General features: G+C 38.4%; 3 protein-coding genes across 4 annotated transcripts; all 3 read left to right on the top strand.

The window, feature by feature from the left end:
- Nucleotides 1-3,690: 3,690 nt before the first annotated feature.
- LOC123602690 (olfactory receptor 1030) lies at nucleotides 3,691-20,054 on the top strand. 2 transcript variants are annotated; one of them, XM_045487155.1, is made up of 3 exons: nucleotides 3,691-4,329; nucleotides 18,340-19,239; nucleotides 20,034-20,054. In XM_045487155.1, the coding sequence occupies exons 1-3, from the start codon at nucleotides 3,739-3,741 to the stop codon at nucleotides 20,052-20,054; spliced, it is 1,512 nt and encodes a 503-aa protein (XP_045343111.1). In that variant the 5' UTR covers nucleotides 3,691-3,738. The 2 variants fall into 2 exon arrangements, with proteins under 2 accessions (XP_045343111.1, XP_045343110.1); XM_045487154.1 differs by lacking the exon at nucleotides 20,034-20,054 and having other exon boundaries at nucleotides 18,340-19,281.
- Nucleotides 20,055-31,779: 11,725 nt separating this feature from the next.
- Nucleotides 31,780-32,718, top strand: LOC123602689 (olfactory receptor 5M8). Its single transcript, XM_045487153.1, has one exon. The coding sequence runs from the start codon at nucleotides 31,783-31,785 to the stop codon at nucleotides 32,716-32,718; it is 936 nt and encodes a 311-aa protein (XP_045343109.1). The 5' UTR covers nucleotides 31,780-31,782.
- A 17,262-nt stretch (nucleotides 32,719-49,980) lies between these two features.
- On the top strand, nucleotides 49,981-58,512 carry LOC123602688 (olfactory receptor 5M9). Its single transcript, XM_045487152.1, has 2 exons — nucleotides 49,981-50,580; nucleotides 57,577-58,512. Exons 1-2 carry the CDS (start codon nucleotides 49,981-49,983, stop codon nucleotides 58,510-58,512), a joined length of 1,536 nt encoding a protein of 511 aa, XP_045343108.1.
- The last annotated feature ends 1,258 nt before the right edge of the window (nucleotides 58,513-59,770 follow it).

Raw genomic sequence — 59,770 nt, 5'->3', positions numbered from 1 at the left:
GGTACTACCTGGTACTGGGGTGTTAGTCCAACCCAGCTCCTTTAGTAGAGCCTCTGTCTTTTCTTCTGAAAGTTCAGGATGGAGTCCCTTCCCTTTAGGGTTATTTTGAAGACATTAAATTACCTACTTGAAAGTTGTCCACACAGAGGAAGTCCTCACCAAGGAGTTTGCCCATGACCTGTGTATGTCACAATGCTGTTTATGACTGACCTTCCCCAAGACTTCGATGTTCATCAGCGGGGACATTCTGAGCGTTCTGGATTTAAGAGAGGAAACAGTTTCAGTGTGAAAGAAAAAAAAATGGAAAATCAGACGGTTGTCAAAATTTGAAGATGAAACTTTTCGTGTGCCTTCCCCAGAGCTCGTAGGGCAAATAGGAATTCTGACATTCGGGAAAATAAGATTGAGTCATATGATTAGCTTTCTGATCCCAGGGTGTCCCGATTAATCCCCACAGGCGTGATTTCCCACGTAACACACATCGCTGCTATTCTTAAATCCTTCTGAGACTTGCTTTAAGACCTGCCCCTACCTCCCACATCCTGGTATAAATGCAACAACATTTTACAGCTTGGAAAGGCCTCAGTGAACTTCCTCAATCAGAGGTGAAAAAATACTGCATTTCACAATCAGAAGTAAGTCTTCGTGTTTTTATGTTCTTTAGTTTTAGTCAGGAGGAAATTACTTAAAGTGTCAAACTAAGGCACAACAGTTTGCTCCTTGTTTGCTTGAAATATGCCCATGCCATCCCCTCTGTTCTCAGGTCCTGAGTTTGAACCTCACTGAGTTTTCCTGACAAGAGGGTCATTGACATTTCCATTGATCTCCCTGGATAACATTTTACAGAGCCGTCACTGGTGCAAAAGAACAAAGAAAGGTAAAAGGTCTACTATCATAGAAAAATGCAAGGACATTTTCAGACATGGGGTGGAGCTTTCCCTAAGAGAAGAGTTCTTGTAGTTAGAGCGTGGCAATCTATGAGCCCTTTACATCTATCTATCTATCTATCTATCTATCTATCTATCATCTATCAATCATCTATCTATCTATCTATCTATCTATCATCTATCTATTTTTTGTGGGGGAAGATTTTGAGTTTGTGTATTAACTCTGGTTGAGGATCCATAGTTTCAATAAATATTTCATGAGATTTATATTTTAAAAAGGAGGAAAAAAGAAGCTTAAGTTCCATTTTTTCAATGAATTCTCGCTAAGAGTTTTATTTCTTAACTTTACAAACTTTTTTTCAGAAAAAATCTTTTGTCGTTTACCTATAATTGAATGGGCTACAAAATTACTCTAGACAACTTGCCCATTGAGCTCTGTTACCCTCTAGCGCATTCTCTCTAGGGCTGAATCCTTGCCTGGGTGTTTTGTTTTGTTTTGTTTTTCTTTTTCTTCCTTAGTCTTTTTTTCTTCTTTTCACAGGAGTGAGGGTGATCTCCTTCTATATCCCCCGTCATCAGCTCTGTTAGTCTCTCTGTTCCAGGACCCACTCTGAACCCCCTGTTAAGAATGTTCACCTTTTGCTCTGGCCTTATACAGGCAGCTGGGTCGTCTGTGACGTTCTTTCTGTAAGCACACGCTATGCTATTCATTATCTTTTTATTTTTTTTTCTTCCCATTTATCAGAACTTCTGCTCTACTTTCCAGTGGGTATTTCTGGATCCCACACAAGTCACCATCTCACGAATCAAGACTCTTTCAGTTCCCACAGGTATTCATTAAGTGACATGCGACAAATGAGTTTTTCTACAAATGAAAGCCTTAAGTCCAAGTTCTATAGTGTCTATAAGTCTGAAAAGCCCACATTCTGATCTTTTACTTTCCATCTTTCTCTGTCCTGGGGACCACTATCTACATCCTTTCTGAGGGTTCCTGGGTGCAAACAGATGTGAAATCATCTCCTAAGCCACCCTACTGACGTGTGTCATTTAAAGAAATACACTGTTTAGAGGGCAGTTTCCTGCTGGCCACTTCCTGAAGAGACACTGCCACTATCCACAAAGAAAGATCCCACACGGTGACTTTGCCTCTGTTCCTTCTCCTTCCTAGAACACCCTCCATAAAGTAAGATTATTGCTTGTTCTTGTCCTCCTTCAGTTTGTTGCCAAAAAAGGTCATCTTTTCAGACGTACTTCCCTGATGTTACTACTTAAAAGCTGAACACCTGCTTCACGAAACTCCATTTTTTTCCCTCCCTAACAATGCCATTTGAATCACCATTTACTTCCTTGCACTAATCTATGTCTCCGTCCACTGTACGTGAAGGTCGGAAGGGCAGGGATTTTGAAGGTGGTTTTGTTCACTTTTGCATCGGCCGTGCCTCATCACATGTTACTTATTTTATGAACATCTAGTTTGATATCCACAATGACTCTTGAGCGAGGTAGAGCAGATATCATCATTCCCACTTACGAATGAGGAAATGAAGTAACCCACAGTTAAAGATCATTGCTCATTATCAGCAAGTGTTGTTAGTGTATTCAACAAATGTTAAGTACCTACTCTCTGGATAAAGGAGATAAAGCACAAAAAGACATTGCTGTTGTCTCTCTAAAACCTATACTAAAGTAAGTTTCAGTGACTCATTTTGAAATGAGACAAGAATTGGGCAGGGTTCAAAAAATTGAATATGAGAGGAAGGGCAAGAAAAAGAACATTTGAGAAAAAGGAAGATGAAACTAAGCACTGGTTATGATGTAAAGGAAAGCAAAAAACCCACAGAATTTGTCCTACTTCTGGATAGGTAGAAGTTGTGATTAACAACTTAAATACTAACCATGCAAAACTTACTTACTTATCAGCACATTATATATCTATATTGCTGTAGACTGTTCTCAAAATAATGAGTGAGAATTCATTTGATTAGATGATTCTTCACTCTTTTATTTGGTGTAAGTTTATTAGACCAAAGTGATTGTCCTTTTTAAAATTGTGAATCTGGGAACATCTGCATTATAATCTCCTGGTTACTTGTTACATATGAAGTTCCCCATATCCCACATGAAAGTATCTCACATAAACTTCCTGTAACTTTTCTTAAGAAGCCTTCCCAGCAATTGTTTTGTACACTAAATTCAAAAAGCTCTTAATTCTCCTGAGGGCACGACATCATGACAAGCTCCATTGGGATACAGAGATGAGTGAAACATATGTAATTAATCCATTTTTCATGCTTCCACTATTCTTTTCTTTTCTTTCCTAAAGTTGAATCTGTAAATGTGCAATTAGAAGTCACAGTTCGATAATGAGCTGGACTTTGTCCCTGTCCCAGAGGAAGGAATATATGAGGAGTGGAAAGTAGATAGAATGAGCAGAAAGGTGATAGAATGTGCTACAGAGTGAGTTAGAGGTATGTAGGGTGTGCTGGATGCATAAAACATACTGCACCTTATCGGATAAGTACAGTTTGAGAGGAAAAAATTTTGAAGGGGGAGAGGGGACGTGTAGCTCAGTTGTAAACATGGATAACGGAATAGGTATTATGTACAGTTATCTATAGGTATAGCTATAGGTGCGACTACAGTTATACAGAGAGAAATATCATAGTAATTCCATACAAAGACAAATGAAATAATGGCTTAGCAGAAGCACAAAGTCTGTTTATGGTAACGTTCATTTTGAATGACACATGGAGATATTGAGGAAAATCATTTCAACAGTCAGAAGTAAGATTTGTACCTTTCTGTCTGCTTGACTTCCATTGTTTCCAACGCAGGTCCAGACTCTCAGAAAATGTCCATCGCAAATGCCAGTGCAATAACAGAATTCATTCTCCTGGGGCTCACAGACCGGCCTGAACTCCAACTTCTCCTCTTTGTGCTGTTTCTGGTTTTGTATCTCGTCACCCTCTCGGGCAACCTGGGCATGATGCTGTTGATCAGACTGGACTCTCGCCTCCACACACCCATGTACTTCTTCCTCACTAATTTGGCCTTTGTGGACTTGTGTTACACCTCAAATGCAACCCCACAGATGTTGACTAATTTCTTATCGGAGAAGAAGACCATCACCTTTGTTGGCTGCTTTACGCAATGTTACATTTTCATTGCACTTCTCCTCACTGAGTTTTACATGCTGGCGGCAATGGCCTATGACCGCTACGTGGCCATATGTAACCCTCTGCGCTATAGTATGAAAATGTCCAGGCGTATCTGCCTCTGTTTGGCCACACTGCCTTATGCCTATGGCTTCTCAGACGGGCTGTTCCAGGCCATCCTGACCTTCCGTTTGAACTTCTGTAGATCCAATGTCATCAACCACTTCTACTGTGCTGACCCACCACTGATTAAGCTTTCTTGCTCTGATACGTATGTCAAAGAGCATGCCATGCTCATATCAGCTGGCTTCAATCTCTCCAACTCCCTCTGCATCATCCTGGTGTCCTATGCCTTCATTATTGGTGCCATCCTCCAGATCAAATCGGCAGAGGGCAGGCGCAAGGCATTTTCCACCTGCGGTTCCCACATGATGGCTGTGACCCTCTTTTATGGGACGCTCTTCTGCATGTATGTAAGACCACCAACAGATAAGACTGTAGAGGAATCCAAAATAATAGCTGTCTTCTACACTTTCGTAAGTCCGGTGCTTAATCCATTGATATACAGTCTGCGGAACAAGGATGTAAAGCAAGCCTTGAAAAATGTCCTCAGAGGAAATAGGTCACTAAGATGGGACTGACCCTGATTTCCAATGAATCGTCACTAAAACTTGGGCTCAATATCTTTGTATTCTAATGATGTATTTTTATATTCTCTATGAATAAGTCTCAAATATCTCAGCTAAAAATCTCAAGTCTGGGGAAAAGATGAGCTTCACTTATAAATCTGCATTCTTGCGCCTCAACCTGTGGTCCATACACCAGCAGCAACAGCATCACCTTGGACTTTGTTAGAAATGTAGGAGCACCACATTCTGCACCTTAGATGCACTATATCCAAACTTGCGTTTTAATCAAATCATAGGTGATTTGTAAACACATTAAATTTGAGGAGCACTGTTCTAATTGAAAACTCCCACTTAGTATGGCATGGAACATTCCTGTGTTCTTGTTGTTTACAATGATGACGAGATAAAGATGTTCTCAGTTCCACTCCTTACATTTGTTCTATTCTTATTATTATCTATGGAGTTCTATTCTTATTATTATCTATGGGCTAGGAGTGTTTGTGAAACACATCCTTCTGTCCTTCTCCTCTGAGTTACTAAGTAAAACCAAAAAGCACGGGTCATGATAGTCTTCCCGTCCCTTGTGAATGTGCTCAGTATGGGAATGGGGAAGAGAGGAATAGGGTGACCTTTTTTTTCCCCTAGCTCTGAGTTTGTGGATCCAGTCTATGACCTCTGAACTATAGGGACCTACTTTTTCCCTCTGATCTGCAAGCCTGAATCTACGCACCCAGGTCTAGGAAAAGAAAGAATGCTTTCAGTATCACTTGGATGTGAAAAGTTTAGAAATGCCGGGCAATGTCCTTTTTCTTCATTTCTAGTTTATAAATGAAAATTTGGATTATTGATTTGAGTGTTGCTTTTTTCTCATATAAACATTTATACCCTTTACCTAAACACCACTTTAGCCGAAAACTGCCAATTTTTGGTAATTTTTACATTCATTTTGCACTATTTTCTTTTTTTTCCAGCACCTCTTCTTTAACCTTTGAGCTATTATAGAAGATAGTGCTTAATTATTGTATATTTGAGAGTTTAAAAGATATTTCATTGTTACATATTTGTCATTTCGTTCTGTTGTCAGAGAACATATGCCTTATGATTTTAATCTTGGAAATTTACTAAGTTTAGTGTTTTATTTATAAAATGAGATAAATTTATAAATTTTATTTATAAAATGAGAGATAATTGACATATAACATTGTGTATGCTTACGGTGTGTATTGTAATGATTTGATACATGTGTATGTTATGAAATGATTATCGCAAGACTGTTAACACATCTATCATGTCATATAAACACTTTTTTTTTCTGTGGTGGTCACGGTGAAACATTTAAGATCTACTCTCTTAGCGTTTTCAAGTATACAGTACAGTATTGTTAACTACAGTCACCATGCTGTACGTTAGATTCCCTTGAGGTTATTCATCTTATAACTGAAGGCTTGTAGCCTTTGACCAACATTTCCCCATTTCCCACATCCCCCCACCTGACAACCAGCCCTGTACCCTCTGTTTATGTGAATCTGACTTTCTTAGATTCCACATAAAAGTTAGATCATACTGGGCACAAGGGTGGTTCAGTTAGTTGACCATTCAACTTTTAATTTCAGCTCAAGTCATGATCCCTCGGTCATGGGATTGAACCCTGTGTCAGGCTCCATGTTGAGAGCGGATCCTGCTTGAGATTTTCTCTTTCTCTCCCTCTGCCCCTGGCTCTTGCTCTCTCTCTCTCTCTCAAAATAAATAAACACATTCAAAAAGAAGTTAGATGATACGGTCTTAGTCTATCTCACTTATTTCACTTAGTATAGTGCCCTCATCCAATATTACAAATGGCAATTTCCACTTTTTAAATGATGGATTAATATTCCGTTGTATATAAATACCACATCGTCTTAATCATTCATCTGCAAATGGACACTAACATTGTTTCCGTGTCTTGAATCTTGTGAGTTTTGCTGCAATGAACGTGAAGGTGCACCGATCTCTTCAAGATTATGATTTCATTTCCACCGGCTGTACATATCCCCAGAAGGGGGCTAACTGGGTCATATGATAGTTTTATTTTTGATTTTTTGAAGAAGCTCAATACCGTTTCCATATTGTCTATATAGATTTATGTTCCCATCAGCAACGCACATGGGTTCCTTTTTCTCCACATCCTCTCCAGCACTTACTATCTCTTGTCTTTTTGATAATAGCCACCTAATAGCTGTGAAGTTGTATCGCGCTGTGGTTTTCCTTTGCATTTCCATGATGTTTTGCGATAAGCAGCTTTTCATTACCAATTGGCCATTTGTATGTCTTCTTTGGAAAAATTTCTATTGAGGCCATTCGCCCACTTCCAAACAGGCTTATTTGTTTTTGTATTAAGCTGTATTTTTTTATATATATTTTGGATATTAATGTCTTCTCTGATATATTGTTTGCAAATATTCTCTCCCAACCCATAGGTTGTCTTTTCATTTTGTTGATAGTTTTTTTTGTTTTGTTTTTTTTTTTTTTTTTGCTGTGCAGAAGCTTTAAGTTTGATGCAGTCTAATTTTTCTTTTCTTGCTTGTACTTTTGATTTCACATACAAAAAGCCATTGCCAAGACGAATACCAAGGAACATTTTTCCTATGGCAGGTTTTATGCTTAAGTTATTAATTTATTTCAAGTTAATTTTTTATGTGTGGTATAAAATAGAGCTCCAATTTAATTGTTCTGCATGTGGTCATCCTCTTCCCAGCACCACTCACCGAAGAAGCTCTCCTTTCCACATGGAGTATTTTTTAACTCCCTTGTCAAATATTAGTTGACCGTATACGCACGGGTTTATTTCTTGGCTCTCAATTCTGTTTCTTTGGTCTATATGTCTGTGTTTGGTACCAATACCATCTTGTTTGTACTGCTATAACTTTGTAAAATAATTTAAAATCAGAAAGTGTGATGCCTCTGGCTTTGTCCTTTCTCATGATTGCTTTGGCTATTTAAGGTCTTTTTGTTGTTGTTGTTGTTCCATATGAATTTTAGGATTATTTGCCTTGTTACAGTGAAAAATATCATTGGGTTTTTTACTGGAATTGCATTAAATCTACAGATGGCTTTGGGTAGTATGCACATTTTAGCAATTTTAACTCTCTTTCAATCCATAAACACTGGGTATCTTTTTGTTTATGTCTTCTTCAATTTCTTTCATCAAAGACTTTTTGTTTTTAGATTTGCACAGATTTCTTTTTACTTCATTTATTTACTTTGAGAGAGAGAGAGAGAGAGAATGAGAGAGAGAGAGGAAGAACTGAGCATACAAGTGGGGGAGGTGGAAAGGGAGAGAGACAATTCTAAGCAGCTCTGCACAGTCAGCAAGGAGCCTGATGTGGGACTTGAACTCAGGAGCTGTGAGATCATGACACGAGCTGAAACCAAGAGCTCAATCTACTGATCTACTCAGGCATCCCAGTGGACAGATCTTTTCATGCTTTGGTTAAAATCATTCTTAAGTATTTTATTGATCTTGGTGCTATTGGATTTTTTTCTTTATTTCTTCCTCAAATAGTACATTATTAGTATGTAAAAATGCAACTTATTTTTTACTTGTTGATTTTGCATTCTGCATAAACTTACTAAATTTATTTATTAGCTCTAACAGTTATTTGGTAGTGTCTTTAGGTTTTCCTATGTATAAGATCTATCGTCTGCAAAGATAATTTTACTTATTTCTTTCAGATATTGGATACTTTTTTTTTGCCTAATTGTTCTAGCTCGGACTTCCAGTATTTTGTTCACTGGGAGTGGTGATTGTGGACACCTATGTCTTGTTTGTAACCATAAAGGAAAGGTTTCACCTTTCCACCATTGAGTATGATGTTAGCCGTGGGCTTGTCATAGATAGCCTTTATTATATTGATGTATGCTCTTTTTATACCCAATTTGCTGAGAGTTTTCATGATAGGACATTGAATTTTGTCAAATGTTTTTCTGCATCTATTGAGATGACCATATAATTTTAACCTTTTATTCTATTAAGGGATGCATCCATTTTTTCACAAACAACTGATCCCTGTGGAGACAGTGAACTATAAGAGGTAATGGGTACACATGTGTCCATTTTAAGTATGATTCAGGTGTTTTGACAAATGTGTATCCATAGGACTGTCACCACTATTGATTGACATATACAGGATTTCATCACTTCCCAAATTTCCTTTTTATCCCTTTTATGACAATTACTTCCCTGCATACCCCGCCTTTGCTAATCACAGACACGCCTTTTTCTTGCTATATTCATATAAACGGAATCAAACCATATATAGTCATTTGTGTGTACATTCTCTGAGTTGCCAAAATATTTTGGAAAATCATCCAGTTGATGTATAGATCCATAATTTGATATATTTTCTGTTATTGAGTAGTTTTACATTTTAAAAACGTACCACTATTTATACATCTATGTGTTATCAGAATTTGGGTTGTTTCATTAAGTGTCGGACTGTCTTCAGTATCAGGCTTAATGAAAGTGTAATGTCCAGGGCAAAAGAAAATTCTTCTACCAACCTGTTATAAACTCACACAGAACAGATGTAATTACAATTAAAAATCATGACTTTTACCTTGAAAGACCTCTTTTTTATTTCTTCCTCCCTTGATCTAGTCACCATGGATATAAAGTCATCACATATAGGTTATCTTGCCAGACTTTTTTGCAGGTAGAAGTGAACATTTTCTGTATTACGTTCCTATTCTACTTTGTAACTGACATTTGTGTGCCTTTCACACTATATTCAATCATAAGGCCAACAAATGAAATCAGGTTGTGAAGTTAGGATGATGGGTTAGAAGATAATAAGTTTAAACGTCTTCTAAAACCATAGAGCATTTGCCTTTTAATGGATGAAGCTGCTACTCAGGTCTCATCATTTGCTTCCATACTAGAATGCAAGCCACGTGAATTCAAATTATATTGATCTTTAGAAGAATTTCATGATCTTGCAAGTAGTGCAAAGTGTGTCAATTTGAAAACACCATGTCAACTAAAAGATATTTGTGGGTGAAATCCTACTCTATTTTTTTCAATAAAGTCACTCAATATGTATTTATGACTAGCATGTTCTAGTCACTGTGCAGAGTGTTGTGTATATAGGGAATTAAAATTTTAGTTTCTTACTCTCTTGGAATTAATAGTCTGGAAGGGAAGACAAATCTTAAGGAAACAGTATTCATTGTACAGATAGATCAAACAATTCTAAAATTAGTATGGAACCACAAAGGACCCGAAACTGCCAAGACAGTCCTGAAAAAAAAAAAACACAAATCAAAACTGGAGGCATCATGATCCTGGATTTCAAACCATATCGTAAAGTTGTAGTCATCAAGACAGTATGGTACTGGCAGAAAAACAGACACATAAATCAATGGAACAGAAAAGAGAACCCCGAAATAGACTCACAACTACATGGTCAACTCATCTTTGACAAAGCAGGAAAGAATAGCCAGTGGAAAAAAGACAGTCTCTTCAACAAATGGTGTTGGGAAAACTGGACGGTGACATGACATGCAGAAGAATGAAACTGGACCACTTTCTTACACCATACACAAAAATAAATTCAAAATGGATGAAAGACCTAAATGGGAGCCAGGAAACCATCAAAATCCTAGGGAATACAGGCAGCAACCTCTTTGACACTGGTCAGAGCAACTTCTTTCTAGATGCATCACAGAATGCGATGGAAACAAAGCAAACATGAACTATTGGGACTTCATCAACATAAAAAGCTTCTGCGCAGTGAAGGAAACAATTGACAAAACTAAGAGGCAGCCTGCAAAATGGGAGGAGATATTTGCAAAAGACATATTTGATAAAGGGTTGTGGTACAACGCCTCCTTAAGGAATGTGGTGAAAATCTCAAGACAAGGGAAGGCAACCTGGCTATGTATATGTACATGGCATTCTTCATGACTCTGTAACATAGACTGCCCATTCAGACCGTATGATACCATATACGGGAGACAAAGGAGCAAAAATTGTACAAAAGGCAACCCCTCGCTGTGCTCGGAGCTCAGCCTTTTGGGTCTTAGCCCACTAAGCTCATGCCAGCATGAATAAAAAAGCTGCTTCCTGGAAAGAAAAGCCTCTGTGTCCCGACTCTTTATATGTAACTGGCCGCTACAGGATTATTATCCAGAATCTATAAAAACATCACCAAATTTAACACCCAAAAAACAAATAACCCAGTTAAGAAATGAACTTAACATCTTGAATGAACTCTACACAACTCATTATGCTATCCTGCCCACATGATTTTACTCACTGGGTGTTATAATTTAAGCACTTAATTCTGGATATGAAAGTCCTTTCAGCAAACATTCATTCAATAGTAATTGTATGGATAAAACACAATTTAGAACAGGAAAAATCATAAAAACATCAAAGACCATGAATTGAATCATTATTTTACGATGTTATTCATTGTTCTGTTTATCTGATGAGAATAAATTGTCGTCCATAATGCAAAAATTCCATGGGAATAAACTCCTAACCACTGAAAGGAATCAGCTCAAAATTATTACAAACTGGTTCAGTCACAAGGGGGAAATCCCAAGACTCTAATTAGTATAAGTCTGCCTAAGTTACTATTTCTTGGGAGTTTTCTCTTTTAGTAATATTGTCATTGTTTTTTCAGTATATGTTGAAAAATATCTCAGGAATAGGAGCTTCAAATTACAATTTGGGTATAAATGACTCCCGGCACCTCATCATTTGGACCACTCGTGTCTCTGAAAGAATCTTTCCTGGGATCAGGTAAGAGTGACAATTCTGACTTCTACACTTGCAGTTTCTCTTCCTGTTTTATTTTTGGATCTTCACCATAGGAGTTAGGTGGCCACAAAAGGAGCTTTCAATGTTAGCTTAATTTCTTGGCCAGCTACAATGAGTTTGTATGTATTTTTATTTAGATTGGTCACTAGAAAATATCAAACTCTCGTGGGAATTAATGCGTTTACACTAATCAATTTACTTTGCAAATAACATTCTCTTCATCCATTCAACAGTTTAACACATATTGAATAACCATATGAGAGGGAGCACCTGATAATCTCATAATTTTTAAAAGAATAATATCTGTTGGGTCATCTAGGTGGCCCAGTTGGTTGAACATCTGACTCTTGGTTTCGGCTCAGGTCATGATCTCATGGTTGGTGGATTTGAGCCCATGTCTGGTTCTGTGCTGATGCTGCTGAGCCTGCTTGGGATCCTCTGTCTCCCTTTCTCTCTGCCCCTCCACGCTCTCTCTCTCTCTCTCTTCCTCAAAAATAAATAAACATTAAAAAAAAGAATAATATCTGTTGGAAGAACAGTCCCCCCTCCAAAAAAATCAAATAATTGAAAAGAGAAAAAATTCAAGAAAGAATTATTATATTCATTCTGGCAAAAATAAAACTCTTATAGAACTCAATAAATCTCTTTTTCAATTATTTGAGAGACAAATGTTTGGGGTAAATTTAATTAAACTGAGACACATGGCTAATAATGGGTATAGGATTTGTAACTACATAAATCCTGAATCAGAATGTTATAAATGATGGGCATTTTAGAAATTATGTAGCCAAAGTAGGATATTGAATAGATGAGGACTCAAGTTCACAGAAAGAAAGTCGCTATATCAAGGTTAAATGATTGCTTCCTAAATTAAAACAAATAAAAAAAAATAGTGTTTATATGTTTATTTATTTATTTATTTATTTAAAAAATTTCATTTATTTTTGAGAGAGATCGAGAGACAGAGTGTGAACAGAGGAGGGGCAGAGAGGGAGACACAGAATAGGCTCCAGGCTCTGAGCTGTCAGCACACAGCCCAATGCGGGGCTCAAACTCACTAGCTGTGAGATCATGACCTGAGCTGAAGTTGGACACTTCACAGACTGAGCCACCCAGGTGCCCCAAAGATCGCTTTCTAAACGAAGATTCAAAAGGGGTTTTGTGATACCATTGGCTGGTACAAAGCCATAATGTGTAACAAGATCTATAACTGAGGTTCATTCATGGTAACCAGGTAATGCACCCTGCTCTTAAATTTGTGAGACAATGGAATGGAAAACGAAGACAGGGGAAGACACTGGAGTTTATTTGGCAGAGTAGACAAGGAAGGTGCTCCTTCTGGGAAATTAATATTCACATGAGATGCATGGCTCCACCAACTACATGACCTATTAGTTACTTGTTTTGCCATTTCCTACCTTAAAGTACCATTCTTTTTCTAGCTATTCTTGCAGGCTTATCTATGTCTTTATGAACAGTTGAGCTTGCATGCTTATCAGATTACTGACTCTAAACTTCAATAACCCTTCCTCCTATTTTGTGTGGCCCTATCCTTCGCTTCAATATCTCCGAGTCTCCCACTCAGTCCATCTTACAGGAGTATGAAACGGCAACCTTATGCACATGGAATAGTTAGCAAAAATGAAAGCAGGTCAGTGTTATCCTGTTACCTTGAACATGTGCCTTTAAACTGGACCCTGAAGAGGGCAAACTATTCCCCAAATGAACATTTCAGCCACACCAGGGTGTGAGATATCAATGACACTTTTGGAAGTGAGCTACACAGTTTGATTGACTGATTTTCAGTGGGAAAGTAAAATCTTGGAACTCCAAATTTTCACCAAATATTTACCACGTGTACCGGTTTACCATATGTGACACCTATTTTTTGCTCAATAATCCCTACTAAATTACAAAGTAATGTTTTGTTTTCTTGCGTTGTTACATAATAGGAAACAAATATATATGCATATCAATATCCTTGTAAGTCAAGTTCATTTGCATGAAAAATCTATGTAGTCTCTGTTATCTTGTTTATCTATGATCATTCCAATCCGGAGAAAAGCAATTTGACATTACTGAACCAGTGAAACCTTTTGTTGAGAATTTTTTCATGTTTCTTGAAATAAGGGACATAGATTAAAAAAAAAAAAAAACAACTCATTGCTACTTTCACTGACTTATTATTACCCAGAAATTTCAAATTGGACACCAAAGTCAGAGGGAAATCTTTAGGAAGATATCTGGTTCCCCACCTCACTGAAATTTAATTATCTTTCTGTGTGGCATTTTTCATATGGAGAGAAAAATGTGCATGACTATTATAAAACTAGTTCAGCAATCTCTCCAATAATTCAGTATGAATTACTTGGCATTCTATATTGATACAGAAGCTAGAAAATAAGAATAATGGAAGATAAATTTTGCTATTCCTTAAATAAATATCAAATAAGTGAGCAATCTTTCCAACTACAAGGAGTGCTGGGTACAGTAATTTAAATAGGGAGCTTTCAAGAGCAGTTCCCACAGCCATTAAACAGGAGCCCAGACGCTGATGGCCCAGAGCCTGGAGCCTGCTTCCGATTCTGTGTCTCCCTCTCTCTCTGCTCCTCCCCCGTTCATGCTCTGTCTCTCTCTGTCTCAAAAATAAATAAACGTTAAAAAAAATTAAAAAAAAAATAAACATGAGCCCAGAAGCGCAAGAAAACTCTACAAGCTTTTGCTTATAGAAATAAAAATAATATATTAAGTATTCCAAAATTATTCAGCTACTTATTTCCGGTGGAATAAAAGGCTTTACTTCTAATGCAGCAGGTTTGGTTTGGGATTATCATAGAGAGCTACCAAAAATATTTAACATTTACCAACAGTATTTGTTTATGCCCATTTCAGATCTCAGATATCTTTTTTTTTTAAGATATTGGGAATCATGTTTCTAAACACTTTTGCCCTTTAAAATTTGAATCAGGCAAGAAACTCAAATTAGATGGTTTTGTTTTATTTTATTTTATTTTATTTTATTTTATTTATTTTTTCAACGTTTTATTTTATTTTTGGGACAGAGAGAGACAGAGCATGAACGGGGGAGGGGCAGAGAGAGAGGGAGACACAGAATCGGAAACAGGCTCCAGGCTCTGAGCCATCAGCCCAGAGCCTGACGCGGGGCTCGAACTCACGGACCGCGAGATCGTGACCTGGATGAAGTCGGACGCTTAACCGACTGCGCCACCCAGGAGCCCCTGTTTTATTTTATTTTTAAACATTTTTATGTTTATGTATTTTTGAGAGAAAGGGAGACAGAGTGTGGGCAGGTGAGGGGCAGAGAGAGATGGAGACAAAGAATCCGAAACAGGCTCCAGGCTCTGAGCTGTCAGCACAGAGCCTGACACAGGGCTTGAACTCACAAATAGCGAGATCATGACCTGAGCCGAAGTCAGATGCTTAACTGACTGAGCCACCCACATGCCCTTCAATTACATTGGTTTTAGAAACAGGGTCATGGATTGCAAGATAGGTCTGTAAAAAGACAGAGGAGAAGCAACTAGGGAAGCATGATTTTAAAAAGAATATGTAATAATTTCAACGCAGATAAGTTAAAATATGTGCAAATTATATGAGAATATTTACAATATGTAGAACTTATGTTATATCCACATACATGGTAATTTACCACATACCTTAACTCAAATAGACACTTAATAAGCAACCATAATTATTTGCTTGATATGATATGATGTGCAAACAGGGGCTAGTGTTTAGGGTCCAGCTGTACAGATCATGTGCTTGGGAGCAGAAAAGACTTGTGTCCACCTCTGATTGGTAAACAGAGCTCTGATGTCATATCGCTTTCTATTTCCCTAGGAGTTCTTTGCTATTTTCTGCTTGCTTTCATTCCTTCCCATTCACAGGGTTCCTCTTCCAAGCTCTGTATTTCCCCCAAACAATTTTTTTTGAGAGCATGTATCAATGATAAATTCAAAAGTGCTTTAGTATACTACCAGTGGCACTACTGAAAGAAAGTGATTTTCCAAGTAGCGCAGGATAGACCTTACATTCCTGTGTTTGGTTTTGCTATTGAGATGCAAGGGTTCTAGCAATCTCTGGTGCTCGTGTGGAATTAGGGTTTCTAAGTCTAACGAGAGTAGAGATGCTTCAGGCTCTTTGAACGAGTGAGCTCAGGAAAAGCTGCATATTCTTGCCCACCTTATATAGCTTCACAATACATGCGGGCATATAGAAGGCTCTGAGACTTCCTGCAACAGAGAAACCCATTTTCCCTTCTCTTTTTCTTTGGGGTGCCTGGGTGGCTCAGTCGGCTAAGCATCCAACTTGAGCTCAAGTAATGATCTCACGGTTCATGAGTTCGAGCCCTGCATCAGACTCTGTGCTGACAGATCAGAGCCTGGAGCCTGCTTTGGATTCTGTTTCTCCCTCCCTCTTTGCTCTTCCCCATCTTGTACTCTCTCTCTCTCTCTCTCTCTCTCTCTCTCTCTCTCTCTCTCAAAAATAAATAAACATTTAAAAAAAACTCAGCAGTTTTCAAATTTAGTTTTACCATAGACCTATTTTGTTGCCTGATATCCAGTGGATCTGGTGCATACAGTTTTGAAAGTACTAATCTAAGAACTCTGGTGACAGCATGTTGAAGGTTGATGTGTGCCCCATTTCCCCCCTTTCCTAATTGTAGTCGCTCTGTATTAGTTGCCGGTTCTTCTAGAGGTAAAATAAAACAGAACAGCATCATTGCTTTGTAAAACTGATGTGGCTATGTGCATGGAAAGAAGAACTATAATCAAAATGTAGTCTCTTCTTCTTAAATCTTAGAGCATGCTTGCTGAACCTATGTAAAGGAGATAGTAGGAAACAGGCAAATTAAATTCCTATTTCTCTTTTATATTTTTATTGCTTTTATTAGTTGTCAAATGTAATATGATGAGCAACCAGGTGCTAATATTTAGAGCATAGCCGTACAAATCTAAAGATGAGATGAATGTCTTAATGCCATTGAAATGGGAGATTTACATGTACCGTTAAGGTGAATATTCTCCAAATAGACTCATCTTTCTGGCAAGTGAGGAAAAAGCACTTTTGCTATTTACACCTATCCTGATTCTCAAATTATTGTAGTTTGCTCTCAAAGACCAAAGTTGTAGAATTAATCCGTAGAAAATTTATCCCTGCGTCTACGTGGAGTATCTTTGATTTCTCTTGAAAGCCTCCTGTCTCTGTGTGTACTGTTCACACTGTCTGAAAGTCCTCCCTACCCTCATCTTTCTAGAAAATTCTTAGTTATCCTGTAAGTCCCAGTTAAAGAGTACCATTCTTTGAGGCTATCCTGCCTTTCTGGGCACAATTAATTAGTAACTGTTCAAATCTTTATTATTGAACTTATCACATATAATCTTAATTTTCTCTTCCTATGCCCCTTTTACTATGAAGATACCAACCAGCTCTCTCAAGACAAGCACTATTACCAGTCACCTTTGTCTCCCTAGGAAAGTGACTCACAGACATGCAGTGTCCAATGCTGTTTGTACTCAAAGATTATCTTATTATAATGACTAAATCATACAACATTCTGGAAACATCACTGAGTCAAAGTAGCTGACTTTTGAGGGTACTTGGTTCAATACCTGGGAACAGCTTACGTACAGCAAATATAGCTGGTGACATTGCCTTTTCAGTGAATTAGGCATACAGACTTCTTTTTCTATGCTCTGGTTAAAGACAGGCTTAAAAATGAAATTATTCGCCAACACTGTGTATGGCAGGTTTCACATTAAATAATGAATCCTCATACCTGTTCACATTTGGAAGCTCTTAAGATCTTGGAACATAGGGCTTACGTTATTGTGTAGTAAAAATTCCACTGGCCTGAGTGGCTGCTGGCTTTTTAACCTGGGAGTCACTCTCTACTTCATTTCTGTTCATCCTTATACCTAGCCCACTTCACTCATCCTTATTATCTAGCTGGCTCTGAGAGGTATTTCAGTTCTGATCTTTTATCTTATTCAGTCTATCACGTACAATGACACGACAACATTGAGAATCCATGATGAAAATATATTCTCCCGACTCCTGGAAAAACAGTTTCTCATTTTATTCTTTCATTATAATTGATATTATCTGAATTGATCATTTTATCCACAAACATAATCCACTCTTTGACCACTTCTTTTTTTCCCCCAACCTAGGTCTCCCTTCCTCTAGTCATACAAATGCTTCTGAACGAAAATTCCTTCATTAGTGATTGATGCAGGGCTTTGTTATTTTCACATTTGGGGTCATTATCTTTGGTCTATTCATATATGAATGCCATAATTTCCTGTACTTTATTGATATCACAGTGAAACAGGATCCCTTTCCTTTAAATCACTGTAACTTGGGGTTTTCACCTACAACCCATAGGGAGTGTAATTCTCAAAAGTTGAACTTCTACATATGCACGCACAGTTGACTTGCAGAAGTGTTTCCAAACACATGTCACCATTGCATCTGGAACCATTCCCAGGCTCCATGATGAAACCTGTGATTTTATAGAGAACGGTAAGTGACTGTTGGTGGTTCAGTCCATTTTTAGGCAGACTTTGGGTCATAAGGCCCCCATTCTGAAGCAAGCTGGTGTCGCATGAGACATTCTCTTGGGGACCATCTGCACATTACACACCTAGCTTCTAGGGGCCACCACCTTCTTGAAAGTCTCAGTTCCTGCAATCTCAGATGCTGATCATAGTCCTGCGTGAGAGTGATTGAGAGTGTGAGACGGAGGAGAAGGGGAGAAAGAGAGAGAAGAAATATATGATGGACCTCTCATTCACTTCTTACTTTATTTTAATTCATCCACGTGAACAATGCTGGCAGCTAAGAAAATGGTCAGAGGAAATTCCACCTTAGTGACCGAATTTGTTCTCCTGGGATTAACAGATCGTCCAGAGCTTCAGCCCATCCTCTTTGTGCTGTTCCTGGTGATCTACTTGATCACCGTGGGGGGGAACCTTGGGATGTTGGTATTGATCAGGATAGATTCACGCCTCCACACCCCCATGTACTTCTTTCTTGCCAGTTTGTCCTGCTTGGATTTGTGTTATTCCACGAATGTGACTCCCAAGATGCTGGCGAACTTCTTATCAGAGAAGAAAACCATTTCCTATGCTGCTTGTTTAACCCAGTGTTATTTTTTCATTGCCATGGTGATTACTGAGTATTACATGCTAGCTGTAATGGCTTATGACAGGTACGTGGCCATCTGTAACCCTTTGCTTTACAGCAGCAAGATGTCCAGAGGGGTCTGTATTCGCCTGATTGCTGGTCCCTATGTCTATGGCTTCCTTAGTGGCCTGATGGAAACCATGTGGACGTACCGCTTGACCTTCTGTGACTCCAATATTATTAATCACTTCTACTGCGCTGACCCCCCCCTCATCCAGCTGTCCTGCTCTGACACTTTCATTAAAGAGACGTCTATGTTTGTGGTAGCAGGATTTAACCTCTCCAACTCCCTCCTCATAATTGTCATCTCTTACATCTTCATTCTCACTGCCATCCTGAGGATGCATTGTGCTGAAGGCAGGCACAAAGCTTTTTCCACGTGTGGTTCCCATCTGGTGACAGTGACTGTATTTTACGGGACACTCTTCTGCATGTATGTTAGACCTCCCACGGACAAGTCAGTGGAGCAGTCTAAAATTATTGCTGTTTTCTACACTTTCGTAAGCCCTATGTTGAACCCCATCATTTATAGCCTGAGGAACAAGAATGTGAAGCAAGCTTTTTGGAAATTGATGAGAAGAAATGTACTTTTGAAATAAAGTTACAATGTATCCTTCTTTATAAATTATAGAGGGGCGCCTGGGTGGCTCAGTCAGTTAAGTGTCCGACTTCGGCTCAGGTCATGATCTCATGGTCTGTGAGTTCGAGCCCCGCGTCGGGCTCTGTGCTGACGGCTCAGAGCCTGGAGCCTGTTTCAGATTCTGTGTCTCCCTCTCTCTCTGACCCTCCCCCATTCATTCTGTCTCTCTCTGTCTCAAAAAAAAAATTATAGAAAAGATGTACTTATGAGAACTGGATCCAACTTTAACTGCATTTACAGTAAAGTCAACTTTTAATCTACAACGAAAATCTGCAATCTAATGACAAAGCATGAAAGACAGAGGTACAGGAGATTTACAGTTGTATAGGAGATGTGTGAGTATGCATTCAGTGTGTAAAGGGTTGGAGGTTAGATATGTAGGTAGGGTGGATAATTTCTCTTGTATACGTTTACACTTTTACATTTGTAGCATCATATGTTCCTTTCACACTGTAAAAATTATTCCTTCTTGTAGTAAAACATTCAATCTCTACAGAAGAGTACAAAATAAAAGATTTTCCTCCCTTTTCCCCCCACCATGATCTTCCATTGTCTCTTTTCAAAGTTATCACTATTACTGGTTTCTTACGTTTTTGGAAAATTTCTCTATATCTGCAAACCAATGTATGGCTATATATGTACATACACACATAGTTGACTATCATGAGCTAACTTTTAGTAGTTTTTAATACTATACTAATTGCTATGCAGGGGTTTAATTCCATTATCTAAAGGAATGTGATCAGAACTGCTGATCGAGACTTGCTGTCACCTCTGGGACAGAAAAGTCATGATAACAGCTCCAGGATCATGCCTGATGTCCATTGATTCCTCCCCACTCTCAGTAAGACACTTTCCTCCTTCTGCCATAACAGTATACAAAGACTTCCAATTAACTTCTAGATATTAACTCCTGAAGTAGGCAATCAATATCTTTTACAGAAATACATAGCTTGCCTCAAAAGAAATTGTAACTTCGGTAGAGTTTATCAGTGATATCCCAGCCTGCTGGGATCGGGGGTTTTCGTACCTTCCTTCATTTTTGTCTATTAATCGATTTTTTCAGGATGGGACAGATATTTTTCATTTGTATCATAGCTCAAATTTTATCCACAATTGTATTTTACCACAGTTAGTTATTATATACCTAATTTTATTATTAAACCTGCCAACCTGTTTGTCAATATTTTAATGCTAAAGAATGCAAAAGACAAGCTGATTTTTAAAGAGGTTAAGCTTTCAGGTGACTTTGCAGCTACAAAGCATAAGCAGAGCTGAGGAATGTTTATGAGTACGTATAATAAGCCAAGTACTGCTCCAATACCAAGCAAGAACCCCCAAGGAGCTCTAGGATTGCATGGTTTTGTAGAATTCTGTAAACAGAAAAATCAATGCAATTTGTTAAGTGCTACATAGTATAAGAAAACGGGAGTGCTAATGCAGCAGAGAAAAAAAAAGAATGTACTGTGAGTAAATCGAAGTTGGTCTTATATAATTGCAGAAGATGGGGACTTGTTCATTCTTTGTGCACCTGATCCAGCATACTTACAGCTCCTAGTACAATGTTATGTCAGAGTAGGCAGGATCTGGACAAAATAGGCATTAGAAAATATTCGTGATCACATACGTACACGTTACTTTCAATGAAAAAGGAAAAGCCACGGAACCGTAATCAGTCACTCCCTCAATGGACATGTTTTTCTCAGTCGTATTTCAAAGCTTCTTTTCTACCTGAGAGCTTATTTCTCCTCAATATTTTCTACAAAGTAACATTTTCATATTTATTAATTCTATATTATCCCATTTAATTGTTTCAAATTTTCTATTACTAGATGTTCTTTAAATATATTTATCTTGAAATTCAAATTGTGGATGCTGGTAAAACACACATCTAAACAAATCGCTACTTTTGTAAATTTTAACATCTAGTTAATAGTGTGTTGGATTTACTTAAACAGATAACTAGAGCGCTACTGCTGTTTAAGCAGACACACATATGCAATTATTTAAAACCAGCTCCTTTATTCCAATTTTCCGATTTCAGGGTCCTTGTCTCTATTTTTATAGCCTAGCTTGGCACTAAATGAAGAGGCAATGGCTCCTAAATTCTCACTCTACATCTTTGCAAGTTAATTCTGAACTTTCTTTTAATTTATTGAACAGATTTAAGCAACACAGTGATGGAGGAACCTATGTGAAAATAGAGAATATTTACCACACTTCCTTAAGGATCAATAATTACAGGGTATTTTACACTTTGCTTCCCACCTATCTAAGAGATCACGAATTCAACTGGTACGGTGTTAAAGGAAGTCTGATCCATGTGTACTTAAAAAAAAATAAACAAATGGTCCAGGGAAAGATATGGCTTTAAGTCTAACATTTTTCTTCATATATCATATATTTCCTGACATCTGAAGAAAGTTTAGATTTTCACACCCACACACATATACACACACGAGGGAGAGAAGGAAATAACAATGCTCACCAAAGTTCAAGTACTGTTTTAATGTATGTTGTTTCACTTAATCTGCCCACTAATATTATGATTACAGAATTGTTATTCCCATGTTATTTATTTTTAAATTTCTAAATGTTTATTTAGTTTTGAGAGAGAGAGAGAGAGAGAGGGAGAGAAAGAGAGATGGAGTGTGAGTCGGGGAGAGGTAGAGAGAGAGGGAGACACAATCCAAAACAGGCTCCGAGCTGTCAGCACAGAGCCCGATGTGGAACCTTGAGATCATTACGTGAGTCAAAGTCGGACTTTTAACCGACTGAGCCACCCAGGCGCTGTTATCCCCATTTTAAAGATGAGTAGAGACCCACAGATTAATTGCTTACCGAAAATCACATAGCTGAGAAGCCCAAATGTGTCTGGCTTCAACATTTATCATTTCCTTTTCCTTCTATGACATACATTTTTTTAAAAAATTAAGTAATCTCTACACCCAGTGTGGGGCTTGAAATTACAACCCTGAGATCAAGAGTTGCATGCTCTACCAACTGAGCCAGCCTGGAACACTCCCACCCCTGCTTTTTTCTCAATACTGTTTTTTTTTTTTTTTTTTTTTTGAGAGAGAGAGAGAGAGAGAGGTTGCTCAGACGAGTTGGGAGGAAGGCAGAGGGAGAGAAAGAATCTTAAGCATGCTCCACACCCAGCATGGGGAACTATTCAGGGCTCAATCTCATGACCCTGGGATCATGACCTGAGCAGAACTCCAGTTGGATGCTCTCTTTTCTCACTACAGGTTTTTGAAGGGGAAAGTCATGTAAGAAGCAAAACTATCATTTTCTGTATCCTCAAAATATTGTTGATCAGGTAATTGACAGCTGAATGCACACTGAATAATATAATCTACTATGAAAAGACATCCTATTTTATAAGGTATAGACAAATTCAATCAGTTCAATAAAGTGAGCTTTGTAGACAGACCCTGATTCCATCGTTTATCAGCTAAATTAATAGTTAAGAACATAAACTTTGGAATCAGACTTAGTGAGCGAGTTACTTAGCCTCTCTGCCTCATTTTCTCCTCTGTAAGATAAATGTATATGGTATTTTCTCATAAAGAACCTGCATAAAAAAATGGATTAATATATTTGTTGTACACTTGAAACTAAGGTAACATTGTGTGTCAACTATACTCAGATAAAAACATTTTAAAAATACCTATAAAGTACTTAGTACAATGCATGATACATAATATTCACTCAATAAAAGTGAACTGATTTTTATTATTATTTAAAAAAAATTTTTTAACATTTATTTATTTTTGAGACAGAGAGAGACAGAGCATGAATGGGGGAGGGGCAGAGAGAGAGAGAGGGAGACACAAAATCCGAAGCAGGCTCCAGGGTCTGAGCCATCAGCCCAGAGCCCGACGCGGGGCTTGAACTCACGGACCGCGAGATGACGACCTGAGCTGAAGTCGGACGCTTAACCGACTGAGCCACCCAGGAGCCCCTGATTTTTATTATTAACTATAAAGTTACTTTACCTATTCAAGACTTTGTTTCCTCTCATAGCTTTCTGTATTTTTCTGTTATTACATTTATCATTCTTTATATACACGACCCTTATAGTTTTGGTTAATTAATTAACGTCTGTGTTCTCCATAATCTTGTAAATGCCACAAAGTCAGATATAAAATTTGAAAGCAGTTATTTTTCTATTGCTTAGCCTGGTACATAGTCTATGCTCCCTTAAGAGCCAAATAGGTAATAAACAGATGATAGATAGATAGATATTAGCGAATGTTTACAAATTGGAAATTACATTAGTTGTATAAGGTGATGGGAATTGGAACACATATGAGGTGCACTGATGGAATCTTAATTGTGTATAATTTATTCACGCATAATTGGTCTATTTTTATTTTCTTAAACAGAATTTCTCTTGAAATGTTCAGGGTAAATCAGACGAGAAGGAAGAAATTTAGCTTCCTGAGGTTGACCAGTTGTCCAGTGTTGCCAACTGTTCTTTGTCTTGTCTTGTCTTGTCTATTTGTGTCTCTTTCTTGTGGAAAACTTGAGCCTAACTCTGTGGATCACCTGCTCATACCATTTTTCACCCATCTGCCAACGCCACACATTTTGGTTAATTTTTTTTTTGTTGAAAAAGTCTTGTCGTTGATCAATTTATTTGAACAGTGTCACCTTGGTCACATGATCACCTTGGTGTTAACTCAATGTTTTGTCCCTGATGCTGTCTGTGACAATCCCACCCATATGACCCGACCATTTGCTTTTCACGTAGTTAACGATATTGGGTCCAAAGTGTTCTGTTACGTGGCGGCCATTGCCTGTATGTTAGATTTCATACAGAGTTGTGTCACATCAGACTTGTTTTCTCAAGAGCTGGCCACATGGAACATTATCATCACATCCTGCCACTCTGGAGCTACTGTAACAGTAAAAATTAGATTTTACCATAAATCATATGGAGACTCCAGAACATGCTTAGGAGTATATGGGAGTGTCAAGTTTTCACTTTTGCCAACAAATTTTCAATCTTTCCAGTCATTGTCAACCACATAAACCTCTCTGTTTTTGAATCTAATCTTACGAATGTAGTTGGGTAATGACACCTCCTCGAAAAAATGAGTAGCAAAATTAAAACAGTGTCTCTCTTATATGTCATGACTCTTGTTTTGAACCACCAAATAAGAAAGAGCAAGAGAAAGAATATGATATTTGAAAATATGATGAAATTACTACATAAATCTGTTATTCATAGCTTGAAAAATCACCAGATGAATAATTTGAAAGACTTATATTGATTATGTTATTATGTAATGTAAAAGCCATGTTTTCTTTAAAAAATTAAGAAAAAACATGCTTTTTTTTTGGTTTGCCTTTCTTGAGAGAAAGTGGTTCCTTATACGAATAACATAATTGGGGCGCCTGGGTGGCTCAGTCGGTTAAGCGTCCAACTTCAGCTCAGGTCATGATCTCACAGTTTGTGGGTTCAAGCCCTACATCAGGCTTTATGCGGACAGCTCAGAGCCTGAAGCCTGCTTCAGATTCTGCGTCTCCCTCTCTCTCTGCCCTTCCCCTGCTCTCACTCTGTCTGTCTCCCTGTCTCTTTCTCTCTCTCAAAATAAATAAACATTTAAATTTTTTAAATAAATGCATACATACAGAATAAAAATTTTGTAAAGTAAGTGTCCGAATAATGTCCAATCAAGAGTCAAGAATGGTAGCTAGGTGGGGCGCCTGGGTGGCGCAGTCGGTTAAGCGTCCGACTTCAGCCAGTTCATGATCTCGCGGTCCGTGAGTTCGAGCCCCACGTCAGGCTCTGGGCTGATGGCTCAGAGCCTGGAGCCTGTTTCCGATTCTGTGTCTCCCTCTCTCTCTGCCCCTCCCCCGTTCATGCTCTGTCTCTCTCTGTCCCAAAAATAAATAAACGTTGAAAAAAAAAAAAAAAAAGAATGGTAGCTAGGTAAGTGACTTACTCCAAATCTTTGGCTTTGAAGACTGATTCCTCTCTTTATAAATCTTTTCTGCCTCATATCCTACAAGTATGTGTCCAGTGGCATTTTCATTGTTGAATTAATTTTCATGAATGTTAAGGAACACTTAAGAAATAATGTGATGCTCTGATGAATGAGCTTAAGAACTCAGAACGCATGTAAAAGTATCCATTGAATTGGGGATTGTAATACATTTAAAATCTTTGCTTGTTCTGAGGATCTTGAGTTGGGAGATCTATTATAATAAAATGATTTTTTTTTCCTAAGACTTGCTCTATTTAATGACCTTAATGACAGCCGGTTTCACAGAGGCAAGACTATGTTGAGGACAAATTGTCTCTTGCTTAACTGACAGAAATATCTTTGTATGTTTGTGGCCACATGTTCATTTAACTCAGCTCAACACGAAGTTTTTAAGGTCTATCAAAGGCAAGGCACCTAGGTTTTAAAAGTAATTAAACATATACCCAGTGCCTATGAAGAGTAGTATTTATGGAGAAAATTCCACAACTATTTTACCAGAGGACTTGCTTGGGTAAGAGAAACAGTTGAAGTATTTGTTTTTAATTGTTTTCTGGGCACCAAGGAAAAAAAATATTAATTTTGCTTAAGGCTTTCGAGGTAGTTCTCCCAGAGGAAGTAATCGTTGAGCTGAGCTTTGCAAGTTGAATGGAATTTCAAAGGGCAAAGGATGAAGGAAAGGCGCTTTCTGAAGAAGGAATCAACTGATCCAGAAGAATAACTTGGTTGTGCCTGGGACACCAATCACAGAGAGGAAAATGGGAAAAGATGATACTGAATAGCAAACTGGATCAGATGAGGAGAGAAGAAAAGTTTTGCTAACATACTTAGATCTAATTTGGTGTAGATGGAGAACCATGAACACTTCTTAACCTGAGTAGTGGTATGAAGGGAATATAACTTCTTTTTTTTTTAATTTTTTAATGTTTATTTATTTTTGAGACAGAGAAAGACAGAGAATGAACGGGGGAGGGTCAGAGAGAGAGGGAGACACAGAATCCGAAGCAAGCTCCAGACTCTACGCTGTTGTCATAGAGCCCAACGCGGGGCTCGAACTCACAGACCGTGAGATCATGACCTGAGCCGAAGTCGGATGCTCAACCAACTGAGCCACCCAGGTGCCCCTATACTCATACATTTTAAAGATGAAGGAATCAAAAGAAGGTAACTCTCCTGGCACTAAAGGGCCAGCCTGTGTAAAAAAAAAAAAAATTCCTGTGTGAAACTAAGCCCACTTTACTTGATTCTCTTTCTAGCTAAATGTGGTAATACATTTTTATTAGAAAATGCTTCCTGAAACTAGAAAACATGGGAAGTTTTGAGGTATTCTTATAGATGTTTAATCTGTTCATAAAGTGAGATGATGTTTAATCCACTTCATGAGATGAGATGAACTGTGAGGAAAACCGTGAATGTTAGTGGCTAAAGACAAATTTGTAGTCAGAACTGCTTTCTCTTCTTAGTAGGTCTTTGATTTTTAGAAAAGTGATTGTCTTTTCTAAGGCCCAGTTCCTTCAACTGTAAAATGGGTTTAAGAATATTAACTCGAGGGGCACCTGGGTGGCTCAGTCGGTTGAGCATCTGACTTTGGGCTCAAGTCATGATCTCACGGTCTGTGAGTTCGAGCCCCATGTGGGGCTCTATACTGACAGCTCAGAGCCTGCTTCAGATTCTGTGTCTCTCCCTCTCTCTGCCCCTCCCCTGCTTGCACTCTGTCTCTCTCTCAAAAATAAATAAACATGAAAAAAATTTTTTTAAATAATATTAGCCTGAGATTTTTAAGTGAGTTTTTGACAAAATCTTATATGAAAAAAGGAGTTCAGTATGTCAAATTTAATGAAGGTTAGGTACTTTATTAATCAAATATATTAAAAACCCTTAACCACTAAGAAATTCAACAGCTGTACAAAGTACACCATGGCCTAGAAAAATAAGGAGTTGGAAACACTGTCAATCATGTGGATAATGTAGGGGTCTCCAATTGCTTTCATTTCCTCTTGGCCTTTTCTAAAAACAAAACAATAGAAAACAAGTAAAATAAAGGACTAAAATACTCCCCTTTTAAAAAAAAAGTTTTTAATTTTTTTTTAACGTTTATTTATTTTTGAGAGAGCACAAACAGGGGAGGGACAGAGAGAGAGGGACACATAGACTCCGAAGGAGCTCCAGGCTCTGAGCTGTCAGCAAAAAGGCCAACGCGGGGCTTGAACCCATGAACGGTGAGACCATGACCTGAGCAGAAGTCGGACACTTAACCAACTTAACCACCCAGTCACTCGTAAAATACGATCCCTTTTTATCAAGTGAATGTATGATCACTGCAATAATACTATATGGTAGAGTTTGCTTGTGTCACGTTGGTGGACTAGTGAAATAGAAATTCTTTAAGGGGGTGCGTGGGTGGCTCAGTTGGTAAAGCATCCGACTTCGGCTCAGGTCATGATCTCGCGGCTTGTGAGTTCGAGTCCTGCGTCGGGCTCTGTGCTGACAGCTCAGAGCCTGGAGCCTGCCTCAGATTCTGTGGCTCCCCCTCTCTCTGCCCTCCCATGCTCATGCTCTGTCTGTCTATGTCTCTCAATAATAAATAAATGGTTTTTTTTCAACGTTTATTTATTTTTGGGACAGAGAGAGAGCATGAACGGGGGAGGGGCAGAGAGAGAGGGAGACACACAATCGGAAACAGGCTCCAGGCTCTGAGCCATCAGCCCAGAGCCTGACTCGGGGCTCGAACTCACGGACCGTGAGATTGTGACCTGGCTGAAGTCAGACGCTTAACCGACTGCGCCACCCAGGCGCCCCAAATGTTTTTTTTTTTAAAAGAAAGAAATTCTTTAGAATGCAGCTCTTTCTGCTGAGTGATGGAGGCAGTGAGGGGGATGGGCCCAGCAAGGCATGGCAAGCAGTCAGTAAGATCATTACTGACAGAGATGAAGAAGACACAGGAGAGAAGTTTAAGCCATCCCTAATTCCCATGTTAACAGTTCTTAAGCTGTGTCTTCAGGAAAGTTTTAATTGACAGAATTGATTGCTTCATCTTGATTTAATACCATAGGGAAAAATAATCACCCTTATAAACACAAGCAACAATTTCCCTCACTGATTTTTGAAGGTGCATTGGTTTTCCTACTTCCTTATAGGTAGGGCTGTCTATTTTGTGTGTTAGGAATGAGCCAAGGTGTTACTATGTATACGTGGAATCCAATTTCTTATTTGGTAGGAATCGATGTGTGGTTGGAAATGGGTACATGGCTACCTAGACAAAAATCAGAGCCGGTCATATGACCAACACCAATGCTCATAATCTGGGTATTTTTTATTCTTCTAAATATTAAACAAAGGGAAGGTAGACGCTACGAATTTCTTGTGATAGTTTTATATGCCTCACACATGGTCAGATATCTACATACACTGTAAGTTTTAAACTCGTCAGAGAAAAATCCTGCAGCAACATTTTAAATGTGAGAAAACTGAGACTTATGAAGGTCAAGATATCTGTAATCACCGAGCTAATGGGCCAGCACAGTTGTACTTTTTCATATCGAATCTGCTAGTTGCAAAACCTGCGAGATGAACACAAGTATTAAGGATACTGGAAACATTTTAGCGCAAAATAATTTTTAAAGGTTTGCAAAGCATAAATATACCTTAGGTTATTTTTAAGGAAGGCAGAAGGAAAGAAAAGGGCATGAGCACACAGAAGGGTGCAACATGATGTTTCAGTGCTCTCTAGGAGGAGATAAGAAAAAGATCTTGAGACACCCCATCCATCTACTAAATAACAATTTTTGGACAGATGATGGTTCCTATTATACAGAAAGCTTTTTAGTTTTTCAAAACATCTTAGTTTGTTCACTAGGCAACAATTGGTCTAGAGCTGAGCTAGAGGATAAGAGCCAGCAAAAGGTGAATTGCTCAGGATAATATGGAGTTCTTGAGGTCATTCCAGGAAAGAAGAGATAAAGGTGAGAAATACTAGTGGGTAAGAAAACAAAAACAAAAACGAAACACAAACAAACAAACAAACAAACAAACAAAAACAGAGATATGTTTTTTTTCAACGTTTATTCATTTTTGGGACAGAGAGAGACAGAGCATGAAAAAAACAGAGATATGTTATGAAGCTGGGGATTAAGTGCTATAAAATAGCCCCTGGAAAAATGCTCTGTGGTTAGGGTAGAGGAGGAGAATTTAAAGAATAAATATGACTAATGGTTAAATTTTATTTTTAAACCATTTTTGTATTATCTCTCCCCCGCATTACAGAGAGTTGCAGTGTGTGTGTGTGTGTGTGTGTGTGTGTGTGTGAACATAGAATGGATGGAAAAAGGTTTACGGCATGTTTAAAAGGTCTCAAGAGGATTATGCTGCGATTATTTAAACACTGTCATCACAATTTTTAAGTCATAACTTTGTCTTTGGGAATAATCTCTGAGGAATTAATTAAATTCTAACTAATAATCATCACTGCAGAGTTTTATCTGACATAGATAAAACTTTCTTCTTTTCAAGAGGAACCTTCTTGACTGAGTGGGAAATAAAATCCAAGATTACATATATCTTTGTCTGGGGATCTATATTTCTCTTCTAGTTATAGCTTAATCACTAGATTTTTTTTTAAGGTGGAAGGGAGAATTTTTTTAATGAATTAGGATCAAACTAGCAATGATTGAGATTCCATCTCATGAGGGGTTTGTGCTTGTCACAAATTAAAAAAAAAAATTAGTGTTTATTTAATTTTGAGAGAGAGAGAGAATGAGCGAGCATGAGTGGGGAAGGGGCAGAGAGAGAGGGAGACACAGAATCAGAAGCAGGCTCCCGGCTCTGAGCTGCCAGCACAGAGCCTGAGTGGGGCTCAGACCCACACACTGTGAGATCATGGCCTGGGCCGAAGTCGGCCGCTTAACTACTGAGCCACCCAGGTGCCCCATGTGTTTGTCGCAGATTTTAACTGTTTGGCCCACCAAGAGTATTGATTCTAGATTGCCTGTATCTTGAAAACCTATAGGAAAGAAGCCATGGTAAAGGCAAATCTGAAGATCAGGACGAGTTCTACAGAGACTTACAGCCATCCTGGAAGTTTAGATTAGTTGGATAATGATTTCCCTTCCCGCAAGGGCGAAACAAAACAATAGTTAAGTTAGAAGTTTACTTCTCTTTCATATAAAGTTCTGAGCTGGTATGTCGGTTCAGCTCCGTCAACGATTCAGTCGTTGTGACTTACTCACTTTTCTGCCAGCTCATCCCTGTGATCCAAGGTAGCATCGCACTGTGTCCACAGGAGCTGCCAGCGGGAGGCAGAAAGGAGGGAGGGAAGGGCTAGCCTATGGTGTAAGGGGATGGCGAACAATTGCACACTTCTCTTTCATCACATTCTCTTGCCTACGATCTGCTCTTTGAGCGTAGAAAATGTAGTCTGAGAATAAACAACGAGAAGGGAAGTTTTGCGGTTGTTTTGCTTGTTTTGTCTTAGCACGGTTGCATAAAGATCAACTATGGCTCCTAGAAGTAACTGACATGGGTGTGGGGTGGGTACTGCTGCCGCCCAGGCTTTGTCAAATCTGTCTGTGGCTCGGGGCTCTCGTTTTGCTCTCCCGTCTGTTTTCTCAAACGTAGACGAACATACCGGACCAAGTCATTCTCTGGTCCAGTTCAGATCTGATGGACTGAAAAATTAGCCTCTCCAAACCTATCGGATTGCCTGTAAAAATGCTAAAAGACTTTTTGAAAGCTTGCCTGCGCGTTATGTCAGTAACCACACGTGGTAAAACATTTTATCATCACTCAGCTTTTCAAAGGTTTCTCTTTCCTTCCATCTTTCCCTCCAGCTAGAATCTAGTCATTCTAAAATGGGAAGTGTCGATTTCTTCTATCTTACAAAGAATGAATGAAGAGGCATATTTAAATTTAGCCCTTAGTTATCTTTTACAAAGAACCTAAGGACTTGAGGCGGCATCGTCAGGAAAAATAATTGCTATCAGGAAAAGAACTGCTGCTACAAAGTTCTTAACCACTAATTATATTATTGGGTATATTCATTTAGATACGTGGTAGATGCTTGTTTATTGGCATTGGTTAGCAAAATCTGGGATGAAAAAAAATTGATGTGAAGTGAAGTAAAATATTGAAAACAGACAAAGTAGAAATGCAGATGGGTAAGAAATGTCTTGACAGAAACCAAAAAGGTAAATGGACAAAGAGAAACAAGAGGGATATTTATCAAAGAAAAAGACTTAAAGACCGCTAGTGACTGGGACCCGGAGGTTTAAGTGTGTTTGCTAACATTTAATTGGATACTGTTTCAATTAAACCACTATTTCTAGTGTCTCCTGGGGCCAAAAGTCATAGAAAGGGAGAGAAAAAGCATGTAAAAAAATCCAAAATGTCGTTCTAAGAAAATATTATTTTTTTTTACCTTTAAAAAACGTTCTGTACTGACCCAAAGTTCTCATGTCCCGTTGAAGGAAATTATGAGAAGAAATTTCACCTCAGTGAATGAATTCATTCTTCTTGGACTGACCAGTCACCTGGAATTACAGATTCTCCTCTTCCTGCTGTTTCTGGCCATTTACACGGCCACAGTCGCAGGGAATCTTGGCATGATTGTACTCATCCAGGTCAATGCCCGGCTGCACAAACCCATGTACTTTTTTCTGAGCCACTTATCCTTTGTGGATCTGTGTTTCTCTTCCAATGTGACTCCAAAGATGCTGGAGATTTTCGTGTCGGAGAAGAAAACTATTTCTTACCCTGCATGTCTGGTGCAGTGTTACTTTTTTATTGCCTTGGTCCACGTGGAGATCTACATCCTGGCTGTGATGGCCTTTGATCGGTACATGGCCATCTGCAACCCTCTGCTTTATGGCAGCAAGATGTCCAAGAGTGTGTGCACATCCCTCATCACCGGGCCTTATGTGTATGGAGCGCTCACTGGCCTCATGGAAACCATGTGGACTTACAACCTAGCCTTCTGTGGCCCCAATGAAATTAACCACTTCTACTGTGCTGACCCACCACTGATTAAGCTGGCTTGTTCTGACACTTCCAACAAAGAGCTGTCCATGTTTGTTGTGGCTGGATGTAACCTCTCCTTTTCTCTCCTCATCATCCTGATTTCCTACCTTTATATTTTTCCTGCTATCCTGAGGATTCGTTCCACAGAAGGCAGGCACAAAGCTTTTTCCACCTGTGGCTCCCATCTGATAGCTGTCACCATATTCTATGCAACTCTTTTCTTCATGTATCTTAGACCCCCTTCAAAGGAATCTGTGGAACAGGGAAAAATGGTTGCTGTATTTTATACAACGGTAATTCCCATGTTGAACCCCATGATTTATAGCCTTAGGAATAAAGACGTGAAAGAGGCATTAACCAAAGAGTTGATAAGAAAAAAAAGATTTTCTTAAGAGCTATCACTATTCTTTGGGGTCCCAATTCTTTCTCAACCTTTTTTTCTGAAGTTACAGGATGGAATTGATGATGGAATGAGAAATAGGGTACAGCAAAGGGGGAACATTACATTTTCAACAGTTTTAATAATTTTTTAAAAGTCCAAGCACAAATAGTACAATTTCCATGACAAAAGTCTGTGTGTTTGTACTTGCCATTCATTTTTCTTACTAGTTATTTCAATTTCTTTGCTTTATTGTACACATGGTAGCATTACATATCTCTGTTTTGGATTTAGGTAGAAGGGTGTGACTATTTCTGGACCATGAGTTTTATTAGAATTTATTAGAATTCATATGTGGCCCTTCTCAGTTGAGCATTCAATTGTGAGAAAATCTTTCAGCGGTTTTGTTTTGTTTTGTTTTGTTTTGTTTTGTTTGCCAGGGTGACCAGCAATATTTACAATGTAAGTTTTAAACATGGGTTCTTGAGTGAGGAAACACGGAAAGTGCCCTCCACCAACTCACAACAGAAATACAGAATGGGTGTGAAGTTCCCTTTGTTATAAGCTACTATATTATATTGAATTGCTTGTTACAATGTCAACAAGTAGCCTCGTCTTACAGATACAATATTAATTACACAAAATTCAAACTCGTGAATGCATAAAATAAATCACATTTGAGATTTTATTTTTCTAGGATTTTCTGTTTTTACATATACGCATGTTTGTAGTTAAAATTATTGTAATTATTGTTTAAAATTACTCATATAAAGCATATATGCTTTTTTAAAAGTCAAATAATATTATAGGGTTATATGAATTCCTGTGTTACTTCCTCCTCACCCCATCTTCCCATAGACAACATCATCTTGTTATTTTATATGGTAACTTATTTTAAATTATATGTTTATATGGCTATTTTTATTGATTTTTGAACGCACATACAATTCACTGGCATCTTTTTACTAAAGATAAAGTATTAAAAGTCTTCCACCAAACACAGCATCCCTATCAGTTCTGTCTCCTCATATTTATAACAGGGTCACATTTGAATTTTTCTTAAATTGATATTTTATTGTTAAAATACTACAAATACAGGGTGTCTGGGTGGCTCAGTCGGTTAAGTGTCCGACTTTGGCTCAGATCATGATCTCAGGGTTTGTGAGTTTGAGCCCCATATGGGACTCTGTGCTGACAGCTCAGAGCCTGGCACCTGCTTCGGATTCTGTGTCTCCCTCTCTGCCCCTCCCATGCTCGTGCTCTGTCTCTCTCTCAAAAACAAATAAACATTAAAAAATATAAAATACTACAAATATGTTATTAGTAATACCTGAATCATAAGATGAGTAATACTGTGAACATTACGAACACCAATTACCAACACTATGAGTAATGCTATGAATATAATTCTCTTCTTGCACAATTAGTTGATTTTCAGAGTCACTATACTTGCTACCTGCTCGTGTGTGTGTGTGTGTGTGTGTGTGTGTGTGTGTGTGTGTATTTATTTTTCCCCAAACTTCCACGGAACTATAAAGCACCTCTTATAGGGACAAATGAATAGCTGACCTATACTTTACACATTTTCTCCCTGGAAGCTTTCTGTCTCCCCTTATTGGATTCTGTACTCGTTTCTCTCCACACATGTTGCAGAACTGTTATCTGGAGACTGTGGTTGCTACTCTTGGTTTAAAATGTTGCACGCATTTTAAACCTCTGTTGGATTCTGTGTTGATTACTGGACCATATGTTACAATTGAGAGATGCAACAGAAAAAGTCCTTTATTATGTTTTCCAGGTGGGCTATTTTGATGGCAAAGTATCCACACAAACTGATAATCAAATATTTCAAGTATTAGTGTTATGGAGAAGGTAAAGTGAGGCAATCGGAAAGACAATGGCTCGGGATCATCGCAAGTGAGGGTGGTGCTGATGTGTCAATTTCAGCGGAGGGGAACGGACTCTTGGAGAAGGTGACACTTTGAATCGAGCTCTCATTGGTCAGAAGAAGGCAAACCGAGACAGATCTGGGAACTACCACCGGGAGAGTCACTGGCAAGTAGAGAGTTTCAGAATAAAGCCTATGTTGAAGCCACGGAAGGAAAAGCCATGTGGCTGAAGCTTAATAAATGGGAGAAACAATAGGAAACGTTGATCCCGGAAAAGTGGCCCCCCTATTTACTGGATGGCACTGTGGACTCCCAGAGTTGACAAGGCAAACAGACTGCAACACTGTTTTTGTGTCCACGTTTGGGTTGTTGCCATGTGATATGTGGCAATAATCTCGCAGGTTAGACAGAATGAGAAGTAGTAGTTGATTCATCAAGTTTTTGTTGGGTTAGGTTTTCAATTATTGTTGTTTTGAGTTAGCAAAGATCATCTTATGGAACACATAACCGACTTTTCTTCTTCCAGCCCCGGATTTCCTCCGAATTTCCTCTACCCTTACAATTTAAGACTTAGCTGAAGAATTACCTCTTCTAGCCATTCTTCCCTAATACATTCAGGCTGTGTAGGTACCACATTATAGTTCAGCCATGAGTTTACAATTCTATCAGCACCATTACGGCATGGTACCATAATCACATGCTTAGTGTACACCTGTTTCTCCCACTATTCTAGAAAGTTCTTATTAATGTTTTTATTTTATTTTATTTTATTTTTTTTGAAGGAGTGAGAGAGACAGAGCATGAGCAGGGGAGGAACAGAGAGAGAGGGAGACACGGAATTCGAAGCAGGCTCCAGTCTCCAAGCTGTCAGAGCCCGATGCGGGGCTCGAACCCACGAACTGTGAGATCCTGACCTGAGCCAAAGTCGGCAGCTTCACCGACTGAGCCACCCAGGTGCCCTTATTCTAGGACGTTCTTAAAGGAAGAGACCATGTCTTTTCATCTTTGTACCTTTACGACCTTAGCAACGTGTCTGATAAAGACATGAGGCCCAAGTCATGTTTTTTCAAAGAGTAAGATCCTTCTGCCTTTCCCTGTCTCCCTGGTTAATTATACATTTTTGTCTGTGATACTTTCTTCTCCTCCCATCCTACCCTTTAATAATAGATGGTTACAGGGGCGCCTGGGTGGCGCATTCGGTTAAGCGTCCGACTTCGGCCAGGTCACGATCTCGCGGTCCGTGACTTCGAGCCCGCGTCAGGCTCTGGGCTGATGGCTCAGAGCCTGGAGCCTGTTTCCGATTCTGTGTCTCCCTCTCTCTCTGCCCCTCCCCCGTTCATGCTCTGTCTCTCTCTGTCCCAAAAATAAACGTTGAAAAAAAAAATAATAGATGGTTACTTTGGTTTAGTAAAGTCGTATTCAAGTTCTTTATCATAAATGCCCTGCTACAAGCCCATTGAGAGGAATTCTTTCCGAGCAGAAACTAAGATTGTAAATTTATTGGCACCAGGTAGGAATGATGGCACATTACATGTGCATTGTCATTCACTAGAGACAGATAGAAGTGAATGCTACATCACAGTGAAAGGACTTAAGGGGAACTAATTCTGAGCAATCTTGGTAACAATGCCTCTTCCTTGCGATCCATCCATAATTACACATTTGTGGAACAGCTTATAGACAGAAAAGCCTTCACAGCTGCTCAGGCGAGGAGCATGTTGGGTGAAACTCACAACAGGCATTTGCTGAGACCAGGAAAGTTCCAAACCTGGGAAAGAATATACTCTCTTCACGCTCCTTATCCCTTGAGCTCACCAAGAAAGCCCTGATTATTGACTCAGGGCAGAAATTCAGGCGCTCCTTAAGGTAGGGGGAACGACAATTCCGTGCTGCTTTCTCATCACCAGCTATCCCAAGAAAATATTGTCTTCAACTTGCCTGAAAAAATGTCTCTCATGTTGTGACAGAATATCGTAGCGGGAAAAGGTTTAATTTGGAAGTTATTGAGACCCGAGTGTAGATCCCAGTTTTAGTATTTATTTTTCAGGTGGGTATGCTTAAGGGATCAGCTTATTCCACTGCAAAATATGAATGATTAGGGACGCCCATCTCATGGACTACCAAATATTATCTGTCAGGTGCCTTTTCCTCATTACATTTGAGGCAAGAGTGCTCCGAGTTCGATTTTAGACTCCGTGCTAGGAAGCTTTTCTGAACACGAGACACATGATAGAAACAATAAATTAAATATGTTATTTAGTCATTTGGATGTTTGACATATACTTATTGATTATTGTGTATATCAGGTACTGTTGTCAATGTCTTCTGCATCTCATGTTCCATGCGTTTTTCTTCTGGAAATTTGTCATTTAGACCTAGTATTATTTATTTCCAGGTCTTCAGCATCCCATCAATGTGCAAACTCCTGTAGGGGAAAGACACGGTTTTCATATTTGTGTTCTGAAAATTAAACAGCATGAGCTTTGCACTTAGTGCTTATTTTGTGCGATTTTTTTAAAGAAGAATGTAGAAAATATTTTAGAGATCTTGAAATTCTGAAAATGATTACTTGAATTCCGGCTCATGAGAAGTTTTGTTCCCGGAGCATTTTAGATTTGGCCTTTAGCGTTGCCTAAAGTATTGCCCTGGTATTCATTGCAGACAACTGGTTTGAATCAGGGAAATATCAAATACGGATCAAAAAAGACTTATTTTGAGAGAGTATAGTGCTACCCGTTAGTTTTTCTCCCTGTAAGGATGTTCTCCACTGGGATTACACTTCTAATTGATTCTTCTTGAAACATTTGGGGATTCTTCTGAGATAAATGCTGATGTCAGTAACTTGGGTAAAATATAAATCCCATAGCACTGGCCAGAATTTGACCTGTGGGGTCATTAAGAAGCTCTAATTTTCAGAGGTAGGAGAGGAACTGTGTTGCATATTCATTTCCAATATCTCTTAATTTATGTGTTCTCCTCGTTAAATTGCATGCTTTTTAGATACCGATGTGTTGAAATAGGTAGTTTTAGAGGAAATTGGCACAGAAAATGCATTTTCCATGACAGAAAATCTATAGGATTCTCACTGAACTCTGTCTTTCTCTTTTTATCATATTACCAGTGTCTTTGAGTCATGCTGGTAGAATTCCATAATATGGATCTCCAGCAGATGTTTCACTATAATTGACCTCAAATAATATTCTTTTGTGTTTTCCATTTGCCTTGGTGGTCTACTGTCCCAATTTCCACACAAAAAAAGACAAATTGGAAATTTAGCTCTAGGTAGTTTTTTTTAAAGTTTATTTATTTATTTGAGAGAGAGACAGAGAGAAAGAGACAGAGAGAGAATCCCAAGAAGTCTCCATGCTGTCAGCACAGGTCGCAACGTAGGTCTCGATCTCGTGAACCGTGAGATCATGACCTGAGCCAAAATCAAGAGTCAGATGCTTAACTTACTGAGCTCCTCAGGAGTCCCAGAAATTTAGCTCTATGTAGTCTATTCATGGTTAAAACTAAGAAATGGAGTTAGGACGTTATAGTGAAAGGAGCAATCCAAATGACAGCCCTACCTTAGTTTAAAGCTAGGTTCTCTTTTCTGCTTATTATGGATTTTTGATAAAAAATACAATTGCTGAGAAGTCTGTTTTGCTTGCTGTTTGCTATGAGCATTGTGAGACCTTTCCTGGATGTAACCCGCTGTGTAGTAAAATGGGTTGTAAACCTTCCTAAATGAATATAGTCTGATATGTAATGAAATGAGTAATTGTAGTAATTGTACACAAACTAACTGGCGTCCTTCGCTTCTGTAATCTTGCTTGCTTAACACATTCCTCCCCTTCCCCCTTCCCTCTCCCGCCGAAGGACACAGAGCCTTCCCGCCGAAGGACAGATAAAGGATGCCCAGTCAGAAAACAACAAATGTCCTTGATTTGAAACCTCACCTATGCTGTTTATCCCTGTCTATAAAAACGCTATACCAACCCTGATCGAGGCCTCTTTGCGTCACCGGCAACGAGTGCGCAGAGGTCCAGGTTCGAACCTGTAATAAACGACCCTTGCCGCTTGGCTTTGACTCACGACTCTGGTGGTCTTTTGTGGGAGGTTTTAGAACATCGGGCATTACAATAGGTGTTATCTCCAACAGCAGACTAATTCTTGGGTGCCTGCATGGCTCAGTTGGTTAAGTGTCCTACTCTCGGCTGAGGTAGTGATCTCACAGTTCGTGAGTTCAAACCCCACATTGGCTTCTGCGCTGACAGTGCAGAGCCTGCTTGGGATTTTCTGTCTCCCTCTCTGTCTGCCCATTCTCTGTGTTCTCTGTCTAAATAAATATTAAAAAAAAAAACACCTCTCTCCACAAATTGTAAAATGCCAATAATATTATACATAAACTTGTTTATATTTCTTTTAGTCTATTACTTAGCATTCTAAATTGCTGTTTAGTTGAGCAGTTCGCCCATTCATGTAAGAAGTATTAGCTGAGTGTCTATTATGTACTAGGCACTGTTTTCGTTATTTGTTATCAACGAACCAAACAGAAAAAGAAATCCTTGTTTTCATGAGGCTTATATTCTGGTGGTGTGAGACATACATAAACAATTATCATAATACACAAGTGAATCATATAATATGTTAGTTATTGTACGACAAACTCAGAAAAAAATTATTGTAGTATAAAGGAGCACAGGAGTGTCTCTGGCTTGAGAGGCATGAGAATGAGGGTAAATTTAATTGAGAAGGTGGTAGTAAGCAAAAACCTTATGAAAGTGGTCTAGACATTAGCCACGCAGTTACGGGGGGCAGTGCCCTAGGTATGGGAATAGCTAGTGTAAAGGGCTTATAATGCAAGCATTCAAGGAATGTTTCGGGGGTGTCTGGGTGGCTCAGTTGGTTAAGCGTCTGACTCTTGAATTCAGCTCAGGTCATAATCTCACAGTTCATGGGTTTGAGCCCTGTATCGGACTCTGTGCTGACAGTGCAGAGCCTACTTGGGGTTCTCTCTCAATCTCTCTCTCCCTCTCTCTCTCTGCCTCTATCTCTGCCCCTCCCCCATGTGTGCATGCCCTCTCTCTCTTTCTTTGTCTAAATAAAATAAAACTTAAAAAAAAAGGAAAAAAGAATGTTCCCAAAACAGATTGGAAACCATTGCACTGGAGCCCAGGACAATGAGAAAATTAATGGACTATGAAATCAGAGGCATAATAGGGCCTTAGTGGCCAATTATTTAAGATGCGTGAACTGTTGAAAGGTTTTTACTTTGAGAAAAATTGGAAGATGTGGGAGGGCTCCAAGCTAAGGTGCACTATAAAGTGACTTGTGTTTTAAAAGGCCCGCTTCAGTTTTTGAACTCGGGAGTGTAGAGGCACTCGGGCAGGGGGAAGTTCCATAATTCGGTCAAGAGAGATGATTGCTAGGATGATGGCAGAGCAGTAAAGGTGGTGAGAGGTCCTCAGATTCTGGAAATATGTTCAGTATAGATCTCTTGGTGCGGTTGTTGCTCGGAAGTGTGAGGCCACCACAAACTCTGGTGACTGGTTGTCACCAATCAAGTGCAACTATAATTTATACGTGAAAGCTCCAGACCGAGGTGTTTTAAAAGTATGGATGGCTTCCCCATCGTTCCTCCAACATCTGGTAGCTGAGGATAGATGCTCAAAGTGACTTTGTTGAGGACAGAGGACCTGTCAACTGGAGATCCTGAATGACAGCATGAAACAGAACCCTCAGCTATGATCTGGAACACCTGTTTGCCAACGTTATATTCCTAATATTATATGTTTCATACTTTCTCTTTGTTTTGCTGATACTAGCTAGTAATTTGCCCATATGTGCAAATGCCCAACCCCAGATTCTCAAGAATTAGCTGAGTTTTTAAAAAATAAATCCTGTTTCCTTTATCAATTTTTGCCTTTATGTTTATGAATCTCATGGTTAACTATCTTTATATTTACTATTCAATTTTTCGAACATTTGGAATCAAATGCTTAACTGATCAACTTACATGTTTTTCTTATTAAGTGATGATAACTATTTAAGTTTTTATTTCAGATTTGGACCATATCATATATTTTGAAATGCATCATTCCTATTATGTTATGCTTTAAATTTAATTCTGGCTTTGATTTCTCCTTAGAGCTAAGAATTATACAAGTATATATTTTAGTTTATAAATTGTTTTAATAAATTAATGTTATTTTAAAGATGTATTCTTTGGGGCACCTGGGTGGCTCAGTCGGTTAAGCGTCTGACTTCAGCTCAGGTCATGATCTCACAGTCTGTGAGTTCGAGACCCACGTCAGGCTCTGTGCTGACAGCTCAGAGCCTGGACACAGATTCTGTGTCTCCCTCTCTCTCTGCCCCTCCCCTGCTCATACTCTGTCTCTCTCTGTCTCAAAAATAAATAAAAATATTAAAAAAAAATTAAAGATGTATTCTTTGTTATTTTTTTAAAGAAACCTTGTACTCTTTCATATGTTTTAGATGTTATTGGGGCGCCTGGGTGGCTCAGTCGGTTAAGCGTCCGACTTCTGCTCAGGTCACGATCTTGCGGTCCGTGAGTTCCAGCCCCGCGTCGGGCTCTGGGCTGATGGCTCGGAGCCTGGAGCCTGCTTCCGATTCTGTGTCTCCCTCTCTCTCTGCCCCTCCCTCGTTCATGCTCTGTCTCTGTCTCAAAAATAAATAAACGTTAAAAAAAAATTTTAGATGTTATTATATTATTTTTGTGCTTTTCCACTAGGAATTTTCACAAATATTCAAAAATTGTTTTTTTATATGCCTTCTGATTAGTCTAGATTTCTGCATTAAAAATGTATATAATTATTATTCATACCTTCTATATATTCATTCTTATTTTTGTTTGCTTTTGTAAAAGCTTAAAATATTTTAAAGATGCAAATTTAATTTTAATTTTCAGTATTATCCTTCTAAATTATTTATACTATATAATTCATCTGTTACATATATCATTATATCTTCACTATGGATGATAATGATACCCTTCATCAGTTAAGAGATATTTTCCCTCTTGTTTAATGATTTATAATTAAATACACTTTAATTCTACTTTGCTTCATGTTAATTCTACATTGCTTCATAAACCTTGGTTTGGGAACATAGTTCATTTCAGAAACATGTTTTCAATCCAAAGTGAATTTACCCATAAGAAATAATGGAAATTGAGATGATTTGCTCTACAACCCAAAGTATTCACATAAAAAATGATTACAATACTGTAATAAAATACAAAATAATAAGGAAAATAGAAAATATAAAGAAAAATAAACAAATCAACCTACACTTACCTTTGAAAATCTTCATGGCTGGTGTGAGGGAGCCAAGGGAGAGTAGGCTTATTGTGTAGACTGACTTTCACTATCACTAATGGAATTACTGCTATCTATTGGCTCAATGGAATCTTTTTCTGCATGGAAGCCATTGTATATGCTTGCACGGATGTTGACACAGTACAGTATTAATAAACTTTTGTCATATACTGTATTTAATGTAACTGGCAATAAGACAGCAGAGGAAAGGGTCTATATCCGCAGGCAGCCTGACCTAGAATGAAGCAAAGCATTCCTCACCTGACTCTTGTATGGAAAAGCAAAGGACTGCCCATAGGTGCTTTGAAGGGACAGAAAATATACTAGTGTCAGTTGTGGGCACCTTCCAACTTTCTGAACTTTGAAGTGACAAAAAATACACTAGTGTCAGCTGTGGTAACCTTCAAATGTTCTGGAAAGTCACTGATTTCTGCCAAACACCATGGCCTGAGACTAAGCATCTGAGTATGGGAGATGATCACCACCCACACTCCCTCAGAGAGAGAGAGAGAGAGAGAGAGAGAGAAGCACCATTGACTGAGTTGTGATTATGTGACATTTGATGTCATGTACTACTCATATTGCAAGACATCAGTCTTCTATAAAGTTAAGATTTATTAGAAATGTTTGCTTATCTTGCAGAACACTCACAGAACAAGTTACTTGCAGTCCAAGGCACTATCGTCTCTACTTTCTTTGTATTTGAATTCACTTGCCCTGTGACTTTTAATCTTGCTGAATTTTAGGTACATCAACAGTAGACAAAAAGTTTTATTTTGTTATCTCCCACTGTACACAATTGAAACACTTCAATCAATTAATTTACATGGCAGTTGTCATCATTTGGGGCAATGAGTTTTCAGGGAGTAGCGCAAGCATATCCCACGTTTTGTTATGCTTTGGTTATTATCCTACAATGTCTCTATTTATTTTGGGGTCAAATATTGAGGAAACATCCATACAATTTTCTCACAGCTAAAGAGCCCCCAGTGATTGTCCTCAGTTTGTTTCATGATGCCCTCTTGAACATGCATTGAAGTGAGGCTGTAACCAACTTATTTGGCCTACACACATCACGTTTAAATGTAGCTTTGGGTAAATCTTCATTCTGTTAACTCCTTCATTTTTGCTATTTTGATGCTTGGGCTTGTGAAGAAAAACATCATTAGGTTGAATATAGTAGTGTGTTCTTATTCTTCATCATTTTCTTTCCTTTATTTACTTGTTCTTTCTTTCACACTTTAAAAGGAAACATTCCATGTGCCTCAATGACAAAGTCCAATGAAGCTTTATTGTTCTGTAATAACTTCCTATCATGAGGGAAAAAAGGAATTTGCCTTAGATTGCATGTGTCACCTTGATTAAGGCAGATAACTATGGATTGCAGAATCCCTTCCTCCTTTGAATCCAAATTAGATTGACAAAAAGAGGATCTCATGAGAAGTTTGGAAGGTGGAAGAGGAAAAAAAGCCAATACTCTGTGGTTGGCAGAAACATGGCTCCCAAAGATGTCCGCATCCCAATCCCTGAACCTGTGAATATTTCACTGCACATGGCATGTGCACCTAGCAAAATACTTGGTATTGCACAATTATTAAGGATGCAATGATGAGTAAGATAGTGTCTTGTTTCAAGCTCTTCATCATCAAGCATTATGAAACATGCACTTAAGACCATACGAGATACAAAATGATAATTACTGCATAAACAATACCAACTGAGTGCTGTGCAAATACGGAGGAGGAAATTATAATTTTATACTGGGACCCCCAAGGAAGTGTTTAAAGGGAAAGTAATTTTTTCATGGCCCATACAGGTAGATAATTGGATTAAACAAACTTTGTGGTCTGGAGAGAACTCTAACTAGAATAATAAAAACTCACTTTCTTGCTCTGTGAACGTTGTCTTATCTGGATTTCTCTGTGCTAAGAGTCGTTCTTCTGACTCCTTGCACTGAGAACCATCTTTCAACATAAAATCCAGAGGAATTACATGAGGCTATTTAGTGTCTCGTAGCAGCTGGCCTTAAAAATTAAATCCAGCACAGTATTTGAGGGAATAAAAAATAATTAACTTGTCATTAAAAGAAATTCTGGGTCCGTGGTAAGTTCCTGTTTATGATGCAAGGACTAAGACCTCTGTTGCTGGTAAACACTTAGTTCTAAGTAACATAATTATGCTCTCAAGGTAGCAATTATTCTCTCAAGATCCACACAGAGCTGTAACTTACATATGCTTAATCAACACTCCTCAATTCCAAAGTGTGGCTTCATGGTAAACCTGGAGATTCTCAAACTTATTCTGAGAAACATCTAAGTAATAGATTTGTGCTTCTCTTGCCTGTATAGTTCACCTATTGAAAATATAATCAGTTAGCCATTTTCTTTAGTCAACAAAGATTTCTTGAACATCTACCGTATGCCCAGTAGTATTATAGGTCCTGGGTAGGGCTATGAACAAGGCAATTGCTCTACTGAAAATCTTATTTGCAATGGGAGAAGAATAGACTTTTGAGGACACTATCAATTTCCTTCAGTGGTCTCAGTAAGCAGAAATAGACTCTTGTTGCATGAACTGAAGTGAGGCCATATGAGTACAGTGGTCAGGCCAGAAGAGGGAACAAGTTTGAGGGCATAAATTGCCAGAGGACTCAATTCATGTGATCAAATGCATATACCGCTGAAATTATCCACATTTTTTTGCTATACAAAGAACATATTTTTGTTCCTTCAAGTTCATTAAGACTGTGATAGAATATATTATACAGAATATATGGTATACACCAATCGTGTCGTGGAAATGAAAGTTATTTGGAATCAGAAGTTGGGACTTTTGATCTGTCCAATTAATAGTTACTTTGGGGCTATAGGATGAGATGAATAGCAGTACAAATTCTGGAATCAAAGTCTGGAATCAAGAATCTAGTCCCTGACGTATTTTAAGTGTGACTTTAACCAAGTCGTTGGAACTCCCTAAGCTCTGAGTTTCTTGTCTACAAAATGGAAATAATAATAATGACCTCAAGAGGTAATTAGGAGAATTAAGTTAAATTGGCATGTGCTAACTTCAATATATGCTGTATTGTTGCTATTATTAAATCTCTCACTTTCCTTATTTATAAAACAAAGGATTTGACACACATACATTTTTCCTGCTTTGATGTACTATAGGTTTAGTCGTAGGGAATAATGATACTTGCTTCAACTTTCACTGGAAAAGCCAAATGGCACAGAGTATGGAGTGCAGAACACAAGACTGCCTTGTGCAGATTGAGGGACACCATCACTAAGTTTAGCGTGATGCAAACCCAAAGCAAATTTTTCTTAATCTGATCCCAGGACACATTCAAAATAACTTGAGTTTGGGGAAAAATACAATTGTGCAAATCTCTTAAAACAACAAACCTTAACAGTGGACTCTTCCTCTAGAGACATACTTCCCCCAGGGTTGTTTGTAGACAAAACTTAATTGGTTCTTTTTTTCCCCCGCTAAGGCAAACATTTAAGGGAGGTTTCTCTTGTGGGCTTCCAGTTTATCTTTTGCCTGGTGTACATTGTTCATCATCTCTCATGTAGCATTCGCTTTTCACTTCTGTGTGCTTACCGGGAATATTTCTCTTTGTTCTCAGGTTGGTATAAAAATGTATCTGGAATTGTCAGGTTACATTTACATCTCATATTTTATCTTCTTTACTGTTTGTAATCACCATGAATTATCCCATGCACGTTATGTGTGTGTGTTGGTGTTTATCTGTGCACGTGGGAGAGACAGAGAAATGGGAGGGCGGGAGGAAGGAAAGTGACAGAAAGAGAGAGAGAGAGAATTTCCCATAGAGAGTTGACTATTTGATTACTACAAACTATTAATGGAAGCAATAATTTCTCAGAGTGCATTTAATAATAATTGCACCTTGTATATTTATTATGTGTTAATATGTAATATCTCTTTTCATCCTCATAATAAAATAACGAGAAGAGTATTATCATTATTACTGTTACATCATATTAAGGCATAGAGAAATTAAAGACCAAACAAAACAAGTATAAAACCAGTCCAAATTAATAAGTCACGGAACCAGAATTCAACCAAAGTTTGACACCAGAAACAGAATTCTTTAACTGGAATACTTAGTGTTTCCTCATACCTGGTCTTTGGGGAAAAATGCATATTTATTGGTAATTTAATTTGAAATACAGAGTGACACAATATAGGAAGTCTGTGCATGCGTTTTTGCCTTTAGATGGTGAGGACAGTCCTCGAAGTGCTAATGAGGTCCCTAAGCCCCCCCTACTTTTTTTCAGACCTCATTCTTTTTCAAATCGAGCCTGTTACTCTACTTTCCCATGACTTCACCATTGCTATCTATTACCTGGCTAACCACCTGTCAGGTTTTCATGTACTCAGCTTTTGAGAAGTACGGTCACCACCATCTTTTATAGCATTTTGTTGTGCCGATTCATCCTTAACACCAGGCCCTCGGCTCTGACTTTCCGAGGAAGGATTCCTCCATTACTAACCTTTGAAAAACGCATAAGGGTGTAAAGGTAGCCACAGGCATATTCTGTTGATTCGGATACCAGTACATCTGTTGAAGTGTTTGTTAACTCTTTTCAGTTCCAGAAGCTCTCTTCATCTTTGTACTCTTCCTGTCATCTACAACGGTGTCTAAAATATATTTTCAATAATTTCTCTAGGATGTGAACCTGTAAAACTTTCAAAGGCCAATTTCTTCTTGTTGAGGGACTCTTTTGCTTCTGTTCCCATGGACTGCACGTGATGACAGGAGCTCACAATAATGCTGCAGCACATTTGAGATAAATACTCAACACACATTTTCTCCCCCACCCAGACCTTCAAAGAGTATCTCCCAACACACATTTTCTCCCCCTCCCAGACCTTCAAAGAGTATCTCCAAACCTGAGAACATAGCAACGCAATGAAAAGTGCATCCAATAAATGGGGGGAAATATTTTCTTACGTTTTCTTCCTGCCTGATAATAACCTTTTCTCCCCAAAATGAAAACAACTTTTTTTTTTTAAGGCTGGAAGACAAGGCTAAAAAAAAACCAGTTTAGGGGCGCCTGGGTGGCGCAGTCGGTTAGGCGTCCGACTTCGGCCAGGTCACGATCTCGCGGTCCGTGAGTTCGAGCCCCGCGTCGGGCTCTGGGCTGATGGCTCAGAGCCTGGAGCCTGTTTCCGATTCTGTGTCTCCCTCTCTCTCTGCCCCTTCCACGTTCATGCTCTGTCTCTCTCTGTCCCAGAAATGAATAAACGTTGAAAAAAAAAATTAAAAAAAAAAAAAAAAAACCAGTTTATAGTGTTAGTGGATTTCAGTGTTTAAGATTAGTTTAAAATGAAGTTTATGTTTATGTGGGAACAATTGCATGGAAATTCAAAAGAGGAAAAGTAATGGCAGGAAGAACTCAGCCATCGTAGGTAATAGATAGTAACAGTTTGCAACACATTTATATCGCCCTGTCCGGAGAAAAGCAACACCATCCATCATATTCACTTAATTGCTAGTTGTAATGCAGATGATTTATCATTTTATTTGTGTCGTTTAGCTTTATGGAAGTTGCATTAAGTGCTACGCACCGTTACTGTGCATATTGGAAAAAAAATTGTGATAAAAAACCCCAAACAAAATATATTTCCATATTACGACTTTCTACCCTGATTTGATGTCATCTTTTACTTATTACATCGCAAATATATTCCTTTAACATGGTAATTTAACTTTTGTGACAAGAATGATAAATTGGTAGATAAATAATTTTGACCAACGTATTAGCACACATGCTGTGACTAGTGAGCTGACCAATAACACAGCAAGTGTAACTGGTTATTCTTTAATGTAAGTTAAAGGAAACTGCATTATGCATAGTCGTTTGATGCTCAAGTCTAATTCAATGCAATCACATTCATTCTCAAAGCTGTAGTTTATCTCTGTATATCTATGCATGCTTATATCTAAATGATCACGTCAAATTGGCCACTGGAAAACTATTCTAGGGGAGAATGAGCCCCATAAAGGGAGCATGAAGCCTTGGGGCTGGGGGTAGATGGGGAGAAGACACAGACATTATATAGAAAGAGTGACACTCTATATATAATAAAACAAAGAATTTCAGAGATAAAACTATTAAATCTGTGACAGATGTATTTCAAAACAGTTCATCCAATTTTAGACAACTTTAACTGTTACTATTCTTTAAAATCTTTAAGCCATTAGCTAACACCTCAAGTTTTCATTAGTTCGCCTGAGACTCTGGAGTTATATAGTCCCAATCTCATCGACTTTGGCTGGTAGCTTTCTCTTTTCTCCCAACAAAATTTTTCTTTCCAAGAGGGGTGGGTGGAAGTTACCTTTGTGGATAAGAGTCTGTTTATTCCATTATGGCCAGAAATGTATCTTCTTGCCTGCTCTTATCTCTTCTGGTGATAACAATGGATAGGGTCCGTCAAACTGTAGTGGAACAAAGTGTAATGCTGGAATTAAAACAAAGGTCTTGGAAACATCATTTGCCCTAAAAATGACATTTAGCCTTCGGAGGGCACGATACAATACCATCTCCAACAAATTCAGTGTCCTGTTGAAAAGCTATCTCAGGATTCTTATTAAATAGAAGTGCACTTTGTGTCCTACAGAACATGAATGTTCATTGATGCTGGTGGAATCTCTCTCTCTCTCATTTTCTCTCTCTCTTTATCTTTATCATTTTCAAGCTAAGTAAATGCTGGCTATGGTCAGTATAACAGATTTCTTTCCCACAGGACTTCTCACAGTCTACCTTTAGTAGGTAGATTGTGTATCGCTAAGAGATTGGATAGGATATAAAGATTTCTCATTATTATTTGTTAAATGAGCACTTGCAGGTTTTTCTCCATAATACCTATTAACATCATGGTAGTGTTTTCTCAGGAAAATAATTTGGGTGATATTGTTCTGGGAAAGGTTTATATGAAACAACCTATACATTTGTAAAATAAAAATTTGAAAATAAATAAATTGAGGAGAGCGTGGGTGTCTCCATCAGTTAAGCAACCAACTCTTGATTTCAGCTAAGGTCATGATCTCACTCTCATGAGAACCAGCCCCTTCTTGGGTTCTGCGCTCATTGTGGAACCTGCTTAAGATTCCCTCTCTGTTTCCCTCCGCCCTTCCCTTGCTTGATCTCTTGCTCTCTCTCTCTCAAAAAAGAAAAAATTGATAATGAATAAATTGAAAATAAGTTTCAAAATATCCAAGATGCTTTTCCAGAGCGCCACTGGATTTCCAAAGTAGAGCGAAACAATCCCCAATTTCTGACTCTACTATAACGCTGTAAAAATATATCATAGTTTTAAAAAGCTTATTTGCATAAATACCACTGTAAATTGTGACGTTAACATCTTTGTTTTACATATTTTTTATCTCCAGAACATTATAGTCAATAATAGTTAGTAGATTGTAATTACATATTAGATATGCAAAAGAGTCCACACCCAGGGAATATGTATAAATGTATGCATGTGCATAAGCTTGTCCCTCTTGAACATAAATGAGTGCAAGTATGAGGTTAGCTTAAAAATAATTTTTTTATCTGACACTTAGGGCTGGCGAATTATTTGATTAAGTCGCTTCCATACCTAATCATGGAGAACATGTTTTATGCTTATGGTGAAAAAGGGATAAGGTAAAAAACTATTTTGGAGTTGGGTTAAAAGGAGAACTATAGCCCTTCATAAATATGTTAAACTACGAAACTACAAAATACACCAGTATTGGAAATAAGAGATGTTTAAGAAGTAGTCTTAGAAATTTGGCTAAGCACAATATTTAGTACTAGTATGTTTCAATCACAATATTTTGGTATAACTGTCAGGTCCTGTTTATTTATTCACCTCAGTAACTTTCAAAGCCTGTTACATACCAAGTGCCCAGAAGAAAGAATGGCAAAGTGTAGTCATAGATATTGCATAAAGGAAGATAACAAATTACTAAACAAACCATACCTGATTTTTAAATTTATTTCCTTCTAGTTATCGCTGAGATTTATAACAATATTGATTAGAATTCAGAAAATGCTCAATTTCACCGATGTGACAGAGTTTATTCTTTTGGGATTAACCAGTCATCAGGAATGGCAAGTTCTCTTCTTCGTCATTTTTCTTGCGGTCTATATTGTCACCGTGGTGGGCAACATTGGCATGATTATGTTAATTAAGATCAGTCCACAGCTTAACAGCCCCATGTACTTTTTTCTCAGTCATTTGTCATTTGTTGATGTGTGGTTTTCCTCCAATGTCACCCCTAAAATGCTGGAAAATCTGTTATCAGAGACAAAAACTATTTCCTATGCTGGTTGTTTGGTGCAATGTTTCTTTTTCATTGCCCTTGTCCATGTAGAAATTTTTATTCTTGCTGTGATGGCCTTTGATAGGTATATGGCAATTGGGAACCCTCTGCTCTATGGCAGCAAAATGTCTAGAGCTGTCTGTATTCGACTGATTTCTTTCCCTTACATATATGGTTTTCTGACTAGTCTGGCAGCAACCCTCTGGACATACGGCTTGTACTTCTGTGGGAGAATTGAGATCAACCACTTCTACTGTGCAGACCCACCTCTCATCAAAATGGCGTGCGCTGGGACCTTCGTAAAAGAATATACAATGATCATCCTTGCGGGCATTAACTTCACATATTCTCTGACTGTCGTCACCATTTCTTATCTGTTCATTCTCATTGCCATTCTACGGATGCACTCAGCCGAAGGGAGGCGGAAGGCCTTTTCCACCTGTGGGTCCCACTTGACCGCTGTCATCATATTTTATGGGACTCTCATCTTCATGTATCTCAGGCGCCCCACAGAAGAGTCCGTGGAGCAGGGGAAAATGGTGGCTGTGTTTTATACCACAGTGATCCCCATGCTGAATCCCATGATCTACAGTTTGAGGAACAAGGATGTGAAAGAAGCCATGAGCAAAGTGGCCAGCAGAACATGCTTAACAAAATAAAATAAAATTCAGTTAATGGTATTTCCTGTGTTTTCATAAGCATTCGTCAACAGGTTGTTGTTCAGCGCATCGCTTAAAGACTTTTCACAAAAGCTAACGATTTTGTTCATGAAAAATTAAAAAAAAAAAAAAAAGGAGGAAGTGCCTTGTGGCTCAGTTGGTTAAGCGTCAAACTCTTGATTTTGGCTCAGGTCTTGATCCCAGGGTCATGGGGACCCAGATACATGTGGGGCTCTGTGCTGAGTGTGGGGCTTGCTTGGGATTCTCTCTCTCTATCTCTCTCACTCTCACGCTCTCTGCCCCTCCCCCACTCACTCACGTGTGCACATGCACTCTCTTAAATAAACTTTTAAAAAGTAAAAAAAAAAATTAAAAATTAAAAAAGAGGAAGTCTTGAATTCAGAAGAAAAAAAGGAGATAGATCTATCCCTGTTGGTGTAAGTAGTGAGGATTAATTAAACTTTAATAAATTAATTCATTGAAAAGGTTATTTGAGCCAAAGTCCACTGGCACACTAATTGCAATTGTTCAAATACTTAGCTACAATGAAAAGATTTTGTTTTTCTTACTTAAAAAATGCAATGGATGAGTTTGGGATATACTTATCAGTTTGCCTATTTAGAGAGTAAATTGGGGCCAAAAAATAGTATATTTCACTTAGTTTTCTAGTATGATGACATCAAAACGGTGGTCTGGCTTACAGTGGTGAGACCGTGTGAGAACAAATGCTTTTTTCAAGATGAAGGGTAGGTCTTTTCCGAGACTACCCCATTGAAAATAGCTATCCTATTGTATTTAATCTCTTTTAGATTTTTTTTGGTGTTTAAGAGAGATACAACATGGTAAGTGTCTCTCTTTTACAGATTCCAATAACTGCCGTATTTCAATGCCAAGGTGGTCAGTGACCAGACTGCACTTCTCACATGCCCCTGACAGTGTCTTCAATCTGACTAAAGACTGGGTAGAATCGGTGAATGGATGTGTATTTTTGAAAGCACAGCTCTCTAGAGTTCACTTAAAAAATAAAATTGATATTCCTCGGGAATACTTGGTACATCTGTGACTAAGATAAGGTAGCTAAGTAGTTTGAAATAATTTTTGTATCTGAAAGACATAAAGTAGTTAGGTAGTCTATTTGTTGCTAATGGTAACATGTCCCACCATGATAGTGTTAACATAATTTGGTATTTCTCATATTTCATTTCACAAAACACAAGCATGAGACAACGACGTTAACACTTGGGACTTTGCTGGGGCACCTGGGTGGCTTAGTTGAGCGTCTGACCCTTGATTTTGGCTCAGGTCATGATTTCATGGTTCATGGGATAGAGCCTCGAGTTGGGTTCTGAGCCTGGTTGAGATTATCTCTCTCCTTCTCTGTCCCTCCCTGGCTCATGCTCTCTTTCTCTCCTGCTCTCTCAAAATAGATAAACATTAAAAACAAACAGATAAACAAAACCCCCCAAAAACCCCAAACCTTGGACTTTCTTAAGGTCTCTTGGTAAATGAATTAACAAACAAACAAACTGCTGTTTTGGTGTAGAAAATACATAACTATAACAATGTAATACACACTTAAATTATTCATGTAGGTAATTATAAATTTACCTTCAAAGATATAAATATAAAATGAGATTGATGTGTATGAGAATAAACATTCCCTCCCCCACTCATGCTCTGTCTCTCTCTGTTCTCAAAAATAAATAAACCTTAGGAAAAAAAAATACTCCCACTTATACAAATTACTAATTTGGATTAAATTATAATACTGTATCACTGTGTCTATGGTTGCAAAACTTAAAACACCCGAAAGACTGTAAGATTTAGCACAATGTTACTTTTGGGGTTAGTTAAAAGGAACTTTGTCAGTACAACCATTTATTTTCCACATTTAGAGAGCTCTTGATGTGCCAAATTAGTTGTTGATTACTAATAAATTTCAAAGTGTGGTTTTAAAGTACTTTGATACTTTGTAGTCTGTGAGCAGGTGCGTCTGGATCTTTGTTACCTGTTTTATGTTTTTTTGTGTTTTTTTTTCAAAAATGAAAAGATTTCCCTGTTTACTTTTTTGGAGAGTTAGTTTAGTGTTCTACAAAGAGTGAGGACATCGAGGTCAAAGGTCAAATGATGCTCCTGCTTGAGTTTGCAAATTTCAAAGCAGTTTGTTAGTCACCTTGGATAAATCATTTTTTATGATTCGCCTGTTAATTTTAGGTGATAGTCATTAACCTCAAAGGTCTTACTGGGCTCATAATATCTATGATTCTAGTTTCGTTAACAGAACTTAAAGCAATTTTGCCATTTGCTGAGAATTCAAGATATCTTTGTAAAATACTTTAAAAATAAATCTTAGTATTACATTTATTTCTGTATCTGTCAGCCTCATTATATTTAAGCAGCTCTAACATAAAGTGTATTTATCTCTCTTTGTCATGATGCAAACCAAGAATATTTTCCCGAGGGGCGTGTGGGTGGCTCAGTTAGGTTAAGTGTCCAACTTCAGCTTAGGTCATGATCTCAGGGTTCATGGGTTTGAGCCCCACGTTGGGCTCTGTGCTGACAGCTCAGAGCCTGGAGCCTGCTAAAGATTCTGTGTCTCCCTCTCTCCACCTTCTCCCTCTCATGCTCTGTCTCTCTCCCTGTCTCAAGAATAAATCATTAAAAGATTAAAGAAAAAAGAAGAATAATATTTTCCTGAGATGCATAACTGCCAAGTTTGAGTGAAAGAAGGCAGAACCCATGTGATGGTGGAAAAGTTACATCATGTTATCAAGAATTTTGATTTCTTAATTTTACTACAAAGACTACCCTTCTCATTAACGGTCCTTAACTTCTCCCTCCTGAGATACTTCCAGACTTTTAATCATTATTCCTTTTATGATTACCTGGGCAGCTCTTTGGGGAAATGCTCTCAATGCTCTCAGTGTTCAAAATTCTATTATAAACACTGGGAAACTGTCCTTTGATGTTCTCTGCTGAAGGTAGGTCTGCAGATTGTGTATTTTTGCAACACAGATTAATGCAGTCAAATCTCATTTTTGTCTCTGTCTTGAACATACCACTGAGACTTTCTTTGCAGACTTATTTGTTATCACGGTACTTTATTTTTTGAAATTATATTATGGGGAAATATTCTGATCTCTATCCATTCAAAACATCATAGGGAGCTCATTACAATGGGGATTTATAACATTTCATTCTCATTTTTTACCCATTCACTCTTCTCTACAAGTACCATTGATTTTCCCATTGTTGTTGTATTTATTTTTAATTTTTAAAGTTTGTTCGCTTGCTTGCTTGTGCATTTATTGATTGATTGATTGATTGATTGATATTTTGCGGGGGGGCGGGAAGGCAGACAGAGAAAGAGAGAGACGCCCAAGCAGTCTCTACAATAGCAGAGAGCTGAACACAGAGCTCGATCTCAGGAACCATGAGATCATGTCCAGAGCGGAAATCAAGAGTCGGATGCTTAGTTGCCACGCAGGTGCCTCCTTCGCACTGTGGTTTTAAAAAGTATTTGAATGGAGGTGAGAATATCGTGTCAGTGGGAATGATTCGGCTTGTAACTATACCTCTATTGTCTTTCTTCATGGGAAATTCCTAAAAGGTTAATACATTTTTTTTTTTTTTTTTGGTAAACTACACACTTTATCGTCTCAGTTGTTCTGACAGATGATGCACTTGTGCAATCAACTGGCTTTTTTTTGAAGTCATTTGATCATCTCATCCCAGATCTGTGGGATCGCTCAAACTTTGAGGAGGAGAAAGAAGCAGTCCATGGTCTGCTATCTTTGTGGTTCAGTCTGCTCCAGGGTCATACAAAGTTCTTCTAGTTTATCGAGGATGGGCCGTTAAAAGGATAACTTGGTTATGTCTTGAAGGATAATCAAGCTAACTTTTAAATGTAAAGAAATAAGATAATAGAATAGGTCATCGAAGAGGCAGCAATATAAGGTCATTGAGGGGACAACACTGGAGTTAAATTCATGGTTTTGCATCCTAATCTGGTCAGTTAGTGGTTGTCTGACCAGGGAGATGTACTCAGTCTCGGTGCTTTGGTTTCCTCATTGCAAAGTGATGTTGCTGATAGAACCCGTCTCATAGGACCTTTGCATGCAAAAGGTTTGGTAAGCACTTGGTAACAGTTCGCTATTCTTACTGATGTTATAAAGCTGAGACTGTTGTCTCTAGAAGAATCTGTCTTGAAGAGTTTTTATAATATTAGAATACTGTAATGTATTCTATAAAGCTGACTTGGAGATCACAGCACCGTAAAAAAAAAATGGTAAGTGTGAACATTCCTGAGTATTAGTTATATGTAACATCCAAGCTGGGCAATTACAACCACAGAGCTGATGATTTTGCTCAGAGGAGAAGAAATGCACACACAGGCAGGGACTAAAAATTGGAGAAGTAGTATTAATTTATGCATCTTAGATAACTTGATGCTTTTTTACATGTTTTATACTTTACTTTTAATGTTTACTTTTTATTTATTTTTGAGACAGAGAGAGACAGAGAGAGAGAGCAGGGGAGAAGTAGAGAGAGAGAGAGAGAGAGAGAGGGACAGAGAGAATCCCAAGCAGGCTCCCTGCTGTCAGCACAGAGTCCAGCCCGATGTGGGGCTTGAACCCACCAACTGTGAGGTCATGAACTGAGCCCAAATCAAGAGATGGACACTTAACTGACTGAGCCATCCAGGTGCCCCTGTGTTTTATACTTCAAGAAAGATACTAGGACCATTAACACAAGTTGACTCTGTTTATTAGAGAATCATAGGTACATCAAGTAGGGTCAGGAGTTTTTACATAGGGAAATCCCTGCCTTTACCTCTAGTCCCCAACCAGTCTGCAGCTGTCATCTGACTCAGTATTTTCACACTCGAAAGGTACAAAAGATGAGTTACAATCATGGAATACATAGTAAGGGGAGACTGAGAATTAAAACTTTGGTGCTTATCAGGGTGCTTGGGTGGCTCAGTTGGTTGTCTGCCTCTTGATTTTTGCTCAGGTCATGATCTCAGCGTCATGAGATCGAGCACCACATTGGGCTCTGCACTGAGTGTGGAGACTGCTTAAAATTCTCTCTCTCTCTCTCTCTCTCTCTCTCCTTCTGCCCATCCCTCCCTCTCATGGACGCTCTCTCTGTCAAAAGACATTAAATTAAATTAAACATAAAATTAATAATTAGAAACCCTTCGATGCTTATTATGTTATGTGCCCAATCCATAGCATCTTTAATTCCAGTATTAAACCTTTTAAGAGCAAGAAATAGTTCTTAGAGAGTAACACACGTAAATTTATCCTGTTACTAATAGCAGGGGCCATACTGTGATCACAGAGCTTGTACATTTTTTCAATATATAAAAGGATGTCTCTAGCAACACCCTTTTTCAACATGCCAAGCAAATACTTCTCTTTCTGAGCTTTTGCACTTCATGCCCTTCATCTTTAATATTTCCACACTGTTCCTCACCAACTCAGAAGTCACCTCCTCAGAGAAATCTCTGCTCACTCTCTATGTCTGTGCCCTGCCTCCTCTTACTTCTTATCTCCCTAGCATGCGGCACTTTTGTCACAGCACGTCCACTCCCTGGAGTCTCTTGCTGGTATCTTTGTGTATTGCTTACTCCTTTTCAATGAGAATAAAGTACGAGACAAGCCAGAATCTTGTACTTCTCGTTCACCCTCAGATTTCCAGAATTTAGAATTCTTCTAGATATGACAAATATATCAGCCATGTAATTGGCTTTGATGTTTGCGAATAAATTAGGATAGGCAATTATAAGCAAAGGTCCATTGGTAAACTAGTAATATGCCCTTCAAACCATTATTACTATGGGGAGCTTAAACTCCCAAGATGGTGTTAAGCCTACAGATACATCCTTGAGAACTTATGGCAAGTTTTTACTTGTTGAGAGACGTAAGCTGGGCAAGTGTAGTAAATGGGAAAAATATTTGGGGAAACTTTCCCCTGTGATAACATTAACTGTGAAAAATGAATAAGAAGGTGTCGAATTGCTTTGTTCTGAAAACCAGTGGAATCTGAAATAACATGTCACCTAAACCTCACTTCATGATATTTATCTGTTGACAGAATTTTAATAGAATTTAAATAAATTTAAATAAATTTAATAGCACTCAGACAAGCACAGTGTTTAGCCAAACAAAATAAAATATAACCAGGAATTTCATATGTTGCAAGCATAAATCATATGCTGACATAAGGTAGGGCAAATATGTCAGTAGCTAGATTGTAACACCAATGTGTAACTTTGTAAGTTGAATAGGCTTTAGCCATTCCCTGACAACCTTCTGTCTGACTTGAATCATATATGTGCCTTGTGATTTTAACATTATTATACTGCTCTGGCAAAATATAAATTTCCATTTTTAATAATATATGATACCAATGTAGGTAGTTGTCTATTTTACTGATAAAGAACTAACGAATATTGACGGCCATTACCTATAAGATCTACCACAGGGACTGATGATGCCTTCATATTCTTATCTTGCACATGGCACAATATTTGCATTGATTTTTAAATGATTTGAATTAGAATAAAGATATATATGACTCAAAAGTTTCAAGAAAAAAACAGATCTATTCATTTTTTTTTTCCTCTCCATAGGCACTACAGACTGGCTCTGTGTTAAGGCAATGCCAAATTTCACGGATGTGACAGAATTCGTTCTTCTGGGCTTGGCCAGTCGTCAGGAATTTCAAGTTCTCTTTTTTGTGATATTCCTAGTAGTTTACACGATCACTCTTGTAGGGAACGTTGGTATGATCATTCTGATCAGCATCAGTCCTCAGCTTCAGAGCCCTATGTACTTTTTCTTGAGCCATTTGTCTTTTGTCGATGTGTGGTTCTCTTCCAATGTCACCCCCAAAATGCTGGAAAATTTATTATCAGAGACAAAAACTATTTCCTATGTGGGGTGTTTGGTGCAGTGCTACTTTTTCATTGCCCTTGTCCATGTGGAGGTCTATATCTTGGCAGTGATGGCCTTTGATCGCTACATGGCCATCTGCAAGCCTTTGCTTTATGGCAGTAGAATGTCCAGGATTGTCTGTGTTCGACTTATCTCTGTGCCTTATGTCTATGGATTCTCTGTTAGCCTAATATGTACCCTCTGGACATATGGATTGTACTTCTGTGGAAACTTTGAAATCAACCACTTCTATTGTGCAGACCCTCCTCTCATCAAGATTGCCTGTGGGGGGGTCCACATCAAAGAATACACGATGATTGTTATTGCTGGAATAAACTTCACATATTCTCTCTCTGTGGTCCTCACATCCTACACCCTCATTGTAGTCACCGTGCTACGGATGCGCTCTGCTGAGGGCAGGAAGAAGGCATTCTCCACCTGTGGGTCCCACTTGACAGCTGTGACCCTGTTTTATGGGACTCTCATATTCATGTACCTCAGGCGTCCCACTGAAGAGTCCGTGGAGCAGGGGAAAATGGTGGCCGTGTTCTATACCACAGTGATTCCCATGCTGAATCCCATGATCTACAGTCTGAGGAACAAGGATGTGAGAGAGGCAGTCAACAAAGCAATTGCCAAGGCAAATGTGGGGCAGTGAAGCTGCCAAAAAATATTTGTTGTGGTATGTTGCTACCTGTTATAAATGTCCAGGCACAAAAGTCCCAATGCAACAAGGATTTTCTAAAGGTGACTCTTATATACAAGAAAAGGTCCAATCTAACAAGGTGATGTTTTACTCCATGAATGGACTCTAACTGCTGAACCTGCTTTATTTTGTGTTTACAACCATCTGACAAACTGACATATTGGTGTAATTCACAGTGTATATAAAATTGGGTTAAGTGTAGTCATTGGAGGAACTCGTAAATAAGTTGATAAGTTAATTAATTATAAGTTAATTTGCATGTGCCCTTATTAGAGTCAAACATGATTTCCTAGGGTTTTTTCTCCATACACATGCTTCTCCACCTATGTTTCATATGAAATTTATAATTTCATAAGAAAAAGAGTAAGAATTCATGTCTTTTTCATGACCTTCAGGATGTTAGTGGTCCCTGATTTACCAAAAAAAAAAAAAAAAAAAAGTGTTCTATAATGTTTATGGATACATGGACTTTTTTTTTTTTTTTTGAGGCAGAGAGAGACAGAGCATGAACAGGGGAGGGTCAGAGAGAGGGAGACACAGAATCTGAAACAGGCTCCAGGCTCTGAGCTGTCAGCACAGAGCCCGACGTGGGGCTCGAACTCACGGACCACGAGATCATGACCTGAGCCGAAGTCGGCCGCTTAACCGACTGAGCCACCCGGGCGCCCCATACATGGACTTTTGCAAATGGAATTGCATTCACGATCTTCAACCCGTGTCTCAGTACAATCATAAGGTCTGTCCTCAGGTATGGGTTGTTTGATAGCTAACAATGTTCCTGCTTCCCTAAGCTGTTTCAATTACTCTAACTCTACTCCTTAGTTTGGGATCTGATATAAATATCCTGATGTGAAAAGGGTGAATACTTATAAAAAAGGAGTTTTGTGTCCCTAGTCATAATGGAAAAAAGAGACGGTGTGAATATTCTGACATATACAATCTGACTTTTGGCCTCTAGATTTTGTCCTATTAAATCTTTGGTTGCTATGATTTGGAATTATTGCTGGATCCTAGTTTCTTGCCACTAATATTACATTCTTTGGCTCTGTATTTAGCAGCTTAAGTCAAGGTTTCAGTGCCTAGATGGATCAGTCATACCAAAGCACTGTTTAACCAAATGCTATTGCACGAAGCGTGCATTCAAACTTGATCAATAGCATTTAAAATGGTACCCCACTGGACCTGGTTAAACATCCTCAAAAGCTCACTA

The sequence above is a fragment of the Leopardus geoffroyi genome, chromosome D1 (genome assembly GCF_018350155.1).
Source record: "Leopardus geoffroyi isolate Oge1 chromosome D1, O.geoffroyi_Oge1_pat1.0, whole genome shotgun sequence".
Taxonomy (NCBI): domain Eukaryota; kingdom Metazoa; phylum Chordata; class Mammalia; order Carnivora; family Felidae; genus Leopardus; species Leopardus geoffroyi.
The sequence above is the reverse complement of the archived record's forward strand: the minus strand, read 5'-3'. Positions and strand labels throughout refer to the sequence as shown.

Bases quoted from the DNA above. Each gene is read 5' to 3' on its own strand.
- LOC123602690 (XM_045487154.1), top strand. From the start codon at position 3,739: ATGTCCATCGCAAATGCCAGTGCAATAACAGAATTCATTCTCCTGGGG. The intron at 4,330-18,339 runs GCCATGCTCATA...CTGGCAGCTAAG, and splicing joins ATACGTATGTCAAAGAGCAT to AAAATGGTCAGAGGAAATTC.
- LOC123602689 (XM_045487153.1), top strand. From the start codon at position 31,783: ATGAGAAGAAATTTCACCTCAGTGAATGAATTCATTCTTCTTGGACTG.
- LOC123602688 (XM_045487152.1), top strand. From the start codon at position 49,981: ATGCTCAATTTCACCGATGTGACAGAGTTTATTCTTTTGGGATTAACC. The intron at 50,581-57,576 runs GCGGGCATTAAC...CTCTGTGTTAAG, and splicing joins AATATACAATGATCATCCTT to GCAATGCCAAATTTCACGGA.